The sequence below is a fragment of the Quercus robur genome, chromosome 7 (assembly GCF_932294415.1).
Source record: "Quercus robur chromosome 7, dhQueRobu3.1, whole genome shotgun sequence".
NCBI classification, from domain to species: Eukaryota; Viridiplantae; Streptophyta; class Magnoliopsida; order Fagales; family Fagaceae; genus Quercus; species Quercus robur.
This window is the reverse complement of record NC_065540.1, coordinates 17,077,522-17,142,699: the sequence shown is the minus strand read 5'-3', so window position 1 is coordinate 17,142,699 and position 65,178 is coordinate 17,077,522. Positions and strand designations below refer to the sequence as shown.

The window sequence follows — 65,178 nt, the reverse complement described above, 5'->3', positions numbered from 1 at the left end:
CAGACTTGGGGGAAATTGTTACTTAAGCCAACTATTTATAAGTTTTAAATAAAACCAAAGTCCTGCATGGCTCCTCGGACCACAGACTTTTGGGGAAGTTATTACTCATGACAGCTCATAGTTTTAAACAGAACCTAAGTCCTGCATGGCTCCTCGGACCACAGACTCTAGGGGAAATTATTACTCATGACAAGTCATAGTTTTAAGCAGAACCTAAGTCCTGCCTGGCTCCTCGGACCACAGACTTTTGGGGAGATTATTACTTGTGATAGATTGGGAGATTATTGCTTAAAGGAAATCACTTTTAATACATGCGCACAGTCTAAAACCATTGCGACCCTCAAATGAGCAACCCGAAAACCCTTTTTCATTTTGACCGTTTGCCTGTATCTACCTCGTTGCAAATGTTTAAAAAAGAACGCTATTGACATACATTCTTAGTAAGCAAAACGAACATTTTATATTAATATTCCGAGTACATTAAAAAGAGAGGTCCTTACAAAAGAATGAAAAAACAAGACAACTCTCATTAAAAAAAAAAAAAAAAAAAAGTGGGGCTAAGCCTTAGCGGGAGAATCTTCTTTCTGCTCGGGCTGAGGAGGGGGAACCTCAATGGTAGAGTCTGTGGCAGGATCCTTAGCCACATCAGGCACAAGGACGGCATCAGGCACCGCCAGGTCTTGCTCCGAAGCGACTTGGGCTTCATCAGGGTTAGCTCGGATCTCCGGAGGATAGAAGATGCTCTCGGGCAATCTTAGTGCCGAATCCGCAGGAACTCCTGCAGCATCAAGAGCATGAGCCCATGAAATACTGCAGTAATCCCTGCATACCTCGGGAATCTCCTCAGATAGCCTGGCCTCCGTCTCTTCGGCCCCAAGCTGTCGAGCGGCCTCCTTCTCGGCCTCTGTTGCCTCTCGGATCAGCTGAGCATCCTCCTTTACCCGCCTCAGCTCATCCTCTACTTTTTGCAGGGCAGTTTTGAGGTCCTGCACTGCCTGCCTCTCGGTGTTAAGGTTAAGCTGAGCCGTGTACAGTTGTTTGCGCTGGTCCTCCGCCTGATCCTCGGCACTCTTCAAGCCAGCCTCTCCACTTTTACGTTGGTTCTCCGAATCCTTGAACTCAGCCGTGAGTTTAATGTGATCATGCTTGAGGGACCCCAAGGCTTTCTCCACCTCTGTCCGAGCCTGGGTCTCAGCCTCAGCCAGATTGCGGCTATTACGGCAAAACTCCTCAGCCACGAAGACCTGCTGAGTAATCTGCAGACAAAACAAGAGTGTCCTTAAAAGAAAAATATATAATCTAACAGGAGCAAGTAAATGGACAAAGCAGTAAAAGGATTACTTACCAGCGCGAGATCCCTTTTAAGGGATAGGAAGAGCTCGGACTGAGTGCACCGCCTGTAGGCCTCCATGTCCGAAGGAAGAAGTAGGGGCTGCTCTAAGGCCTCCGCCACGTACCCTGCCCGGCCATGATTATACTCTCGGACCGAAGCAGTGTAAGGAATGGCGAGCCCATCCAGCTCCAACTTTGGGTCCCATAGACGAGGGGAAATGCGCACTTCAACAAGGTTCCCCTCATCCCTGCTGTCCGAGGAGGTGCCCCTTCTGCTCCTTGGCGCCCGTGTGGTTTTCTGCTGCTTGGTCGGCTGGACAGCCACCTCGCCTTCCTCAGGCGTGTCCACCGGCCTCTTCTTCTTCAGGTCCGGGATAACCTTAAGGCCAGGGTCCGAGACGCCCTGGGGGACCACAGGGGGAAGGGTTTTGACCTTTGATGGAATTGGTCCCTTCGATGGCTGAACCTTTGATGACTGACCTTTCCCCCGAGAGGTCATCAGCTCCTTTAGAGACTTTCCCTTTCCTGCCATGGGCTCTACCTCTTCGTCTGAAGTATCGTCCGAGCAGATAACGATTGAGGGAACACCAACTGCGGAATGTTGGTCCTGCTCTACTTCGGGATTAGAAGACTCCACCAAGGGGTTTTGCTGAATTTCCTCCTCGAAGTAAAACTTATCTATCTCCTCTTCAAGGGAAAGACGAGATGATTCATCCTCTTCTTCAACCAAAACAGCAGCACCAGGCTCGTTTACCGGAGGTAACTGCTCCGCTAAGTAGGGATTTCTGACACCTGGCAACACAACTGGTGGCAAATCGTGGTCAGCTAGGAATCCGTCCCGGGACACGTCAATTCTGGCTAGCCTCGGGCTGCCAGCCCTTATAGCGTGACCGATTGCCTGGAAAGCGCTGCTCAGAGGTTGATAGCCCAAAACCAGATGGGCCGCACGCAACTGTCCGTCCCCGGTAACGTAAATCTCCGACCTGAGAAGATAGTTCAGTGCTGGCACGTTCACAAGTCTTATCCGAGGAGCAACGTGACTTTTGTCTGCAAACAAACCAAGAAAAGTGAGGTCAGATCATGAAATTTTCCAATTACAAAGAAAGCCAAAAAAAAAAAAAAAAAGATAAATAAATAACCCCTCAACACTAAATCCTTTCCCCAAAAAGGATCAATCCTAAAAGCGCCGCACCTGGGTTTCTTGCCCGAGTTGGACAGTGAATACCGTCGAACCACTCCCCAGAAGCAATGAGGAAGTCATTCTTCACGGTCTTATTGGAAACTGGAAGACAAGAGATCAACCTAACGTCCTCGTTCCGGGATTTAAGATAATACCCATCATCCCCGAGGCGGTGACATTCGTACAAATAAGCCACATCGTGCCAAGTGAGGCCTAAATTCATCCGCTCATTTAAGACATCTACACAACCTAGTATCTTGAACATATTTGGGGCACACTGATACGGCGTCAACCTATGGTTGAACAGGTATTCCCTTGTGATCCTGCGCATGGGAAGTGTCATCCCTCCCTCTATGAAAGCAATCATGGGGATAACGACTTCTCCCTCAACTCTATCGGTCAATATTCCTTCAAGAGGACAGTGCCGCAGCCCAACCCTCGGGGGAATGTGGTATTTAGCCCTAAAGGCTTCCATAGCGGCAGGGGTTTTTACTAATTTTTCGAATCTACCCATCTGAACTGAACTGAGGAAATGAAAGTAAAGACTGAAAAGAAAAGTAGAGTCCGAGGAGGGAATTGAAACGGAGAGAAAGGCGAAATGTACTGGTACCTTCACAAAACGCTCAAGGGGACGCCTGGGAATCTCTCTTGGACGAAGCGCTTCACAAGAACGGCTACGGCGGCGTAACGGACGCAAGTGTTCGTATATCTCTGGGATTCGATGGAGTTCTCTGGAGTCTTTTGAGGTTTGCGAAATGCAGATGAAAGAAGGAACTGAACCCCTCTGGCGTCTTATATAGCCAGGAGGAGAGAGAAAAGATCATCCCCGCCTAGAAATACGGGAAGAAACGATGGCCGTTCGATCCACGCCAAGCCGTTGGATGAAGGGAACATAACGCCTCCAGAAGTTAATGGCCACGTCTCGTAAATTGTAGCGCGTCAAAAGTAACGGTCCGCACGCGCGCCCCACGATCTCCTTATTTCCCTCCACTCACAAACATCAAAACCCCGCCTTTCCCCTCGGAGGGAGGTAAAAACCGGAGTTTTGAGGGGCTATTGTGGGGCCCGGCCCAAAAATGATGGGCTATTCCAAGCTCAGGCCCGTCCGAGGAGCGTCCTGTCCAACGAAAAGCCTCATATGAAGCGCTATTCAACCCCAATAGCGTCAAGGAAACCTGTCCGAGGAGTAACTCCTCCTCGAACATCGTGAAGCCCAGACGAGAAACTTGCCCCAGCCATTTCAGCTCGTCTTCCCAACATATAAAACGAATTAAATTCAAAATATCTCACGGAAGGCTACCACCACATTAATTGCGCCCCAACCACCCTCTTGGCCGCATTAATGAGGAAAAGACTCCTGAACAGTACCGCCTTGGCCTCTGCAACTCACAAAGGGTCTGATGAGGGCGTCTGATGGGACAGGTGCTCGAGTGGATGCTTGGATGATTAACAGGTGTAAGGCTGGGATGAAAAGAAGAAAAATATATAATGTAGTGGAGTCCCTCAAAGAAGGGGACGGGAGAACTGTATCAGAAACAAAAAAAAGAAATAAAATCAGACTTGAGGAATCCTTCTTTACGTTCTTATTTCTTTCTGCAAACAGTACACTACATGCATTAGACCTGCTAGTTTCACTGAGGCCAAGTTCTTTAACCCATTCTCTACAAGTATTTATTGTGGGTTGTGCTTTGGGCCAAGGCCTGATCAGCAGAAGTTGGGCCAGAAAAATCGTGCAACCACAAGATCAATGCCCACCTTTTTTGTAACCACCTCTTGATGTTAGACAATAGTGACCTTAGTTTAATTAGAAGTTGTGATCATAATGTACCTAAAACTGTTGTAACTCCTTAACTAAATTCATCTTCTTTTCATTAAAAAAAACGTTTGGTGTCTTCCTCTCCCATGACCCATGACCTTTTGCACAGTTTATAAAGGTGCACATGGTGGGGATAGATGTTCGAACCCTTTAATCAGAGCCAGAACTTTAATTAAGTGAGCTCTGATTGGAGCTGGCTACTTCAATGGTGTTTACAACCAAACTCAAAAGGGCCGAGGCTTTAAACCCTTGTCAGCAGGCAGGAGAGAACGTTTAATTAGTAGGACTAGTTTGTTGGTATAAGTGGGTGTAACAGACAGACCGATATGAATTGCTCTTCCATTTGTTTCTCTAACTAGTTACGTGACTGCCTTTAAGTATTACAAGTAAAAGTCCTCGTGAGCCTTGCGAGCTTTGTAAGAATCTTTATTGTCCTTATGAACTGCATGTATTTAGGGCACAAACCTAAACTTGGGACACAGCAGTAAAAGAAGGCTTAACTAATGAATTAAAGAACTTTTTATAGGCTACTTATTTACTTTCTTTTTCTTTTTTTTGCTACTTCAGGTGTTGGAATTTTCTTAGCCATGGGTTAATTGGTTAGGAGAGTAATGAAAGTATTATGATTTAGATATCTTCTCTCTGTAGACTGTAATAAAACTATAGTGGTTTCAATGAAATTTAAGTATGGGAGTCTTAAATCCGACCCCAGCAGGGAGCCAATGAAGTATCAGAGATTCAGTGTGGACAAACCATGCATATGATTGTCATATATTTAAGGAAAGGGGAAACTTTATAATTGTTCTTTAAGCTTATATATATTAGGGATATTATTATTATTATTATTATTATCAGAAATAAGTACCTTAGTTAATATGTTTTGTCGTGACACTAAACATACTAATTGCCATATCATCAATATATAAACATTTTTAACTAAAATTAATAGCATTTTTCTTCAAGTGAAAAAGCTTACCTTTGGACCGTCATATACGTTCTTCAGTTTTAAGACGATTGTACTCTTTCTTGATTCCTCTCTTTTTTTCTTTTCTTTTTTTTCCTACACTTTTTCCATTTAATTCTATTTATTTCCTCTTTTGAAGACCAGTCCCAGTGTGAAGTTTCTATAGTCATTGTATCTTTTTTAAAACAATAATAATTTTATCTTAAATATGTAAATTTAATTTATGGTGTTTGAATAAGAACCCCTAACTAGATTAAATGGATGCATGAATACCGAGCAACCACACTAAAGTGACATATGTGCAGGCACATGGTAGGGTCCAATCCAAATTTTATTTTTATTTTTTGATAATTTGATAGTTACAAATTACAATAGAGGGGAGAGAGAGTTAGACATATTTGTTGAAAATATTAAGAAATATTAATTGAACTACAAAACTTTTAGCAGGTTCAATGTTCCAAATCTATAATTGGAAATCACTTCATGAAAAAATAAAATTACCTTATTAATTAGATTATAGTCTATATAAAAACAAAAACAAAAAAAAACTAAATTAAGGAAATGACTCATGACCTTTTCCTTACATAGAGCCATAAATGCATCATGATGTTTATAAACAATTTAAGATCAATTCAAGAAAACACTTGTTTATATTCTTTTATTTAACAAATGAATCACAAATTAAACAAAAAAAAAAAAAAAAGTCTCATGAATATGAAGCTTTATTTTAAACTCGACTATTAAACGAGTCAAGTAAGAATAATGAATAAAGTTCATGAATAAAAGATTCTATTTAAGCATATATAATATTAAATATTTATATGTATACATGTATCAAAATATACTTGTATAGAATTGAGAGATGACTATGTAAGCTTGTAAATAAGTTAATAAAATATCAAATTATTATTTGTAATTTATTGATAATATAAATTATCTAGGTAATTTATAATAATATAATTTTTTTTGATAGGATAATAATATAAATTATTATTTGTAATTCATTTATAATTTATTGATAATATAGATCTATTACGTAGTAAATATTATATAATTAGACAAAATAATACTCCATTAGACAATGGTGAAACTTGATCACATATCTAATTTGCTCTCAGCCTCTATCTTGAGCCATGAAGTGCATGTGAGATTTTAATAGATTCCAAATTAATCTTTTAAGAATAATTCTAGAACCACATTATTTTTTACAATTATCTTATGTGGTAGACTGTAACTGACTGTTTATCATTTTCAATTACTTTCACATACATATATCCACAATTTTTTCTCCACTATTCAAAATCCGCCTCACCAGAGGAATTATGGAAAAGTTGTAAGATATGGTCCTAATTCCTTTTCTTTTCTTTTTTCATCTCCCAAATGCCATTCTAGTTCTAGCAGAATAGCAAGAAGGGAGTTCAAACCAAGTGGTGATGTGGTGAGAGCTTAGACACGTCATCAGCTTCCTAACTAGACAACCATATCTGGTCGGCCAGCATGTCAACGGCCACGCAATCAATGTCTCCTAAATCTGACCAACCCTCCAACGAACAGTGGACACGTCATTATACTCCCCGTGCTTGCAGGTGCAACATATTTTTTTGCCTTCTCGTGACTTGTGACTTTCATATATCTACTACGCACTACTCTATTTTTTTCTTTGACCCACACGGTTGGATATTCATTTTTTAGGCAATGCATTACTATTTACTACTATTTAGTAGATTATGGAGTTTTGTAAAGCCTAGTGAGAGCTTAAGACATAATTTGATTCATGGGGATGAAAAGAGAAACCAATAATCTAATGGTTCATTTAATCAATTGCTACCTTTTCTTTTACTTAATCAATAGGGATAATAGGATGAAAAGGAAAAATATTCCCACCTCTTCCCATATAAGTTTTCTTAAGTATTTAATTATTATTTTTTTAAGTCTATTTTTTTATAGTTAAGTAATTTAGTGTATGTTTGGAACAGGCTCCTTTCACTCCATTCAAACATACCCTTATACTCTTTTTTTGAAAAGAAAGAGACATCACTTCTAATAATTCGTTATAATATATTCTTTCCTACTCCTACCATCACCAAGTTAAAAATATATATATCTTCTGAAATTTCATTGGGTCAACATTTAAAATTTATTGCTTGGGTGCGACAAATGCACCTTTTAAAAAAAAATTGTAGGGAATTAATAAACATATAAAAGCAAATATTGTAGGGAATCAACAAATATATAAAAATTTGTAAGATTGTGCCATGTGACACATTTTTTTATGTTCTCTTTATTTAGGCTTCTATATCATCAAAGTTTACATTTATATCAAAGTATTAGTTCATTGAATTAGCCAATAAAGTAAATGCATATATTAATTATCTATAGTTGTGCATTAATTATTTATATTAAATGAATTTTTATAATTATTTTTATAAACTCTATATAAGAGATAATTTTTAGTTGGAATAATAATAATAAATTTAAAATATGACGTTCTTACTCATGTTTAGTTGTTTTGACAACAATTGACACAAAAGTCATAAAAATTAAATATTTATGAGTTCACTAAAATTAATCTTAATCCTTTAAATTTTCTAACTCCTCTCAGTCACATGTAATATATATATATGTGTGTGTGTGTGTGTGTGTGTGTGTGTGTGTGTGTGTGTAGGGGGGGACTAACATTGTAGTATTTATTCTATGTAATTAGAAAGATTACTAATAGAATAAATATGTTTATTTTGTTATAGCATAATGAAATTTTAATATCATTTTTCTAAGATTTATATGAGAAAAAAAATTATGTGAGAAAAAATTTATTTGAAATATGATATTCTTTTGGTTTTTTTTTTTTTAGTAGGCATGAAACATACTTATCTATATTAACCACTATATCATCCAATTTTCAATTTGTGAACACATATATGTAGTGTGATCAAATTACTACACTACTCCTAATGTCTTTCTATTTTGTATATAAAATAACTAAAGATTACAATTTCTTAAAAGGAAATTTATTTATAAAAAAAAAATTATACATTGATAGTTGGGGGTGGAGGATCTGAATCATGAATGTCTCTATTAGATATTGAGGTGCCAACCAATTAATCTACAAGATTCTTGGTAAAACTTATTAAAATATTGGAGAAAACTAGTAATAAGCATCTAGAGAATTCAACTGGTTGTTTTAAAAGGAAGTTTACAATTTACATACATTTTCTTTTAAATAAGTACTACATCTACAACATTTTTACAACACTTACACAATAAATCCTAAGTGGCAGGTTGTTACAAGTTTTTGATTTGAATCTTCTACTGAAATTACTTTTTTTCCCACTAGTAACAACTGACAAAAATCAAGCTTCAATGAACTAAGCAAGAAATCGTATCTACATGTTTAGCAAGATAACAATGGAGAATGTAGATATAGGGAGAGAATAAAGAGGAAGAGAAATGAATAACTTTTGTAATTTTTGCTTAGACTGAAATAATACACATACACCAGTATTTATACATAATTAATCTACTAACAGAATCCAAGAAACACGGTAAGAAACTCTAAAATATCTAGAGAATTGTAATAGAATTTTCCTAGTTGAAATTCCCACGTTTTGCAACTAATTTCAGCTTAAGACCAAAGAACCTAAAATGACCACGTTTTGGAGTAATTATAAGATCCACGTGGTGGACAAGTGATATGGTCCACCATTTCATTAAAAAACTTCTACTTGTTTAAAATTGTTAGTTAGAAAAAAAATTTAAACAGAAATTAATTACTGACTTAGCAATTTTAAACAAGTTGAAGTTTTTTAGTAGAATGGTGGAAAAGTGACATGGTCTACCAGAGGACTCTATAATTTCTCCACATTTTGGGTAAGTGATTTCATAACTGAACTAGTAGAATGGAACCGTATCTCATTATGTGCTAATTATAACAGTTTTATACTAAACGACATCATGTGAACCATTATGTACTAACAATCTGTCACTTAAATTTGTTATAAAAATATTATAAACGTAACATTTTTTTTATTATATACATAGGACCTGTTCACTTAATTAATTGTAATTGGAGAGTAAAAAAAAGCATGTGTTAGTGTGGCTGCCATAAAATAAAAATCAAAAAGAGGCATTCGAATTTTAAGCTTTCATTAATAAGAAAATCGAATAATGTCATTAAATTACAACATTCTTAATCTTGTAAAAATGATATTAGATAATCCCAACTTTTTTTTAGTGGGATAATCTCATATAACCTTAATGGTAAGTTGTAAAAAAGAATACAGAAAAAAAAAATATGTTAGTATGAGTAATGAAGTGCCATAAAAAATGCGTGTGTGAGTTGGTCCTTCAAGCGAGTAGGGCCTTAACTTATAAAACTAGCACGTGCATATGATTTGTAACGTGTATTAACCTATTTCATTACGTCCCATCAAAAAAAAAAAACCTATTTCATTACGAGTTCAGTCAGCTCAAACTTGATAACAGCAAGCTTGGTTTGTTGTTTTCAACTTAATTCATGGAAAAGGCCAGCTTACCTAGCTACATTATCACATCACACCCACTCTCTCCTCTACTATAAATAGCCTCACTTCCTAGATTTCTCCCAAGCCTCACTCAAAGCTCAAGGAATCTCAACTCCCTCTCTCTCTCTCTCTCTATCTCTCTCTCACACACAAAACACACACACTTAACAAACCACAAAACCCTCAATGGCTGCAATAGCAATGAAGCTTTGGCCATTCCTATACTTGTTTCTATTCAACTTATTTCTTTATGGCACCCATGGAACTCATGGTTTCGAGGACTCCTTTGGTGGATGGCAAACTGCCCACGCCACATTTTATGGGGGCAGTGATGCTACTGGCACAATGGGTAAATCTAAAGCTTTCCATTTACTGATATATTTTAGTCCATACAATATTTTTCACAACTATTAACGTGATGTGTTATAATTTGTACATGATAAAAATGATGTTATTCTAATGAAAATGATGTTACTCCAATCACAGATCATGTCTTCAATTGCGAAAAAATATTGTCCCCGACGTCTACTCAATACGCATTGTTAATTTGTTACGTGTATTTCTTATGAGGTGCGGTGGTTTTGCAGGGGGAGCATGTGGATATGGTAACTTGTACAGCCAAGGATATGGGACTCGCACTGCAGCTCTTAGCACTCCTCTATTCAACAATGGCTTGAGCTGTGGAGCGTGTTACCAATTAAGATGCAGAGATGACCCCCAATGGTGCCTCCCTGGCATTATCACTGTGACAGCCACCAACTTTTGCCCTCCTAATAATGCTCTCTCTAATGACAATGGTGGCTGGTGCAACCCCCCTCTTGAACATTTTGATTTGGCAGAGCCTGCCTTCTTGCACATTGCTCAATATCGAGCTGGAATTGTACCCGTACTCTTTAGAAGGTATATGTAACTTCATATATGGGTTATATCAAGTTATGCTTGGTATAACTTTATACCTATTCATAACTTTTTATTTGATCAAAATTTTAGATTTTATTGTCAGATTACGGATTTCATTGTTCTTAATATACACATCAAAATGAAAATGACTACTTCAGAATCCTTCACCCAATTCTTTAGAGAGCTAGTGGCAAACATCTCCACTAAAGTTTCACGAAGTAATAAAAGCTAAAATAATGGTTAAATGTTTAAATTCACATCTCCTATGAACTAATGCTTTTGAGTGGGAGTTTCATGATATCAAAGTATGTAGGTGGTCTTGAATTCTACCATACCTCCTCCCCATCTTTCATATAAAAAGTAAAAAATTTCATGTGTTGCATCTAGTTATTAAAGATGAGCTCAGGCCCATACATGAGGGAGAGTATTAGACTAATGACTAAATGATTAAACTCACTATTTCCTAACAATTGTGTGTAGAGGACCTGAATCACCTGATGTTCATGTGTCAATCTGTTTTTTAATTTTCGACTATATATTCTAATGGATGTATGTGTTGATATTGTTAGGGTTCCATGTGAGAAGAAAGGAGGAATAAGGTTCACCATCAATGGCCATTCTTACTTCAACTTGGTTTTGGTAACAAATGTTGGGGGTGCAGGAGATGTACGGGAAGTGGCAATAAAAGGATCAAGGACAGGATGGCAAACCATGTCAAGAAATTGGGGCCAAAATTGGCAGAGCAACTCATACCTCAATGGCCAGAGCCTGTCTTTTAAGGTCACCACCAGTGATGGCAGGACTATCACCAGCTACGATGCTGTGCCTGCTGGTTGGCAATTTGGGCAGACCTTTGAAGGAGGTCAATTCTAGATTAAATTGTATGTTTATAAGAATATTCCTTTCAAGGAGTGAACATAGGGAGAGAAAACTTGGCCTGTTAATGTTGATTGTTGAGGTGAAAAGTAACACCTGCAAGGCTTTTATTTTTATCAAATACTATATATTTATATATATAATATTTTTTTGGATGAATAAAGATATATATAAATATATATTAACACATGTATGTATGTAATGCTCTATAGTTATTTTCATTAATACGAAGAATTATTAGATTGCTACAAGTCTTATGTTTGATTCTATTTCAGTTTGGGAGGGAGAGATGAGTGGATCTGCCCATTACTTTCCCATTACTTCAATTCTAGCATTTCCTGAACCAATGATCTGGCAATTAACAGTAAAAAAAAAAAAAAAAAAAAAAAAAAAAAAAAAAAAAAAAAAAGGGAAGAAGGTGTAATCGAAAAGATACTTAAGAAAAAACCATACGCATAACTAGAAAATGTAATATACAATATTGTATAATTAATTTTTCGTATCAAGGGTTTAAAAAGGGGAAGTACCCATTCTTTTGGAAAAAATAAAAAGGATCCCTAACTAATAAATCACAATCACCTTCATTTTTTTTAATCTTAAAAAATTGGTGACAAAATCTTTCACAATGTTTACATGACCTATTGTAATTGGTAATAGTAAAAGAAGCAACGTCAATGATAAGTCTCTATTGTGATTACTTGATAGCAAAAAAAACATCAATAATGAGTCCATGCGAGAATAATATTGTTCTAATCATATTTTATCATCTTAACATACAGCGAAAAGTTTCTAAAAAAAAAAAAAAAACATACAGCGAAATAAATTATGTACATAGCATTGCTTTTTTAATCTCAAAATCTCTGTTTCAAACAGGACAGGACGGGACAGATATAACTCAGCTAAATGGGAAGTAAATATCTTACTAAAGAAATCCCACATTAGCTTTTAACATATTAACAATCTTGTAAAGAGGAGCTATCTAAATTTCTTGGCCATTTGACGAAATGGGATTGATAAATTCTATAGATTTACTAGCATTATGGGAAACCAGCCACCACCAAAACTGAGAGTTTCCAAACCACCCAAAACCACATCCTGCCATATATATATATATATATATTTTTTTTTTTTATCAACTTGCCAGATCTCCATTTAACTCAGCCCATCACACTGCGAAGGTACATACATGATGAACACAACTATATACTCATCAAAAAGCGCCATATATACCTAACAAAAGCCAGCACTGCACATCATCATACAAAAACCATACAGTAATGAGTAAAGCTCAGTAATTTAGCAAGGAGTATTTCACTCTCAAAACAATTTTCCCTTTCTCTACACCAAGCTTTCCTCCAGTAACCAACCAATGACCTGGAGGATTTTGTGGCCCCTTGCTCATCTCGATCATATCAACAAACTTCACCAACTTGCTCCCCACTAAGTTTTCACTTGAATGTGAACTCGAGTCACTTGTATTGGCATTACCATTGATAGACACCACTTTCCTTGTCTTATCACTCGGCGCATGGTCCCACAAGGATCTCCGTATTGTACAGCCAGGCAGCCTAGAATACAGAAGCTTCATGTACAAGACATTTCTTGACCCAAAATCCCACACACCAAGCTGTGCTCCAGTGACTACGTAAACACCAGAGAGGTCACCTATGAGGGTTTCAGGGTTCTCAATTGGTGCAGTGCTCACATGAGAAAAGTTTTTCCATTTTACTGGCTCAAACCATCGGCTATCTTGCTCCTCAGGTCCCTGCCACTTGGGAGCACCAATAGGTATATGGGTGTCCCAGTATGGCTGAAGGATCTTTGGAAGAGACAATAAGTGTTGAAGATGGATACACAGGCGATTTTTCTTGCTTCCTTCTAGACATAATCGCAAGCCCGTTACTGGTTTACGTCCAACTGATATCTGCATTTACATTAAGGCAAAGCAACAACTGAATCAGGCGTTAGAGACAGAATACTGAATAACATGCAAAACCACAAGTTTCCACACAAAATAATAATAATAATAATAATAAATAATGTATCTCCGAAGCATTCAAAATATTATGAAAGACTAATAGCAAGTCTTTCATAATATGTTAAGGATCTATAGCCAACCCCAATATTTTGGGACTAAGACTTTGTTGTTATTGTTGTTGCGATGGTTAGTGTCACCCAAATAAGTTCCTTTGGCCGATTGATTTGGCAGGTGACATTTAGAAATCCCAAAAAAAATTATCAATTATGTGATGAAGATATTGATGAAGAATTAATAATAAAAGTAAAAATAATACTGATAACAAGAAAATCATGAATCTTATTGTTAAGAAAAATTTCATTGTAAACTATTTATATGAGGGGTGGTTTTAAATTAAACTCTATGGTTTTAAAATTTCAAATTAATCTCTGAAGTTTAAAACTATCAAATTAGAATCAAACATAGACTTGTATAAGCATATCAATTTAGACCCTGGACTTTTTGGGTATGATTAGGGGGTTTAAAACTTTAAATTGGCACGGTTTTAATAGTCCAGTGATTCATTTGAAACTATAAGATTAATTTGTAACAGTATTAAACTCTAGGGTTTACTAACGGTGTGCTGCATCAGAATGGAAGTGTATGACCTTGATCAGTTTGTTCAGTATACAAAACCAATCCCAAAATTTTGGAGATTAAGACTTGGTTGTTATTGTTCCATCCCTACAGTATATATAAAACCGAAACTTCTGAAGCTCCCATAATTTTCCACGTCAGCACAATATTTAAAAAATAAATCATTATTATTTTTTTAAAATAAAATTATTTTTGTTTAACAAGGAGTAAAACTCTATCTCTCTAACCAGTCCGACTTAAACTCAAACTCATCATTATCATATATATATATATATATATATAAACTAGACAGAGAACCCTAAGTACCCTTCAACAACCCGACCATATAAACCAGATGGAGAAAACAAACCCTCAGTCCAAACTCCAAACTTAACATGTCCAGGGGACCTCCATGGCCGGAGATAAATCAGAAACTGCTCTGTACCAAGCTCTGGTGGATCGGTTCCAAAGTTTGGAGGCGAGTCACGAGAGGCTGAGAGAGCAGTTTGATAAGCTGGTTCAAGAAAATAATAAGATAATAAAGAACAAGGAGGTGGATGATGATATGGTGGGCTCAGACTCAGATTCGAGGTGGGTTTGCTTCCCTGGGTTCTTTGGGGCTAGGGGTCCATACAGAAGTGTGTTGGAGAACATGGGTCATGCTGTTCACGTGTGTAGAGCTTCTTCTTATGTATGTATGTATGTATGTATATATATATATATATGAGTTTTTTTATGCAAAGAGATTTCATGAAAGTTTGTCCGTTCGTGAACTTTATTTATTGGTTGACCATGTTTGGTTGTGAATTATACGGTGAGTGTACTGTTGTGGTTTCAATGGAACAGTTATGGAGAAAACAAACCCTCAGGCCACTACAGCCCCTCAGCCTGTTGCCAAGCCTAGTCTACCACCGTGGGTATGTGTTTTGAATTTGTTTATATTGTTATTATTAATGAATTTCAATTCAACATATGTGGATATTTGTTTATATTGTTATTAATAAATTTTATCTTTTATGTCGAATTTTTTATTTGCTTTCGTATGTGCCTGAGTTTTTCTTTCTATCTTATTCTTTTGTTATGTTTAGAATTGATTTTCTTTTGAGTATTTGGGTTAATCTCCATATTTATATTGACATTGTTTTCGTGGGTTTGGTTTTTGATTTGAAATTTCTACGAATTATTTTATATTGTATATGGCATATGAAGCATCTCTATTTTTTTGGAGAAAAATCAAAACTACAACCTATGTCTTTCAGCCCAGGGATAAATTTTTATTTGGTATGTTATATATAAATTTGTTGAATTTGAAGGGTTTTATTTGGTTTTGAAGTAGAATTTGGGGATTCTATAAATTTGGAAGTTTTAAGTCTTGGGGTTTTTGGTATTTACATCTCAGGAAGTTGATCTTAATTATTTACCTTAAATACTTTTTATTTGGGTTCATGTGATTTTTTGTTTTCTTAATTAAAGCTACAATTTTTGGTTGATTGATTATTTGTTTGGATTCAACATAAAAGATAATGGAATTAGGTGTTATAATTTTAATATTTGAATTGTCTATATTGTTATCACTACGACTAAGTAGGATTGAGAAAAGCATAGAAGTTAAGTATATCTTCATTTTTTTTTTTTAAATACTAACTAGCAAAATGTCTATAATATGCATATTATTAACCCAATTTTCTATTTCTGAATTTCTTAGATTTTATTATAAATAATTTTTAGTGCATAAGCAACATTCTACCACTGCCACGTCAAAGTTGTGGCAAAAAGTTGTAAATTTAAATTCTTTACTCATTATTGGATTTTTTTTTCCGTAGTCAATAGCTTTCCCGTGCATCGCATGGGTTAGCGAATAGTTGTTATAAGTATGGAACTAATGTCAGCTTTTCATGATCTAAAGGGCTTTTACTTTTTCTTTAACACAAAGAAGATAATGATACTTATTTAGAAGATAGAAAACCTCAAAATGACAAACTCAAACTGATCCATGAAGGCCCTAATGCTGAGAAAGCGAAAGTTCAATGGATTAAGAGGGTGTTCATTTGAGCGCATCTCTCAAAAACGAAAACCTTTTTAATCCTGTTAACTAGTGTGTCAAGATTTAATTTTAGGCCTTCATTCAGGTTGTAATTTGGTTTCATAGTCTTAGCCTCTTAGGTTCAAAACCCAGTATAAAAATGAAAATGGAAAAAGGAGGAAACAAAGGTTTTTTCAATCCAGTGCTCCAACATACGGCATATTACTATATTAAATCCACATTTCACAAGCATAGGTCTCATGACATAGTAGAAGATCTTGGGGACTGAAATCAAAAATTGCCAAGGCTTATTATACCTGCTCTTGGCTGACATAAAGTTTTTGCCCCATTATGCTGAATTGCAAAGATGGGCAAACAGGTTCTTTCCTTTGGTGGCCAGCAATCCTGTCATATACAGGGGCCCATATCCGAGGAATCTGAAACTCCAGGAAATATCTCAATTCTTCAACAGGAGGCTTATCTGCACACATTAATTTTAAAGGGAATTTTTTTATACAAAAACTACAGTTATAAGGAATACTTATAATTAACTTCTATAGCAAATGCGGGAAGACCACTTCCAACTCATCAATAGTGAAGCTCATGTGCCTTACATTCAAGATAGAGACCAATTGCACGAGTCAGGTACTCCTTTCCTGCCACCCCATCAAGGAGAGCTGTTATGGGAAAAAACGTCATCTCAATGACATCTGGAGAACAGGGGACAGTTCTGGTCCATTGGGTGTGGTTTTGTTCCAGATCGTCTCCTCCCCTCCTCCGGAAGATGACTGTGACATCCTGCATCAGTCAGAGTTCCAGAAAATTATGAGTTCTAGAAAATTATGAGTTCTAGGGCACATAGTGATTCAATGACAAATTTCTGGAAACTAGCAATCACTAATGAGAATCTGTATGCATTTCCTGATTGTGAACCAAAAAATTAGGCTCAGCCATCCGTACAAAATTTCATAATCCAACCTCCAGCAGCAATATATCTCATGCTTACTAATCTTTATAATTATAATAAAGAAAAGAACACCATACTTAAATTGGGACAACAATCATTGTAGAGAATCCTTTTGCCACAAAATATGATACAACTGTACTTTAAATATGAACAGGAAAATAGAGGCTCAGAGGGAAAAGCACATCAAAAAGGAACATACAATCATTAAAAAAGAAAACAAGTGCAATATATTACATGCGATAGTGAGTCTATGAATAAAAATAATTAAAATTTGACATACTTCTCTCCCAGTAACATATGGTGCAGCAATGGGTTGAGGATATATCCCTTGGCTGTTGAACAAGCCAGGATCAACACCCTGCAAAATGAAAATATAATATAAATCAGTTACAAAAAAACAGAGCCACTGGTGATCAAAAAGGCAATGCAAATGAAGTGGGGTGGGGGGGAGGGGGAAGAAGATATTTTGTGGAACTAGCCTTATCCTTCAATTTCATTTGACCTGAGCTTGTATGGCTGTGTGTGTCAGAAAACCTGTGATTTCCAATATCCTGAACATATTTTTTAATCTCCATGGTTGACAAAGGAGAAGACTGATGTTGTTTAACATAGATCACATCTTTACCACCAATGGTTACGGATGTAATGACATGTGTCCCAAAATTTTCAATAAAGCTGTAAAAAGCAAAAATACACATTAGGAGAAATTTAAAGCTATGTCATCATTATTTTCCTTTAAATAATTCCAAGAATCATACCTAGCCAGAGATGAAGGGTCCCAACAAGTTGGAACTGCCCGTTTGACATTTTCATGCAAAACTAATGGGGTTTTTGTAAGCTGAACCTTGGCAAGTGGAAAATAATAGCCATCCATAGTAAGAGTCTTTGTCGCTGCAACATCAATATGCTTTGAACCGGTGAAGCTAAATGCAGAATTAAAACTACCAAGAGGAAAACCTCCAGGTAGATTAGCCTTTTGATTAAAATTCTCCACCATCTGCAGTCATTCATGATAAAAGTATGTTATAACAATGTCATTAAAAGCATTGCATAGGCTACAAGATGCACTTTAACTTCTGAAAATAAAATTTCCGTTCATTCCACATTTCATCCTCAGTGCTAAGTTGTTGAGCACTACTGTTTCTTTCTCTCATATTACCAAAAAATAAAATGCCTGTCACCATAGGCAATGTGCTACCAACGCCTTTATCATTATGACCAACACCTCAGAACAACTCAAAAATCACAGCTAGTGTTTAATTTTAATTTAAAACCCTTGGAATCATTAGGATTATGTACACACATAAAAAGTCCTTTTAATACTTGCAACAAAATCAGAACTTAGTCGGCAAGAGCCTCGTAGCTTAGTGGCATTACCCGAATATAGCAGAAGATAAGCTAGGTTCGAATCCCCCCACCACTTGATGTATGCAAAAAAGGGGGGAAAATCATAACTTAATCAATAAATGTTTTTTATTTTTTTATTTTTTGTAATTTAGTGTGATTTTTCAATAAATTTCTTGATGGGGTTAGGTTGAGGTTCTGGCCAGTGAAATAACTAAGATGAGTAATTAATGAGCTGAGAAAATTTTTGAAATTAAGAACTTATACAGTAGGGTAACAACTTACAAGGTTCATTAATTTTGATGTTCAGACAAAAATTTCTTCAGGTAGGAAAAGCTATCTATCAAAGTGCTATATCGCCACTTTGCAATAAAGTACTGGAAAAAAATCTTGATTTTATTTTTTATCAGACGTAAGTCTCCAGAGGACACTAAATTGGGGGTACCATTAGTACTAAAGAATTAGTACACTAATTTGTTGCACATCCTCATGATAGTGCACTATGCATTACAACAACTTCTTCTACAACTAACTGGCAATCCATTAGTCCAACCCAAACCCAATTCACACTGAAAACCCCTAAAACAAAGCCAATGAATAATAAAAACATTCACATTTGCACACAAAAAAATAAAAATGAATAAAATATCCAAGATTTGACAAACCTACAAAATACATGACTAAACAAAGAGAGAGAGAAACAAAAGAGAGTAAATTTCATACCACATCAAAAGTGCAAACATCGGACCTCTGACGGCCAATGTTCTCCTGAGAGTTCGTGATGTCCTTGGGAACATTGGGCACAACTACTTTTTCATACAACAAAAGATCCCTACTGTGTTCTTCATCAACTTCAACCACTCTAAACCCAGCCACTCCTTTACAATAAAGCAACCTTGTATCAAAGTTCACATCAAAACCTCTCCCTAATGCCTGTACAGAGTTTATAGCTGTGTGCAAAGCTGCCACATTGTGCTCCATAGAAAATTATTCAACCCCTTGAGTCTGTCTGCTATTAAAAGCAGAGACCCAATTCACTAAATCCACCAAAATCAACGACCAAGTTCCCCGATTAGAGTAATTGAACTGAATCATCAACACCCAGATGAAAAGGTTGAATCCTTTGGTTGTTTCATTCATGAACACAAGTGGTTTGAGTCATTAAAATGCTTAACTCTCTCTCTCTCACACAAAGTTGACTCATACAAATCTTCTTAAGAGAGATTCAAAGCGATAATCGATAACCAGGCAATCAGCTATAGATCTTGAATCCAGTAAAAATCACCCACCCTCTCCCTCTATAAATTTACTTTCTTTCTTTCTCTCTCTCTCTCTCGGTTCATGTGTGACTCTCTTTTTACTTTGTGGAGGGGAAAATTGACTTTGGCCTTTGTTTTTTTTTTTTTTTTTTTTAAACACTATTTTCGTGTATATTTTCTCTGAAATCTTGACCGTTGAATAATCAAATGTATGTACACGTGCATTAACAAGTTTAATCCAACGGTGTTGAGGTACGAGAATCTGTGACTTGGAATGGATCCACATTAGTTGTCTTGACATTTTGTGGTTCTACGGTGAAATTTATGGGATTGGTTTTGGTTCTCATAAGGGTCAGCCTGCTTTTGTCGTCAAAGTCCGTCGTCAATATGGGAAAATTATTGGGAGGTGGTGGTGATCAAGAATCAAGATATTTTTGTTTACCTTTTCAAAAAAAAAAAAAAAGATATTTTTGTTTACAATCTTTTTTTCTTTTTCTTTTTTGGCTTAAGATATATAAAAGTAAATAAAATAAAATAAAAGTGAAATAAGATTTCATTCCATTGAATCCTTCAATTTCTTCCAATTATTATTTAGATTTAAAAATGGGATAAATATCACTCACATATCTAGCAATAAATGGAAAAATTAACCTTCCAGTTGTTATTTAGATTTTAAAAATGTAATAAATATCACTCACATATCTAGCAATAAATGGGAAAATTGAAAGCTGTCATATTCTCATCATCAAGATATTTTGTGATCCCTTCTCAAAAAAAAAAAAAAAGATATTTTGTGATCATTCTCAAAAAAAAAAAAAAAAAAAAAAAAAAAAAAAAAAAAAAAGAAGAAGAAGATATTTTGTGAACAATTTTTTATTTAATTTTAGCTTGAGAGTTGAGATAAAATAAATAAATAAATAAAAAATAGTGGGATAAGATTCTCGCGCAATTATTCAACTCTCTTTATCTGTTTAAACATAAGATATTATCAATAAGCCACATGGTTGAATTTTCTTTTTTTGAATATAACTTGTTTTAAAAAGAAATATATATCACTAATAAGAAACTATACTTTAAGTTTTCCCTTATTGAAAAAAAATTGATAATAAAAAAATCTCAGTACATGTGTTTGGAGCTTAAATTCAATTTATTTTTGGACTCTTTTATATGTAGATCTTAAAATCTCGCTTTTTATACAAATACAACTATAAATAATATAATTCTATTCTTACCTACTTGTCCCAAACCCAACCAACTCTAAAAATGTTTTTTTAAGAAAAAAAAAATTTTAATTCCGGACAACAAGTCTTTAACCATTAAAGATTTTGTTAAAAACATTATATTTGAATGAGGATGGCCCCTTAGCAATTTGAATATGGTGAAGTTGACTCCAACTAATACGTCAGTCTTTTTATTTTATTTGTTTTTACTCTTTTGGTTCCCTTGAGAAGATGCTACTAAGAACAGGTCCAACTGAGAAGCCAAACCAAAGAGGCAATACAATTCATTCAGCTTCCCTTTAAAATTTAAAAAAAGGAGTGCGTGCACTAGGGGTCTTGACTCTTGTGCAAATAGCTTGACTTGGAATAAACAAATTCGACAATTGACAGGGATTAATCAATCGTATAGAGTATAAATGTTGTGTTTATCATTAGAGGTTAACAAGAATCCTAGCTTTAAAAAAAAAAAATATTAAAAAAAAAAAAAGCTTTTAAATAGAAAAAGGAATCAAGGACTAATCTAAAAGCTTGGAGCACAGAAGCCACAAAATCAATGGTTAAATTGCAAGACAAATTTTTAGCACGGCTAACACCAACATGGGCCATGGTGATTGAAGCAACATCAATTTCATTTGGGTTTTTAACTGACACCACTTTTATTATGCACAAATCACAACAGCCATGTCAACAATTGTTAAAAATATTGTGTCATTAAACTTACTGTTCTATAATTATCTCATCTCTATATTGCTGGAGCCAAGTTTCTTGGGAACTCCAGTAAGAAGCATTTCATTCCTTACTCGCTCCACGTCATCCCATCTCTCAGCTTCAGCATAAATGTTTGACAACAAAACATAATCTCCATCACTAAGAACTTCCAACTTGGCAAGCTGTTGGAATGATTCCTCAGCCAATTCTGCATTCCCATGAACCCTACAAGCACCCAACAAAGTTCTCCACAACACAGCAGTTGGAGGCAAAGGCATAGTTTTGATCATCTGGATTGCATCATATAACAATCCCCATCTGCTAAGAAGATCAACCATGCATCCATAATGCTTTATATCAGGCATGACCTTATATTCCTTGATCATGCGATTAAAATACTCTCGTCCTTTTTCCACCAAACCCTTATGGCTACAAGCAATCAGAACACCAATGAATGTTATCCGGTTAGGCATGACCTCAGCAAGCTTTAATTCCATGGCTGCAAACAATTCCAAAGCTTCCTCACAGTAACCATGGACGGCCAACCCCATAATCATTGCATTCCAACAGCTGACTGGTTTCATTTTAAGCTCATTAAATACCTCCCAAGCCAAACTCAAATTCCCACATTTAGCATACATATCTACAAGGGCATTACCCAAATACCCTTCAACCTTGTATTTCTTCTCTTTCAAGGACTCATGAATCTTCTTACCTATCTCCAATGCACCCGTTTCAGCACAAGCACCCAAAACGGATATAAACGTTACTTCCGTTGCATCCACCTTAGCAATTTGCATTTCACCAAAAAGTGCTAACACTCCAGCATAATCCTTAACCTGTACATAGCCAGCAATCATTGTATTCCAAGAGACTGCATCCCTTTCTAACATCTCTTGAAACACCCTTCTAGCTGCTTCAATATCACGCAACCTAGCATGCCGTGCTATTAAGGTATTCCACGAAACCACATTCTTCTGAGGAATCAACTCAAGAAGGTAATCAGCCGATTCAAAGTCATTAGCTTGATCATAGGCCATTATCATGATATTCCACGACGAAACACTTCTCTCAGTCATTTCATCAAACACTTGGCGAGCAAGACGGGGAAACCCACATTGGGCATACATAAACACCAACGAATTCTGAATATAAACATCACAATCAAACCCCAACTTCACAACTCGGCCATGAACTTCAGCTCCCTTACGAACAACAACAAATGCATCACATTCCACGCACTTCAAAACTCTACCACACGCCTTGAGCACAAAATTGTAACTAAAATGATCAGACCAAACATTCATGTGTATCATATGATTGTAAATATAAATACCTTTAATGGGAAAAATGCTATTAACGTAAGCTCTAATCATAGTGTTACAAATGAAAGAATTGTCCTTGGTACTTTCCTCGAACAGGTCTTGTGCATGGGCGAGGCTTCCTAATGGGGACAAAGCCGAGAATGCTATGAGCTTCGAGAGTATATAAGGGTGGGTGTAGAGGCCAGCCTTGGTGACAATAGCTTGGGCTTGTTCCAGTTCTTTCATGGAAGAGAGTTTTTGAAGCTTTGGGATTATGCGTGAGAATGAGGTTCTCAGCATCTTCCATTTCTTTCTAATGTTTCAGCTGCTGATTAGGAAATTTTGGTTCTAACAAGGTTCAGAAGCAAAATTTTCTGAAGTAGTTTCTAACGGCGGCACTTCAGATTCTTAAAGCGAAAATTGGCGCCTCAAGAAAATTAATCTGGTAGCGTTTAACGAGTACGTTAGAAAGAGTAACCAAACGTAGGATTTGTTTTTTGTTTTTTTTTTTGTTTTTAAGAGAGTTTAAAGCTATAGTATCCGCTCCTGATAATAATTCTTTATTACCAGATCAAGACACCAGTCAATTTTTGGTGTAGACGAGGATTGAACCCCAGATCTCTTATACAACCATCAGAAACTTCACCAATTTAACTAACTGGAACCAACTTTTACTTATTTTTAGTGATACCAAACATAACTTGTATGAGTCAGTGATACAAATTTTAAAAGTTGTAGTAGCTATAAAAATATTAAAAATACAAACTTCAAACATCTTTTTTTTTTTTCTTTTTTTTTGACCAAGGAATTATCAAAATCTTAAATTTTGTTATCAATAGTTAATTTAATGTCCAGGTTACATATTCAAAGAATCAATGTAACCATTCCATTCAAACTGCATTATAAATTTTTCAAACTGAATTTATGCGAAGTAAATGATGTAGTCGAGATTGCCACCCCTTTCTTCGACTATAATTTGTATCCATCTAATTACTCCATAGTCATAATTTATCACATTCTTAGTTGTTTATAATCTTCATGATGATAATGTAAAGGCAGTGGCGACTCCAAGAATTTTTTCTAGGATGTTCCTAAATTTTTTTTTTTAGTTGAAAGATCCAAAGCCATTATCAAGTAGATGAAGATGAATCTTGCACAGGAGATGAATCTTGGGTACGTGGTTTTTTTATCAAATATTTGTCCATAATTCTAGCAAAAGAATAAAGAATAAACTATAAGTTCATTTGAAATATTAATAAAATTATTAATTATTATTGTTTAGTTGTTTCATTAATTTGTTTATCTTTTATGTATGTTTTTAGACCCCTTAAAACACAACCAGAATAACCTAGTTAATTAGTCAAGTGATTACTTAGTCAAATTAATCAGATTTAGGTTATCACAATCAAACTATCATATCATGCATAACAGCGGAAAGATGAATAACACAATGATATGATGACCCAGGAAACCAAATCGTAAAAATCTGGGGAGGATTTAACCTAGCTACCCTCAAGGTAAACTTGAATCCACTATAAAAAAATCGAAATTTTACAATAGGACTTAGACTGCTAACATCCTATTGCTACCCACCAGTAGAAACTTACTGACACAACCACGTGCAAGCTCCGAGACCATGGACTCCTTCTTTCTTGGATTCTCTAGTAAGTACAAGCACACCCGCTTGTGTTTCTTTAAGCTTTTATGACAGCAACTGAATGATCATCAAACTCTTGAAGAAATCTCCTTCTTGATAATCTTAAACTTGTGTAAAGGAAAACTCCTCACAGATATCACAAGAGATTTACATAAACCACAATATGAGTAACATCTAAAACGTGGCTAAAGTTTGCCTTATATACCTAGGGAAAAAATATAAAACCCTAAACGTTTTAATGAACTAGGGCTGAGTTGGAATTCTGCAGAAAAACGCATTCTGCCCGAATTTCGATTGATCGAGCCTAAGTTTCAATCGATCAAACCAGGTCGAAATGCACTATCAATTCTGCATCAGCTTGAATCCAAGTTTACATAAAAGACACAACTTTGAGCAAGTCTAAACAAGACTAAACAACCTATTTTGATCATGATTTGCCAACAATACACATTAGAGTTCTAAATACATTAGTTTCTAAGTCTTTAGAACCTAACAAACTACCCATTTGGCAATCCGTGACAAAACACAACTAAAAACTCAAAGTTTACAAAGAAAAGCCCTTTACAAAAAAAGACTCGTTATAACAAATCCAATCCTAACTACTATCCATTAGTTGCAAGTGTAGACAGCAGCTCAATTGAATCAACTTGTATATTTCCTGAAACACTAAACAAAACGCATAAACATATATGTGAAAAATACAAGTAAACAAAGTAAGTTCTTGATTTCACTCAACACAAAATAAAGACATATATCAATGAATAACTCATAAATATAAATCAATAAGCAGTGAAACAAGAAATAAATAAAACAATAAAAAAATGTATCTCCCCCTAACATGAATAGCCCAACAAAAATACATCAAGAGCTAAAAGGGTAAATACAAAGTGAAGCACCTAGATACAATCTAATCTCCACAAACTCCAACAAACAAAAAACAAACTCTCCCCTTGAAGACAAAAACTTCTACAAGTGTCTCAAAACCCTAAATGTACTCCCCATTTTTGTGACGGAATGCCAAAAGGCAATCAAAATCCATCATCAAAAGGAGGTGGCGGTGAGAATCGTCAAAACTATGCCAACTCTGCTCGCAAAGAACAAATCTCATCGAACACGTCCACCAAATTCTGTCCATGAGCCGCCTAAATGGTCAAGACATGATCCAACGTACGTCAAATGTCTAAATCATTCGAAGTAGTCGATGGAGGTACACCAGCATCAGCAATAACAGCACCAGACGCCTCAGCCGTATCAGCACCTGTAGAAGAAGGAGGAAGGGGTACAGCACCAGAAGACTCACCTCTAGGACTCAAAGAGCCAACTCTCAAGTGAGCAACCCTCTGCTTAAGGAAGGTGGCACCTATGGGAGCTATAACATGAACAGGCTCACCAGCAGGGAAATCAACTAAACCGAGAAACAACAAAATCCTATGAATGAAAATATGATGAATAAGAGCATGAGCAACAACAGAACTCCTATGAACTTCGTTCAAAGAACGAAGAAACAAATGAGGAAAACTAATGGACGCACCAGAAACAAAGGTGTACAAAAACACACATCACTCAAGAGGGATGGTGTGGAGATGAGAAATAGGCCACAAAAAATGACATGCTATCCTAAAGAAAAAATAGGTAGTCTCAGTAAGCTCAGCAGACGTGATCCGAGGATCAGAACCCCACTGGATAGAAGACCTAGTGATGTATGACATAACGTCATCAAAGGGTGGAGACTCCTCATAAGGATAGACAAGCTCCCTAACAATCGGAACCCCAAGAGCTTCAGCCACTATCCTAGGGGTAATGGTGAACTCAACACCTCGTATCCAACTCCTAACAAGGGTGTTGGAATCATAGACAAGCTCAGCAGACGTGATCCGAGGATCAGAACCCCACTGGATAGAAAACCTAGTGATGTATGACATAACGTCATCAAAGGGTGGAGACTCCTCACAAGGATAGACAAGCTCCCTAACAATCGGAACCCCAAGAGCTTCAGCCACTATCCTAGGGGTAATGGTGAACTCAACACCTCGTATCCAACTCCTAACAAGGGTGTTGGAATCATAGACGTGGCAAGAGAGATTCGAGAAAAACTCTCTAATTAGGGCGGTTGGGGGTGAATGATCTACCTCCAACAAAGACAACTAGCCTCTACTTTCAAAGTTTGCCCTAATGGCAGGATCAACCTTATCTAACACAACAGAATACTCAGCCCAAATCTTTCTCTTACAATTCAGTTTCTCATAAACCTCTCTGCTTTTGCCATTCCTAAAAAACTCACTCCTAAAGGGAGATTCAGAGGAAGTGGGGGATGTCCCATGGGCTCTAGTCTTCCTAGGCATGGTGCTAGGATAAGGACAAAGACACAAAGCAAAATAAAAGAAAAAGCCAAGGGTAGACTGCAAGTTAGCACAAAATATATATATATATATATATATAATAAAAAATCTATATGATGCATGAACAGTTAAATGTCATGATGCAAGCTCTAATGCAGTGAAATTAAGTTCAAATTCACAAAATTGGCTTGAACATAAAGTTTCTAACAAAACCCCAAAAATTATAGAGAACCACTTGTTCAATTTGAAAAAATTGATCAATTGATCATCACACAAAATAGAATACAGTTTATAATGGTCAAATACACCAATCCAACAAGCCAATTTTATCAATTTGGACCTAATTGAACAAAATCCCCAATTCGGATAAATACAAGCCCTAGAATTTTCAATTTCTCACAAAATACCAAATTGATCAAAATAAACATCATAGATCATGTTTATAACATTATAGGAACAAAACCCAATGATCAATTTCAGAAAAAAGTGGCTTGAATCATCAAAAACCCCAAATTTGAATAGTTCCGAAAATCCCAACAAAATGCATGAGTTTATGCATGAAAACATGAAAATAAATGCAAAAGGAAGGGTATAATGGACTTATCGGCTTGGAGAGAGGAAAACCTTGCAAAAAGAATGGACGAAAACAACAAAAAATTGAGATTGAGCCTTGACCAAGTCGTATGGAGAGAGAAAAGTTTAAAAAAAACTATTTGAAAAAGTGTTTGACTGAACTAAAAATCAGTTTTTAAAAAGTTCTCATACGATTTTCAATTGATCGAAATCTTAGATTCGATCGATCGAAACAAATAGAGGCTCACCTAAATTTTTGAACCAATTTCGACTGATCAAAAAACAAACTCGATCAATCGAAACAGACAAAGACGCACAAAATTTTTGAGAAAAACACAATTAAAAAAAAAAAACAAAACACATTTTAGGAACATCTCAAAGCATTGACATTGATGAACATAATGCATGAGTATGTGATGAAATATTTTCCAAAAACAAAAGTTTTAAATCCAGTTTTCCCAAAATTAAGATTTTCAAACATTCTCCATAAGTTCTCAAGCATCAAATCTGTTTTGCATAAAAAAACTCAAGGTATTTTTAGACTCAGTTGGTTAGACCAAAAACACACACAATAACATGTACAATGTTTAGCAAAGAGTAACTTGTGTAGTATGTGCAACTAGCAAAAACTTGAGATACATGTGAGGTGATATGTGAATAGCAATCAACCACAAGGTCTACAAAATTCATCACATAGGATTTGAAAGAGACTATCACTTAAAGAGTTACATCATATAACTCTCACATCTCCTAGATCATAAGCTTACAATCATGTAAGTTTCTTGTTTTTACCTCATATTATACACACAAATTTTAATTGTTCAAAAACTTATTAAAATAGTCGGGATAATGTACACACCAATTTTAGCATTTATTTGATTTAGCTTTAAGTCCAATAATATACACACCGATTTTAGAATTTAAACCGAGACTACACCTTATGATTTTTTTGTGCATGTGCTACACTTTCTCGAACACAAAATCTTACAATATGCACTAAGATGTTCATGATTGGCTAGTGAGCTGTGGTGAGATGGTTATTTATGCCTTTGTCAAAAGGTTCAAGTCCGACAGTAAAAAACATGTGACTTCCAAATCAAAACCATGAACATCTTTCTCACATAACATGCACTACAAAACTTCAACTAGTAAAGTACAATAAGTAACTCATCAAAGCTAAACAAAATACAAAAGACATGTTATGTGAAAATAAATTGACCAGCCTTATTTTCAAAACCAAGAAAATAATACAAAACACAATTTGCTTCATTTTAAAAAAAAAATTAAACATAAACAACCTAGAATGAAATACATGAATGTTATGCAATGCAAATCCTAGAAACAAAGAAAAAAAACAAAGAACAATGATCACAAAAAATATAGCAATGAAGCACATAGATCATGTCAGAAGGACTCAATTAGATTGAGCTTTTTGCATCCAAAATTTTTTAGATGCACTACGAGCATTGGAATTCTTATTCACATGGGAATGATTTTCAACTCCAAAATTGGAATAAAGGTTTAGAGTCTTTACCAATTCACCAATGAGTACCATAGGATCTTGTGCTTGAGGCACAAGTACTTTTGGTTTGTTTGCTCTCTTAGCAACTTGCAACTTATAACAGTTTGGACGAATGTGTCCAAACTTTCCACAAAAATGACAAACTCATGCAGGCTTATCATGTGACTTGTCCTTAGAAAGGGTAAACTGCTTAGGTTTGGACTCTTTAAGATCAACCGTAATCTTCCTAGGAGGTGTTACTTCTAAGGCTTTGACAACCTCACTCACAACCTTACTCACAGGGGATTCAGAAGAAGATGAAGGAACAAAGATAGTGGAATTGGGTGCAGACACATTGATGCTTTCTACAAAACCTAACCCAAATTTGTCAGAAGGAGACTTTTGAACATTAAGCATATGATCAAGTTTGGAACTAGCAAACCTATTAGTTTGTTCTCTAGCAAAAAAAAGCTCATGTTCCAAATTCTTAACTTTATCAAGTAAAAGCATGTTCTCAATTTTCACATTATTCAAAAGTTCAGTAGCATCAAAAAATTTAACAAGCAAATTTTTCTTATCAAGCTCAAGAGATGCAATTTTCTTCAAGCCTAATTCAACATTCATAACATCATTTGCAGCAACTTTGCAAAGTTTATTGTAGGCTTCTTGAAGATCTGCATCCTCAGAGAGTTCCCCATCATAAGGGTTCTCTTTAGCAGATACACTTTCATTGACTACAGTTGTAGTAGTGAAAACAATGAAATTTCCATCCTCGTCACAACCGGGCTCATCATCAAAAACTTCACCATTACTAAGGGTTACAACCATAGTCTTACCCTTAGACTTCAAGTAAGTAGGGCATTCAGATTTCATGTGACCATACCCTTGATATCCAAAACACTGAGGACCCATAGAATTATTAGAAGATTGACCTACTTTTTCTCTAGGTTTATCAATGTTGTTAACCTTAGTGGGATCATTATTCCTAAAGTTTCTAAGTTCAGCAGTGTTCTTATCTCTTGCCTTTATGTTGTTGTTTCTAATTCCTAAAGTTCTTGGCAAGATAAGCAAACTTTGTAGCAGAGAGTTCATCATCAAATCCACCAACATCAATATCATCAACTGACTTAAGAGCCATTGATTTGGATTTGCTAGTCTTAAGTAGGTCCAACTCAAAAGATTGAAGAGATCCTACAAGTTCATCAACAGGTATAGAGTTCACATCCTTGCTCTCAGTGATGACAGTCACTTTGGATCTAAAATCTTCAGTCAAAGATCAAAGAATCTTCCTAACAATTCTAGGTTGAGCATAGATTTCACCCAAATTATATGCAGAATTAACCATATCAGTAAGTTTAACATAGAATTCATCAAAAGATTCATCATCAGACATCCTAATGCTTTCAAATTTAGAAGTTAATTGTTGCAATTTTTTTATTTTAACAGCCTTTGTGACTTCATGCACAGTCTAGAAGATATTCCAAGCAGTATGAGCAACCTCAATATTAGAGATTCTCTTAAATTCCTCCATAGAAGCAGCATTAAAGATAGCATTCATAACTTTGCTATTGAACGCAGCTGCTTCTTTTTGAGAAGTTTGCCACTCACTAACAAGAGTAATGGGCTTCTCCCATCCGTATTTGACGGAGTTCTAGATTCTCTCATCAATTGATTTTAGGAATGCTTTCATCCTTACTTTCCAAGAAGCTTAATTATTCCCATCAAAGTGAGGAGGAATAACAAGAGAATGTCCGTGTTCCATGACAACAGGGGTCAAGGATTAGCTCAATGATCAAAAGATGAACAATAAAAGAGCAACCCACTCTGATACCACTTTTATATTTTTAAACCCCTTAAAATACAACCAGATTAACCTAGTTAATTAGTCAAGTGATTACTTAATCAAATTAATCAGATCTAGGTTATCACAATCAAACAATCATATCATGCATAGCAGCGGAAAGATAAATAACACAATGATATGATGACCCAGGAAACCAAACCGGTAAAAACCTAGGGAGGATTTAACCTAACTACCCTCAAGGTAAACCTGAATCTACTATGAAAGAATTGAAGTTTTACAATAGGACTTAGGCTGCTAACATCCTATTGCTACCCACCAGTAGAAACTTACTGATACGACCACGTGTAAGCTCCGAGATCACGAACTCCTTCTTTCTTGGATTCTCCAACAAGTACAAGCACACCCACTTGTGTTTCTTTAAACTTCTATGGCAGCAACTGAATGATCATCAAGCTCTTGAAGAAATCTCCTTCTTGATAATCCTAAGCTTGTGTAAAGGAAAGCTCCTCATAGATCTCACAAGAGATTTACACAAATCGTAATATGAGCAACATCTAAAACGTGGCTAAGGTTTGCCTTATATACTTAGGGCAAAAACATAAAACCCTAAACGTTTTAATAAACTAGGGCTGAGTTGGAATTCTGCAAAAAAACACATTCTGCCTGCATTTCGATTGATCGAGCCTAAGCTTTGATCGATCGAACTAAGCCAAAATGCATTATCAATTCTGCATCAACTTGAATCCAACTTTACATAAAATACACAACTTTGAGCAAGTCTAAACAAGACTAAACAACCTATTTTGATCATGGTTTGCCAACAATACATATTAGAGTTTTAAATACATTAGTTCCTAAGACTTTAGAACCTAACATTTTATAAAATATAATTTGTTATATTGTTGTTTCATCAATTATAAAATTATTAATTATTATTTAGCCTAACATAATTTAATTTGTTTACCTTTTATAATATATTGGTTAATTGAATTATTAATTATTGTTTATTAGTTGCTTCCCTTAATTAAATTATTGTTTATTAGTTGCACCACGTGCATTTACTTCCCCCAATTCAAATTCCTTACCGAGCCCCATCTGCCCATCCACCCCCACGTACCCCACTCAACAAACAATAAGACAAACCCCCCATCACAAGAGCCAGCTGCCAATCAGAAAATTTCACAATCACAAATTACAATAAAACAATTAATTGTATCTCACCAAGTCTCACCAACACCAACGGATAAAGCCAAAAAGAAAAAGTCAAGAACAGGGCCAAAATATTAATAAAGTTAAAGCTAAGCTGAGCCAATCACAATTGTTCAAAAGAATTAGATAAATTATTAAAGTTAAACTGTTAAAGTCTTAAAAGAATAAAGAGAGAGAGAGAGAGAGAGAGTCATTCATTTCATTTTAGATTTCACTTTCATTTTCATTTTTCAGATAAAGAGAGAGAGATTGAGAGAGTCAGAGAGAAAAAAAGAGAGAAGTTATGAAATACCTTGAGGTTGAGGGAGCACCGGAGCAAGCGACGAGCAATGAGTGATGGAGCAAGCGACGTGACTGAGCCAAGTGACGAGCGACAGAGTGAGCGACGTGACCGATCGGCGATCTCCAATCTGATCCAGTAAGTGATCTCCGATGCTTGAATCCTGATGCGATGTGCTCTGGACTGGAGCTCGAGTTGTGTTGGCTGACCAATCTCCGATGTGGCGATGCCCGATCCGTCTATTGGCTTGTATTGCAGTGTTGGCTACATTGCTCTGTTGATGTTTTTGTCTTTAGGTTTGCTTTAGTGATATTTGATTTAGTGATTTGTAGTGTATATTGGGTTTTGGTTTTTTTTTTTTTTTTTTTTTTTTGAGAATCTGTGGGTTTGCTTTACCTGTTTACCATCAGTTGGATTGTTTTTTTTTGTTTAGATTGGGTTTGCTTTATGTTTAGGATTGATGTTGGGCTTTTTTATGGGCTTGCTCTGTTACAATTTTTTTCTTTTTCAGATTTTAGTTCAATGAGCCCAATACAATGAATTTGTAGAGAATGGGTCAAAGAATTAGGTCCTAATGAGTTGGACAACGGCTAGTATAGAATTGCATGACGATCAAACACAAATAAAGGATACTGATATCAATAAACTTTCAGTTTGAGGAGGTTAAACCTGTATATAATGATCACTCTTGGATATCAGAATGAATTAGATTGCTATACTATTTTTTCTCTCTATTTTTCGATCCCCTTCCCCTTCTCATGAAGGGTCTCTCACATTATATAACTCCTTTTGGATCATCTTGATCCTATATTTGTTGATCATCTGAGTCTCTACTTGAGTGCCTGTCCCATCAGACACCCCTTTCAACCTTCTGTGAGTTGTGGTAGCTAAGGCAGCACTGTTCAGAAGTCTTCTCCACATAAATGTGGTTAGAAAAGTAGCTGCAATGTATTTAATGTGGTGGTAGCAGCTTTTCATTAGATATTTTGAGTTTCCTTCCTTCTCGTATGTTCATGGGGCACATTTCTATCACTAGAACCTTTTGGAGGGTCATTTTAATTGCTAGAGTACACACTTGGACTACATTTGTCGTATCCGAGGAGGTATTACTCCTTAGATCACCTTCCATTCATCCCCCGCTTATGAGACTTTAACTGGGAACTCCTTAATAACTATTCGCTCCTCTTCGGACTTGTCAATGTCCTCGGACAAGGCCCAAGGCCCAATACACTATTTTGGGCCCTAGTCCCTACAAGAGGGTTCCTTATTTTTTTAAAAGGGTAAACAAATAAAAAAAAATTTAATTATTATATATAATTTTTTTTTTCAAGTTAGGGTGTTCTTGGGAACACCCTGACTCCAACGTGGCATCACCACTATGTAAAGGTGGTACACCATTGTGATTGAATCTTAATCTTGACTGAAGGTAGATATCAGGTAATTTTGTTACTAGCCTGTTCACAAACTCACAATGAGGGATATTCAGAATAAGCTTGTGACAATTAACTCAAAGCCAAAACACACAAATACTAAAATAACACACAGAACTTACCACTACAAAATATAGATAGTTTTCCCACTAAGCTTGCTAAGGTTGAAAGTGGTACTAAATTTCTGTTTTTACATTTTTCAATGTTTTTGCTTTTTGTGTGTATGTTGGTTGTTTCTTAGATATAGTTGGTTTTTTTTATCAAATTTTACAAGTTTCGGGTATGCTAGGTTGCAGGCTTGGACCCTGGTTAGCTTCAAACCAACGGATTTGGTTTGTTGTAGAACACTGTAGGGTCATACAGGCAAGTTATACACATATATGTTAATACCGTATTTTGTCCACCTTCAATTTGCGTGCCAGACCTAGAAAAATCTAAAAAAATATCATTTTCTCCCGATGGGGCCACGAGAGCTTCCAAAACAAAGTGGTGCAATTCGTTCGGGCATCCGAGCACCCAAAGTGTCTTTTTCAACTAAAATGGCCAAAATGCCTCTTGTCAACCCTGGGTTGACCAAAGGTCAAACAAGATCAAGACCCTCACAAAACAGCATTTTTCATGGTTTTATATCAAACTCGAGCTCCTCGGAGATTTTTAGCAACTTTGACCAAGTTTGACTCGAAGTCGATCCCGGGTGGGCCCAAAAACCCTAATTTTGATCCAACTGCCAACACGGGTTGAAACCAATGCTATTGCGAAGATTACTAAATTCTCATTCCAATGACTATTCATGGGTCAAAGTCTGAGTTAAAACGGTTGAGATATCGAGAAAACTGTGAAAACTACGTCTGCTAACTTCCTAGAGCCATAACTTTTTATCCGACTGTTGAATTTTTGAGTTCCATACCTTTTTAGAAACTAAAAATGAAGCTCTATCCAAGGGTGTCGAGATCAGCCCGATCAGAAGAACTTTGATGCCGGCATCTCCTGAAAGGCCGCCGGCGGCCTTACAATGGCCGTCGCCTCGGTTTTCGCGTCCGAGGCTATAAATAGCCTTAGGCATGCCCCAAACCTAGGGGACACACATTTTTCTAAAATTTCCCTTCTGCCCAACTTCTCTCTACGTTTTTTTTCTCTCTCTTCCAAACACCAAAAAATTCCCAAAAACACATCAAAGTCTCTTGATTCTCCTCTCTTCACCAAGAACACAAGGTATTGCTTTTGAACCCAATCTTCCTTTCCTTAGTTCTATGCTTGGGATTTGGGGTTTAGGGGTGTGGATGTAGCCTTTTTGGTTATCATCCACACCCCTATCCTTCTAAATCTTTTTCTAGCATTTATCTTGTTTGTTTTGCTTAAATAACATTATTTATTGCTTTCTTTGACATTTTTTTCTTGCTTTATCTTGTTTCTAGCATGTTCTTAGCTTAGATCCATGTTCTTTTATGCTTGCTCACATGTTTATTTGTCCTGATCTATGTGTTTTATTCTTTATGCCAGCTTTCTATGCCTAGATCTACCTTTTCCATGTGTTGTTTGGCTAGATCCACATGTTCCTATGCTTGCTCACATGCTAGTCGTTTAGATCTACATGTTTATGCCTTGTGCCATGTTTTTATGCTTAGATCTATTGTTTTTATAGGCTTATATGTTTAGATCTACATGCTTAGGGTTTTATGCCATGTTTCCTATGTTTTGTTCCTCTTTTTGCTCTATGTTGATGTTAGGGTTATGTGCTCACATGCTTGATACCATGTCTATGGTTATGCTTTGCTCGGATCTAAGTGTTTGTATGCTTTTCACCATGTTTTATGCTTAGAACTGCTTTCATACATGCTTATATGTTTGGATTCACGTTCTTCCATGTTTATGTGTTAAGCTTTTGCATGCTCACACACATTTTGCACATGCCTATGCCTAGATCTATGTTTATGTGCTTAGATCTACGTTTTCACATGTTCGTGTGCTTAGATCTAGGTTTTTCACATGCTTGTGTGCTTAGATCTGTGCTCTACTTGCTTTATGCCATCTTCCATGTGTTTGTGTGCTCCATGCCATATTTGCATGCCTAGACCTAGGCTATGTTTGTCTTGCCATGTGCTATTGTAGCCCTTTTGTCGCTTTATCTTTCTTTCTTGTGTTTTGGCCTATTGGTTCGGACCCGATTTAGACCCTATGGTCTTTGTCACTGTCTGAACACCTTGGCCCATATCAAAGGATTTGGATCACCCCATTTGCATGTCTATACTTGCTTGCTTCTATGCTTTATGCTTGTGTTAGCCTCTCTAGTTCAAGGCTTTGCCACGCTTGACGCCCTTAGCGAGTATGTGGTTGTGTTGTTACGTTCAATGCCTATGAGGCCTTGTCTAGACGTAACCACTTAGAATGCATCACCATGATGCCGGTTGCTTCGTGCATACCTCTCCATTTTCGCTCCATGCGATGATATGCTTGCCATGCTTGTTTGTGTCACCCGTTGGCTTTCTGTTGCTTACATGTCCATGCAGGAGTCTTGCTTACTAGTGTGTCATCCATGCTTCAACACAATGATATTATGGACATCCGATCCAAACCTACATTTTTCCCTCGTGATTGCCACCTTTTGTTGGTTTTCCTATTTGTTTGCTATCTCTCTTGCTTGTTTCCCTTCTTGCTTGTTTGCTTGCTTTCATGTTATGCTCGCCATGTCTGTCATGCTTATCTGCTTTATGCCTGTTTCACACACACTCTACGCATTGTCCTTCCATTGCTTGTCTGCTGGTTTTCTTGTCTTTGTCTTTGCATGTACGCATATGGAGCGAAGACACTTGGAGCTAGGGCATGATCTCCCAAGCACAAGCAAAAAGGGCAAGGAGGGGAGCATGTCGATTTGAGCCAAATGATTGTAGTTAATAGGTTTAGGGTTTAGCTTTTTCCCTTCAGTTATGTACTCTTTTAAACTCTCTCCTTCCTCCTCCCTTTCTCCCTTAGATAGTTTGTATTATGTATATCATGTTTTGTACCATTTGTCCTCGTCTCTAGAGTATGGAGACCCTTGTTTATTTTCCTGCACCTATATTTTGGGCCATGCTCTAGGGATATAGGCATTTATTTTCCTGCTTTGTGTGCTAGCATTATGCATGATGCATGTATATATATACCTGCTTGCCCCCTCTCGGTGTGATTGTCACAGTCTGTGTCCCTTAAGGCAAGCGATGCCTAATTTCCACTGTGAAAGTAAGGTGACATGTCGCCAGATTATCGCCATGGAAATCTGGTACTCAGCTCAAATGCTATAGGAAAGCATAGATTGGAACCACGTCCTTTCAAAAGCCAAATTTGAAAGCCCCCATGCATGCAAAGCCCTGAAAGCCAACGCCAAAATCATGTTTTTACTGCCAATTTCTGAAAATTAAGGTTATTATCAAAATAAAGGACTGTCCTTGGACAAGCGTTGTGGGGTGCCTAACATCTCCTCCACATGTAACCAAACTTCCAGACCTAAGAATCAAGATTTTTTGCCATCCACATTAGATTAGGAAAAATGTCTTTTTTCTTAGCCTAGGATTGGTAATAAAATCAACTAGAAACAGGTGACTAATCACACCTTAGAAAAACCCAATGATTGGTGGCGACATCATTTACCTTTGGTAATCACCTAAAATTTGACCCAAATTCCTCCCATAAAACCAAAGGTAGACCTACCTTCCTCCACCAAGAGAGAGAGCACCTGAAACTCCGCGCAAAACACACACCACCGATACTATCGAGAAGGGCCCTCCAACGAGGCCACGCACGTGCGGGAGCTGTCACCATGGCGGGTGGTCGAACGAAAGCCAACGACGACGGCAGTTTTTTTGCTACCAAGGTCGAGGCCGGGCGTCGACAATATCCATGTACATGTATTCTTTGTGTTTGTGTTGGTGTTTGTGTTTGTGTTTGACTGTTTTAGTTAGGTTGTATAAGTTGTATAATTGTATTGCTGGAAATGGTGATTAAATTACTAGAATGAGTTAGAAAAGGTTTAGTGTACTTTGCACCTTTAGTTTGGAAGTATCAATTTTATTTCTTGGTCAATCAAACTGGTAGTTGGCCCTATTATTAGTGGATTGGACTGTTGTCACTATTCTAAAGGTACTGAATATTCCGAGGAAAATAAAATGCAATCTTTATCGTAGAGTGGCTTGAGTGGAAATTGCTTCTTGGATTTTTCTAGTAGTGGAAATTCTGTGTAATTCAAAGTTGTAGAAAAAATAAAATATTTTTTTCATGAAACATTGAGATGGTACAGGGACTCATCTGTTGACAAGACATTGTAGATTTACAAAGCACGTTGCCATGCATTTACAAATATTATCTTGTTTTAGTTGATTTAAGCCAAATATTTTTATGTACAGATTAATATTAATTTGCTAATTAGGATTCTTAGTTGTCCTTGTTAGTCTTGGGAGGCCATCACTGCTCCATTTTACTAAAGCTTGGCAAACGTATTCTTAGACTGAAGTCCGAATATGGAACACCCATTAATCCCAAGCAACCACAATGCAAAACTTTGAGATCCAAGTTTATTGGATTTCTTAAAAAGTTTCGGTTTCGAAGGAGCAAGAACCGAGCCATTGGCTTTAAGCACAAATCAGATCTCCCACACCCAGAAGCTAGATTTCGAAAATATCATCTGGGATGGCTTGCTTATAAGGTATAAATATGATTTTACTCTTTGATTGGTCATGTTACTCGTGTATAGTATATTTTTCGCTTCCAGTTACTACTGTCTCTTTTTAAACTCTATGAACTGAAAAGGCATCTTGCATATTGGATATATGCACATTTTTCTTACAGTGTGTGAATCTCCCATGCCTTTGAGCTCACACATTGTGAGAGGGGTAATACATATATTTGTTATTTTGCTGGATAAGATAATTATTGCTTTGAACTTACAAGAGTGATTTTGTGTATATATTTGTAGGAACTAATTAATCTGTATGGGCTCTTTGGTGGTTGGGATTTTTGCATTTCTGTCTCAAACAATATGCAACAAAGATTGGTGGGGAATTACTATTCATGGTTGTGTTATCATGTTATACTTTGTTTTGTTATTCAAGAAATATATGACAGGAAAAATCAGTAATTTCTACATACTTCTAATGGGTACATCAGTGGTTTGTTCACTAGCGTTTGATTTAGACAAATATTTGAAAATTGGTTATATTCAGATGCCATGGAACTATGTCGTTTCCTCCAGCTTGCCAGGTAAAAACATTGTTGTGGTTGTTTTTGTTTGTTTGTTTGTTATTTCAAATGTCAACATGAATGATAATAGGGTTCTTAAGAAAATAAATTGCCATTTTCAGGTATGTTTCAAGGTTTTATCAAACTGTGGGGGTCCAGGTGAGGCTTTTTATTTGATTGCTAAACATCTTAACTATTTAACCAAACCAAGATTTGGGATATGAAACACATTGTAAAAATTATTTGTACCTTCTTATTCCATCTATTTGACTGTTCAAATTGTTGAAAACAATAGGATTGATTGCAATTGTGTTATAAAATCTTTTGTGCTGGTCGTCAATCTTTTCCTCCAAGAGAGATTTTGACAAATATGCTATGAGATGGTACAGATTTTCATATATGTTTGGGCGCCTCTTTCCCGGTTGGTATATCAGTTTGTACACTTGAAACTTGAAAGAGGTGGGAGGGATTTTACTTTGACGGAACGAGGAACATTTTGTTGGATTGGCTTAGCTTGGAAGGATATGCTTGTGTTAACTTCTTGTTTTTGTTTTGTTTTCTTTTTCTTTTGGGCTATGGATGTATAATAAAATACAATATGCATGTTGCTTTTTCTAAAGAAGAAGATGAAGAAAAAGCTGAAGGGTTCATTTAACTTTTGAGTAACAAAGATGAAATTAGTGGTGAAGCAACTCTTTTGTATAATACTTAGCCTCCGTTTGGATTGCATTGAAAATGAATTTCAATGCACGTTTGGCCTTTTTATGTGAGTTTCATGCACTGTTCACCGAACCCGCAAGTACAGAAAAGCACATTTTTATTTTAAAACTAGGTCTCACGGCACTATTGACACATTTAAAAATTATTTTGTTACAATATTTTCAGTTTTTAGTTTTCAATAATAAGCGGTATCTAAACAGATCCTTACTGTTAAAGTAAAAAGAAAAAAATAAAATGAGAGAGAGAGAGAGAGAGAATTTATGTAATTTGGCTTATTGATTTATGTACATAGTAAAAAGCCCTACTATGGAGCTTTAACTATAGTGCCTATTTAGAGCTAGAACTCTAGTGCACATTTGGCATTTTTGTAGGAAATAGTAGAGGTGGTAATTTGTGTTCGCATGTTGGTCAGATTCGTATCATGTTAACTCATGAGTATTCAATGATATAGGTTAACACTAATCTGACATGTTTATTAAACGGGTCAAAATTCATCAACCCTAACATGACCATTTTATTAAACGAGTTAATCATGTCAACCTGTTTATCAAATTTTATCAAAATGAAAAAAAAAATTATGAAAAAATAAATAAATAAATTTTTTTAATATAAAATTTAAAATTAACGAGTAATTGCATCACAAATAATCATTCAAAATTAAAGAATATCACAATATCACAAATAAGCAATCACAATATGTTAAAGAAAATAAACCACAACAACTAATAAGTTTATATACCTAGAGTATGAAGGATATATTAGTAAAATATCATTTAATTAAAAGGGTCAGATGGGTCAAACAGGTTTTATATGTTCAACACTAACTCAACCTGTTTATTAAACAAATCAGCCATGTTAACCCGAATATGACATAAACCCGTTAAGTCTCAACCCATAACCTACTAATTTCATATCGTGTAGTGTCGAGTTCGAAGGTCGTGCCCAATTTTGTCACCCCTATGAAAATAAAGCTTTAATTATAAAGTTTAGCTGAATTTTTAGTCTTTTGAGTGTTTGGCAAAATTATAGTAAATGGTACATTAAAATTATAGATTTACAAAGTATGAAAAATGAATTGTAGAACTTTTTCCTAAAGATTCGTAATTTTTAGTTTAGTCTTCAAACTTTTCAGTAAAGTTACCAAAACGTTTAACAATTTCAACCAAAAGAGTTTTTAATCCCCTTACAGCAATTGTAGGCCTATCCAAACAGACAGGCCTTTAGTATTATTGGGAGGTAGGTAGGTCTGTAATCAAGACTCAAGATGTTCATGTTGATGCTAGGAACCTAGGACAAGTAGGTCAATGACTCAATATGTAGTAATGTACTTGCATTGATGAATATTTGTGTACTTTGGTTTGCTCCACTTCTTGGAATGGGCTTTTCTCTTTTTGGTACATGAAAAGATTTAACAGAGCACCAGTCTGGCCCTCCATGTGACCTGTTGGATTTTGTGTGTAGATCACAAATCAAAAGGTCCAATTTAGGCCTCAAATATTTATCTTGAAAAGAAAAGTGAGATATGCACTCATTTGAGCAAATTGTCAGTGCTTGAAACGTCTTGCAGATTTCTTTTTTTTTTTTTTTTTTTTTTGAGAGGAAAAGAAATTTTACCTAACAAGTTAGTATTAATGTGACTTACTATGTATTTTACTAGGCAAATACCCTGAAATTGGTGACATAGGGCAGCTCATATGCAATGTTGCATAAACCCATTCAATGTGTTGGAATTTTGGGCCCACTCCATAGTATTCAAGTTTTATACCTCAAAGTCAGGATAACTCAACTATATTGGCAAGGTAAGATTGTGCTCTTAGGTTAAATCCATGAAGTGTAGCAATCTTTGCTGCAAATGACACATGGAAGATTTTTTTTTTTTTTTTTTTTTTTTTTTTTTTGAGAATCTTTGCTGCAAATGACACATGGAAGAAGAAATTTTGGATTGTCTGAGATAGGGAGAGTCACAGCCCAGATGAGTCTTTTGTTTTTAGGCCCAATTTCGGGTACTACCTTAAATTGAGTTTAAATATCCAATTGGGAGAACTAAGCTCAAATTTGGGCTGACCAGTCTAGACCTTGATCTGGGTCATCTGGCCTAGTTTATAAATTAAAAATTACACCTTAACCGCCATCAAAAAAAAAAAAAATTACACCTTAACCTCATACTTTACAATTAAATTTTGAGGGAGATCCACCGAAATCTTGATTGCTGCCGCCGTCACTTCTCTTGATTCGACTTAAACCAACTCCACTTGTGGAATTCTTACTCGATCCGATTTATTGTTGTTCTCCAATTGACAATTTGTCTTGTCTTTTGTCAACCAACAAAATTGGGTCGAGATTTTTTTTTTTTTTTTTTTTTTAATACAAGATAGAAATTCTAGTCTACCCTAATCTAAGTATATATGTGTGTGAAACTCCCTCCTAGAGACTTGAATCTCGACCCTTAATCCCTACACGCCACAAACACTTATATTTGTGGACCCAAACCTGACACATGCACACCATGTTTACCATGAAAAAAAAAAACACTCAACAACATTGTATATTTGTTTACAACCAAAGGCAAAAACGCACATATTATATAGTTTTTCTTCTCTTTGTTTTCTTATCCCCAACCAAAAAAAAAAAAACACTCAGAATTGAACAGTATAAAGTGAGAGATGAATAGGACCCACGGTTGCTGCTAATGATGGGAAATTCTGTCCACTCTCACATGGCGCGTGAAGCACCGACTACTTATTGTTAATAGTATTTCAACTACTTAGAGCATCCATAGTAGCGGAGCTAAAAATTTAGTTTTTTAGCTCCACCAAAAGTTACTTTATCTATTTTACCTACATACATGCTGCAGCAGTAGATTTATTTTAGCTTTCAACACAATAAAATAATATAAATATCACAATAAAATAATATATTCCACTACCCAAAAACATCAACAACACCAACCACAACTACTCTACCATTAGCCACAGCCTCCACACCCACAACCACCACCACCACCACCACTACCACCACCAATCCACATGCAGGAAAAAAAAAAAAAAACACAGCACCGCAAAACACGACACAACCACTGCCAACACAGCACCACAAAACAAACCCACAGCGCCGATACAACCCACCACCAGCAAAACGACCTACCACTACCACCATCTCCACTATGACCCCTGAAATACAACAACCCAAATGCCAAAACCCACCAAACCCAAATCTAGCTACCCAAACGTCGAAACCACACACCGATCTCAACCCTGATACCAACGCACACCAAAGCACAACCACGACCTAGCAGCGAAGCGGAGGTAAGGGAAGCCACTTTGATTCACGAGGCCGGAGGCGATCGGTAGCGTGGGTCTGAGGCAATCGGCGCTGGGCAGGGGCTTGGGTCGGCGACGAGTGGAGGAAGGAGGAGAAAAAAAAATGGCGAAGGAGAAGAGGAGCAACGAGTAGAAATGTGAAAGGAGGAGAAAGAAAAAAATATATATATTCTAATCATAGTGTGAACACAAAATATTTTTTTTTTTTTTTTAACCTTTGAGCTACAGTGCACATCTATCTTTAGATGTGCACTATAGCTGAGAAGCAAAAAATTTTGCTTATAGCTCCACTGCTGTGCTCTTCTTTTGTGATTAGTGGTGCTAAAAATAGCAATATAGCTATTTAGCACCACTGTTGTGAGTGCTCTTATGAAGACAAAATTGTTGATGTTTGTTGGGTCCCATGAAGGTTTTGAATGGCAAAATCAGGGCTGTCCATCATTTGGCCACGCACAAATACAGATCAATTTTTTGAGTCTTTTAAAAAAAATTAGATTTGAAAAGTACTGATCAGTTTTTGTGTTTAAAGAAAATCAGATCTGAAAATATAGATCAGTTTTTTAAATCTAGAGAGAATCAGATCTGAAAATACATATCAATTTTTTAGTTTTCAAAAAAGAATTTTGTTAGCCATTGCAGATTTTGAAACTTAAGAAAAAGAGTTACAAAAAACAATCACCTAAGCACATGTTAAAGAAAATTCTAGCAACATATTTAAGCATGGTAACCATATCAAGAACAAAACATAATAAAAATATGCTAAACATATTCATGCATCAAACAATAACCAAAATTAATGAAAGAAGAAAAGAAAAAAAAAAAAAAAAAAAAAAAACATAATACCTCTTGCATGAGTGTGCTCTTCTAAAGAAAGAATATTTTAGGATCCAAAGAAATTTGTTCACCTCTTTGAAGCCTAAAATACTTTACTTACAAAAAAGAAGTTCCTAAAACAAATACTTTACTTACAAAAAAAAAGGGTTCCTAAAGTAAAAGCTTCTAGAACGTAACGTAAGGGGAATTGAAAAGTTAGAAGAGAAGAGCCAGAAAGAGGGGGTCAGAAAGTGTGCTGAATGTTGGGAGGCCTCCCCTATTTATAGAGGTAGGAATGCTTAAAAAAAAAAGCAAAAAAGTATTGGGGAAAATCCTAAAAAAAGGATATTTGGATAACAGTAAGTCAGTAAGCTGATTTTTCAGATCATAACAAGTTTCAGTATTTTGATCATATCGTTTTACTCAAAATTCGGATTAAGATTAAATTTTGACAGCTGAAGGGAAATTCAATTCTCTACAAATTTTCCAGAAATAGCCCAGTCCTAATTTTGAGTTCTACTTTGCCAAAAGTTCCTTGGAACGTGAATCTGAAATCTGCTACTTGATTAGCACGTTTTTGAAGTGTTTTCCAACTCTAAAACTGTATTTGGACGAATTTAAGAGTTATTTTCATGATAAACCTCATTCCAAAGTAATAATTAGGATTTTTAAAATAATTATTTTGAATATAATTATCCTAAAAGCCTAATTATCTATAGTAGACACACACACATATATATGTGTATGTGTAATGCAATGAATGAATTAATGCATGTAATTTTGGGTATATGAATGATCACTCTAGCCATCTTCTAATATTAAATTGTGGGTGCAAAATCGAGTGTCGACAGTAGTCTCACACACACACACACACACACATATGTGTGTGTGTAATGCAATGAATGAATTAATGCATGTAATGCAACTCTAACTCTTGAGTATATGAATGGTCACTCTAGCCATCTTCCAAGATTAAATTGTGGGTGCAAAATTGAGTGTCGATAGTAGTCACACACACACATATATATGTGTGTATTTTATCTATAATTTGTAGGCTGTGAATCTTTTGATTCCTTTCAATAATTATAGCTATGGATAATTATTTTGAATGTAACTCATTTTTTCTATATTTCTTTATTGTTTAATCATATATATTTTGTTTTGTTTCAATAATTTATAAGTAGTGAATCATCTAATTTTTTAATATTTTTTGGTCTTTTAGATGTTTTAATATCTGAATTTTTGAGTTATTTTTTTGTAGTATCATACAATGATGATGGTGTAGTTTCTTAATCAATTTAAGATTTTATAAAATTATTTTAGTTTACCTCACAAATAGGTAAATTCTCGTGTATAGCACGGGCTAACGACTAATAATATCTAACAGTTAAAGTGTATTATTTAATGTTGCTACTATTGAGCCACATCATTAGTCACATCCCCATTTTTTTTTATTGATTTGTTTATCTAATTTTTTGAAAATATTTATAAAAAAATTAAGAGTAATAAACTGAAGTAAGAGTAATGAAGAAAAAATGTGAAGGGGTTATTTTTAAATAAAAGTAGATAAATGTCTAAAGGCAAAGTATATGTGTTAAAACCGTCCAAAATATTATTAGGAAAAAAAAATCATTCAAGATACTATTAGAAAGAAAACATCATTCAAGATGAATGTGTAAAGTCAATCAATTAATATATTTAACATTACCAAAAAAATTAAAGGAACAAATCAATAAAAAAAATTATTAAAAAAAAAAAGATGTGATTTGCCAATGATAAGGTCCACTTCTCTCTATTTCAGTATAATTCGGTCTATTTTGGTCCAATTTGTTCCATTTGGTCTATTTAGTTCATTTCAGTCTATTCGGTCCATTTCTATCCAATTTGGTCCAATCTACTTTGTTCCAATTCGGTCAATGGTCCAATTTGGTCCAGATGGATATATTCTATCCATTTCAATCTATTTGATCCACTTTAGTGCATTCAATCCAATTCAGTCCATTTGCTCTAATTCGGTCTATTTTTGTCTACTTCAGTCTATTTGGTCTACTTTGGTTCATTTGGTCTACTTCGATCCATTTGGTCTACTTCAGTCCATTTGATCCACTTACTCCATTCGGTCCATTTTAGTGCACTTACTTAAAAATGGAAAAAGACATATGTAGGGTCACGTCCCGCAACGAACCGCAACAGTGTTGGGTTCGCGCATGAATGGGCCCATACAATATCATTTGTAGAGAGTGGGTTCGAAAGGCTAGGCCTTGACTACCCAGCGGTGGGTTTTTGTGGTGTTCATATGTGATTAAAGTGTCTTCACCCTTGGAGTCTTTCTCCTGGAGGTGGACTGGGAGGCCCTTCCTTCTTGGCCAGTCTTCCCAACCCCCTTTCTAGATTACTTATTTTTTCTTTTATACTAGCCTGCATTCACTTTCCTTCGTCCACGTGTAGGGTCAACCTTTCCAACACTGATACTTGTCCCATCAGTCCAAGACAAAAATCGTAAGGAGTGGTTGATAAAGCTAAAGCATACGGCTTTGTTAGGTGCAGAGCTAGGTATGGGGCAGGTAGTAAGGGCAGCCTTTCCTAGATATTTTAGATTTTCTTTCAAGTTTGTCCCTATACCGTTTTTGCCCTTCTTCTTGGTGGAGCTTTGGGTCAGCCGAGGACTGCACTGTCCTTGACTGCTTCTCCGGGCCAATTTGTGCTTCACGTTATTGAGTTTGGATTGTAACCCTCTTCGGCTTGGGCCTTAGGGCTCCCCATGAATAAATGGGCTCGGCCCATAAATTGCTGGGCCCCACAACATATTTGGGTTAAGAATACCTATTTTAAATCCAAATTTATTAAAAAATATAGATGAGAAAAAGTAATATTATTATTTTTAATTGTTTAATATAATAATTTTTTATATTAATTAGTTTTTAAGTGAATTACACAATTTCAATATTTTGATATGATATAAAAATAGGTACCTCCAAAACAAAAATTATTGGTTACGGCCTGCAACAATACTAATTGGATCAATTTTTTTGGTATCTAATAGCAAAAAGATGTAAAAATAATGATCACAAGGAAATGATGTGAAATATATTATGCATAGAAAAATAATAGCATACGTATTGTCAATAGGCAATATTGTTTGGACAACTCGATAAAATGATGTAATGTATGACAGATCTCAAAATTACAGGCCAATTGACAATTACAACTGAATGGCTGACATAAAGTCTATGTGAGTTTTTGTAATCTAAAATTATACATAAAAAATAAGTTTATGGATCGAATAATAAATAACATTCAATTGGCATGAAATTTGACATATGTTTTAAAAATATAAAGAAAATGCAATTCAACTATTATAATTTCAAAATATGTAGCTACGTTAATTTGTTTGGTGAGAGTTGTAGCGTTAAGCTACAACTAAATTTATAGCCAAATTTTAGTTTTCTTAATAATATATTAGCCATTTACGAACAAAAAGGAAAAGCCCAAGAAAAAATTTATTGAACTAAAATTTTGAAATAAATGTATCTTATAACATTAATAATGAAACTCTCATGCAACAATTTCAAAATAAATATACTCGTAGAAGAGAATCATAAGATTTTATTTGCAAGTTTTTCTTTTTGTCAATGAAATATTAAGTTTTATTGAGAATCGTAAGTTTTATTGATAATGAAATTCTATTTTTTTTAGATTTGGTATAATTTAAGTTTATAATGACCCCTCAGGGAAAAATCCCTAGATCTGCCACTAAAAACAACTTGGACTTACTAATTCAACTCCTGAAGAACAAGACTCTATTAGCATGTATCACCAACTACAAAATTATAGATCCAAATAATGAGGAGATGATGATAGTGAAGTTATAGGAAGGAATATACCTTTGCACTTCATTTTACTTGTTTAAAGAGTTTGAAGAGTACAAACATGGACAAGATTCTGTATACGAAGGTACTTCGGGTCGTGGCTGGGGAGATGATGGCTTCGGTAGAATATTTTGGGGTTCAAATGCTTTTAACCCAATTACTGGTAAAAACGACTTTAACTTATTGTATTGAGTGATGGCATGTGGTGGAATTAAGGTGGTAAGAACTTAGGGAAAGTAGCTAGTGGAATATATTAGCCAGAGTGGTAGACACAATTAGGGAAAATGTTGAGGGTGCCCAACGGAGCCAAGAACCCCCTGATTTTTTTTTTTTTTTTTTTTTAACTAGCTTTGTATTTTTCTCTTACAAGCTGCCTGGCTCTCTTTCTCTCTAGTGCTCTGGTTAATGCTGATGATGTGGTTTGAGTTCAGAAGTAAAGTGAGTAACTGATTGTGTATATTAGAAAAGCAATTTTTTTTTTTAAATAAAAAGGTTTGATAACTATGTATACAATGTGTTTAATAGCTAGCTTACATTTGAATATGTAAAGTTTTGGTTTTCAATTTTGTTTTGTTAGCATTAATTCTGTATCAAATTTGATTGTATTTTATTCAATCATTTATTTATATTTATGTGGGATTAAATGTAAAGAACTGTGCAAGACAGGATATTTCGCAACTTGATCACAACTAGCTCGTGATTGCTTCAACCCACAAAAGGCCACATGAGGAACACATGATGGAAATTCAAATATTTGTTATGTCAAAACTATTTCTCGAATAGCTTGCAACTTGGCCAACTCGTGACTGACTTCAAAATACTCTAACAGCTGAAAATCATGTGTGACACCTTTCTTTCTTGACCCACACTATAAAAACTCATATTATCCACAAAATTATAAGGATAGTTTCAGAGATAAAACCCTATAATCCATTGGAGAGTTAGAGATTGTCATCCATCAATCATCTACATATTTCTCTTAGTTTTTCTTCACTCTCTTCCCTCTCAATTTCTGTATCCTATGAGAAGAACTTAGCCCAAACACAATCCACACCCATTCTAAGTGTAAAGAGCTGATTTGGTGCATTTAGAAAGTATTGGGTCATGCCAATCTTTGGTAGAAGCAATTGGTGATAATTACAAGTTCCAAGAAGCTAGCAAAGACAAGAATCGAAGAAGTCCATTAGTAGTTGGAGCTTGGAGGGCTCAAGTACAGTGGGTAGATTAGGCTCGGAGGATCTCTTTGTATTCATGTACTCTAACTGATTTGCTAGTGCATCATTTCGGCTTGTCAAGCAGTGGAGAGGTTTTTAAGCCAAGTTCTCCAATTTTCCTTTTTGATAACACATCGTTTGTTATCTTGTGTCTGCTCTCTTCTTCCCTTACTACTTGTGCTTTTACTTTATTGTTAATTATGTTTATCCATGCACTTGTTAGTAGTCCAGGTTGATTAGCTTGGTAATCTCTCTCATTCCACATTGTTTAGAGTAGATTAAAACTAATTAAGCCGTACTTTAAATTTGGGGGTCTTAATTAGTACTAATAATTATACTAGTGAGCTTTCAGAATAATATTAAGCTTTATATTATTTTTTATGTGTGACTTTTTTGTTGATTAAGTAGTGTATATATATTGTCTTAACCTGCCAAAACATGTACATAGCCATCGATCATTGTATTCCAAGAGATCGCATCCCTTTCTGGCATCTTTTGAAACACCTTACTAACTGCTTCAATATCATGCAACCTAACATGTCACCCTCTTAGGATTCATTTGAGAGTTCATAAGGAAATGGAATGGAAATGAATGGAATAGAATGGAATGTATATAAGTAAGGAAAAGGAATCGAAAAGAAATGAATGGAATGGAATTAAGTAATCTTGTTTGGATGTTTTGAAATAAAGGAATGGAGAGGAAAGGAAATGAATGGAATATAAGTAACTTGGTTTGAGAGTAACATAGTGAAAAAGGAATGGAATCATTTTATAATAATATTACTATTAGACCCCTATTTTAAAATAAATGGCTAAATATATAGGGGTATTTTGGAAGTTTTAGTTAAAATTTCATTAAATCTAATTTCATTCCCTCCAATTCCTCCCAATTTTTGGGGGAATGAAAATGTGAGGTTTTAAGATAATATAGAGGAATGAGTGTTCCCTCCTACCCATTTTATTCCCTCCCACTTAAACTTCCAAATAAGGGAATAGACTTTCCATTCCCTCCATTAAAACTCCCAAACAAGGGAAGGGAAGAATATTTAAAAATTATTCTTTTTATTCCTTTCTATTCCATTCCATTCTCTCCTCTCAAATAAGGGCTTAAGGTATTCCATGAAACTGCATTCTTCTGGTGCATCAACTTAGGAAGGTAATCAACTAATTGAAGTTCATTAGTTTGATCATAGGCCATTATAATGATATTCCACGACGAAACACTCCTCTTAGCCATTTTATCAAACACTTAAGTGATACCAAACAAAATTAGTTTTACTTCAAGAAACTATGACCTATGTGGTTTCAGGTAGTTCAATTGGTATCCCAACTTACAAAAAAAATCAATTAGTGTCTTAATCTGATGATAAAGAACAATGATAGGTTGAAACCAATTTACAATAGTAAAGATACAACTCAATAAAATAGGAGGCATGATTTTGTTTAATATATACCATAGAATTTGAATTTATGGCTTCATTATTATCAAATCAAAGCAATGATAAAATTTATCTTGCGTTTAGGTCAAATTTAATTCCAATTTTTTTTGGTTCAATAACAAAAGACTACCAATTATACTAACTATGTTAACTAGAACCTACGTGACACTCTATGTTATTAAAAAAAATTAAAATAAATAAAAACCTCAAACAACATGGACTCATTATGGGCCCCAAATTCTTTTAAAATCCTTTTTATAATCTATATCTATATAATAATATATAAAAGTAGAAATGTATTATTTAATGTTGTTATACTACTATTGAGCCACATTATTAACCACATTAATTTTTTTATTGATTTGTTTCTCTAATTTTTTGATAATATTAAAAAAATATGAAAGGATTTCTTTTATTGTTGAACAAAAAAAAAAAGTAAATAAATATGTAAAGGCAAAGCATATGTAAAGTTAAAATCATCCAAGATATTATTAAAGAAAAAAAAATCATTCAAGATGAATGTGTAAAGTCAATCAATTAATATATTTAATATTATCAAAAAATTAGAGGAAGAAATCAATAATTAAAAAAAAAAAAAAAAGGTGACATGGTCGATGATTATGTCCGCTTCTGTCCATTTCAATATATTTTGGTCCAATTCAGTCCAATTTGATTTATTTGGTTTATTTAATTCACTTTGGTCTATTCAGTCCATTTCAGTCCATATCTGTCCAATTCAGTTCATTTCCATATAATTTGGTCCAATTCAGCCCATTTGAGCCTATTTAGTCTACTTTGGTCCACTTAAGTCCGTTCGATCCCTGTTCGGTCCAGCTTGGTCCATTGTTATCTACTTCGGTCCATTTGATCCACTCAGTTCATTTGGTACACTTACTTAAAAATAGAAAAAAAAAAAAAAATTGTTTTGATTAAGAATACCTATTCTAAATTCAAATTTATTAAAAAATATAGATGACAAAAGGTAATATTATTATTTTTAATTTTTTAATTTAATAATTTGTGGTATTAATATTATCTTTCCCTATATTCTTATTTTTTCCCCCTTAGCTGATATTAATATTTTAGCTTTTGAGTGAATTACACAATTTTAGTATTTTGATATGATATAAAAATAAGAACCCAAAACAAAAGTTCTTGGTTATGCCCTTCATTAATATATTTGGATGTATCTAATAGCAGAAAGATATAAAAATAATGATCACAAGGAAATGATCTGAAATATATTATGCATAGAAAAATTATAGGATACGTATAGTCAATAGGCAATATTGTTTGGAGACACTCGATAAAACGATGTAATGTATGACAGATCTCAAAATTACAGGCCAATTAACATTTACAACCGAATGGCCAATGTGGAGATTGCGTGAGAATTGCTGGATGAGCGTCATTAATAGGTGAAGTTGGCAATATATATGGGGTAAACATCTAGAATATAACCTAAAGTAATGTGGTCTCCTCTCTAATGATGTCCATAACCCCTATTAAGGCCATAACTCTCATAATGTTGGTAATGTCTACGATCAAGAGGGAATTTGCATACCTAGCTAGCTAGGAAGCTTATTAAAGAAACCATTAATCATTTGGCCTAAGTAAGGTATGAGAAAATTCAACACCATAATCTCTCTCTCTCTCTCTCTCTCTCTCTCTCTCCTAATTCACAGAATTGGTGGAAGTGCTATCGCGGCCTTATCCTTCGTTGGGGTTGGGCCATCCCACGTGGCCCAATCCCGAACTCTACGCCCTCTTCATTTCCTCATCTCTGTTGCTGTTAAAGATCTATGGCACCCGCTAATAACAGCAAATGTGAACTTAATCGGATGAAAATGACAAAAATAAAATTTACAAAATGACAATCAACCAAACTTAAATGGTTCACCCTATATTTTAGGCTTTAAAAAAACAAACCTTAACAACAGTGTCAACTATCTCAGAGTTGCACGATTGTTTTGTAAGAAAATCAATGCATGTGCCTAACCATGTCAAAAGGAGACTTGTAGTATCAGTAATGTTAGACGTACAAAAATTTTGAACACATTCTTCCCAATGACCTTTTCCCCTATCATGTGAGGAAGCTCTTCGAGCACAGACTAGTGGACTATCAATGATCTTTTTTTAAGATATATAATTGTGCAAGATCACATAAACCATATATATTTGTGTGTTAAAGTGTAGGAATGACGTACGTCAGACCCACTTATCAAAAGTTTAATCAATATTTTAAACAGCATATTCAATATCAAATTCTTCACTACATTATTGAGATTGATCACTGCATCAAATATAAAATAGCTTAAAAAGTATATATATAAAAAAAATAAAAATAAAAACTATATTGATAAGAGGAACATGACGTGAGTATGAGCTAAATATTGAAATTGTTCTGTGCGTTTTAAATTTTTCCACAAATGCTCTTTTTGATGCGGAATCACAGCAATTAGGATCATGGGGAATGGCAGTAAACCTTTTTTTTTTTTTTTTTTTTTTTTTGGATACATATCTAGGAATGCACATTTGCTTAAGAATTGAAACTGTTCCCAAATAATTTTACACGTTTAAGCTTTGCATGGAACCTTTTATTATGTTTCAATGAAAATCCCACTATTATTAAGAACGTATCATAATTCATAGCCAGCTAGTTAGAAAAACAAGCCCAGAATTGTTGCCACACTGTAATTGCTAATAGCGTTTGAGCTTGCATATAACCTTTTATTGTGTCTCGATTAAAACCCAACTGTTATTAATAAGGTATCTTGGCCCAGGTTGTTTGGACTGCTTTATTCTTCCAAACAACAACAAAGCATTGATCTTAAAATCTGGAGTTCAGTTGTGAAATACCCAACAGACTAGTCAAAATTGGCCATCAATGCCTTTTCAATCTGTCCATATTCGATATTTACATACAGACAAGACATGATCATTCAACTCAACTCAACTCAACTCAACTCAATCCAGCCCAGTAGTGACCATGAAGCAATTTCTTCACCTACAAGTACAAGTTCTTAAGAGAGATATTTAAAAAAAAAAAAAAATTAAGACTGCCTCATAGTAAGCATTTTCGATGAAACTAGCATTGATATCAACAGAATTTATGTCTAAACCATGTATCTCCTTTACATCAAGATCAGCATCAACTAGACAATGTAAAGTCCGCTATCTCTTTTTTATTTTCCCAATGAGTTTCCCCATCAACATCAATCTGTTTCAATATATTAATTGTTTACTAATCATCATATTAGGTAATCAACCACAATTCACTAAGAATATATATCTACTGTTGCATGCCAATTTTTCTCCGATTGGAAGTCGGAACAAAAAGAAAATTTCAAAATTTTACCCGCTCATTGTGAGTTCTTTGTCCTCTTAGCAGTGAAGAGCTGGCGTATGAAAGAAAACTTCCCCCTCGCGCGTGCAGAGAATTCAGTCATGGTACCATTACTACTTGCTGCTGCCTCAGCCTCATTGGTATCAGATTCCGGTAATGATGGTGAGGGTGGTGAGAGTGTGAAGAGAAATGTATTAAGCATGCGGATGATCTGGCTAAAGCTTGGCCTCAGGTTTGGGTCCTCTACCCAACATGACTGTATGATGAAGGCAAGCTCAGGGGAAATATCTTCAGGAAGAGTAGGCCTCTCTTGCTGCATTATCAGATTGAAAACCATAGTTAGTTTGTTTCCAATTAAAAATATGTTAAGAATTTAGTATTCACTATGAACAAGAACTGCTTTAAGCAAATTCCTCAAAGCACAGAAGTTACAATAGGGAACCGAGGCATAGTTTATTATCAGTCTGCATTTGATAAAGTAACATCGGCATCTGAAGTAAAGCATCCAATATCAAATAGACAGCAAATTTAACATAATGACCAAATGCATCAAATTAAAAATTAAATGAATATTCATTGCACCTTGAAAGCAGCAGCATAAGCAGCCTGCAAGTTGGACATGCCTTCAAATGGCATACGGTTGGTCAATAGTTCCCATAGGACAATTCCAAAACTGTAGACGTCAACCTTGTTGTTGTAATGTTTCTTCTCTCCTTGCCGCAATGTCACGGTGCTATACAACTGCAAAGACACAAACAGAGTCAGAACGTAGGGAAAAGCTAATTGGTAAGGAGGTTCAATGCATTGTACCCAAGTCCTAAAACTCTTGAAATATTGAAGATGAACAGTACTAGAAACCAAGAAGCCCACCCCAGTCATTCAACAGAAAATTATCAAAGCCTTACAGAAGATTATCAGGAAGTTTGTGCTTGGTAACATTGTGAGACAACAAAGCTTATGGCTCAATCAGGCTTATGCAAATAATAAACCAGAGATAAATAGTAATAAAATTTTAAAGAAAGAAAAAATACACATACTTGAAGCGTTAATTCGAAGTTTCATCTTCAGGTGCAGTTAAACTGACTGTTACTAAACTACAGGAAAAAGGAAATCGAGAAAAAAGCATAAAATAATTTTAAGTTTTTAACTGATGATGGAAATGATTTAAGCCATGAAATGATCCCTCTTCCTATGCATGTCAGACCTTACATTAAGAATAATGTTGACCACTTCCATTGAGCATAACAAATTTGGAGATTTGAAATATGAATAGAGAGAGAGAGAAGCTTATTTAGTTCTTTCTTAAGAAGCTGCTCATGAACTGACAACAGCTTCCCATAAAGGGATAGAAGCGAGTTACATCAAATTCACTTACAGATTGATATGCATTCTTATAATTATTTGTATGTTTCTGTAACTAAATATACAATAATTAGCTTAAATTCTCGTTAAACAGAAGATTTAGAAAATGTTAACCCGCACCTAAGGAACCAAGTGGGCCATGGACTGAGACTAATGTCCAAGAACTTAAGTCTTTTACCAAAGAATGGGCAGTCAAACAAAGTCTGATGACAATCCATTCACAGCCAAATGACCTCCACCAAACTAATGCCATAAATCCTCTGATGAAATTAAGCAGAACTTCTTAAATAAAAATCATAAATCCTAGCTTAGTTGCAAAACTTCTGTAGATCGTGTGTGCGGCAGGCATGTGTGAATGTTTTTCTACATTCATACATGTTTTTGTTTTACTGATTTAGCCTTGACGATCCTAAATCTCTTTCCATCTTGATGATCATTTAATCACATAACCACCATCAACAGCAAATTTGTTTTCCCCATTTAGCTCTTTTAATAGTGGGACACAAATCAATTATAACAACAAATTATGTTTGGTAGATGACACAAACCTCGGGAGCCATCCAACGATAAGTCCCAGTTTCTGCGGTCATCATCTCCGTCACAGATTCTTCTCTTGCAAGACCAAAATCTGCAAGCTTCACAGACTTCTGATTCGCCGTAAGCAGCAAATTGTCTGCATTAATCAATATCGACACATCCATAAAATATATAAAAAAGAATAACGCCAATGTATTGAACTACATAGAATGAAATCTGTAATCCGGGAAGTATAATCCAACACATCTATTTCTAGTTCAACTGAACATCAACATGACAAGCATCAAGCAAACTCTTACCACAAAAGCAATTAATTAAAAGTACATGTACTATTTATTTCCAAAATGATTTTTCAATATAAATTTTGAAATAGGATTGCTCAAATCAAGGAAACATAGTCAAATAACTAAAGGAGGAGAACAACCCAATATAATTAAAAACCAAACTCAATGAAATATGAACCACGTCCATGGCCTAATTGGAAAATGCACAGCACAGAGATTTGACAAAATAGCAGAGAAGGCAAGCTGTAATGGCTTTTTACAATAAAAATGATTTCCATATAGAGATTTTTGAAAATGTCACAACATTTTAATTATTGATGAATAAGGAAAGTTTTATTCAAAAAACCAGAACCAGCAAGCAACAAGCTGCACGCTAGTTACAACACCAGGACACCAGCCCAAAAATGAGCTTTTTTATAGAAGGGAAAGGGAAAAAATAGGAAGAGGAACACGATTAAACCACATTTCGTATCTACTTTTAACAATTACTAATAAACACACAAATCACAAAATATACCCCTACAAGCAATGGAATTAGGATTTTAATGCAATGAAGCCCATATGAATATAACAAATGTTAAGAAACAATTAGTCCATTATGTGTAATGCACTATGTTCTTGGGAAGTACCAGGTTTTAGATCTCTATGTATAATCCCATTGGCATGAAGACATTCCATGGCATGAGAAATATCAAGAGCAAAATTTATAGCCACGTGAAGGTCTAATAGATTTGGACGAATAGTGAGTAAATACTTCCGGAGTGACATTCCAGGTAACAGCTCTGTTACTATCACCATTAAAGGGTCCTTACAAGCTCCAATAAACTGCAAACGCCAGAAATGCATTGTGCTAAGTGAATTGAATGCAACAGAAATGATTATGTGAAAAACTATTAGTCAGGCATGTATAAAAGGAAAATGCTTTCAAGAAATGAACTAATATAAAGACGCATAAAAAATAGAACACTTACCTTGACTAGATTATCATGTTTAACACGTGACATCATATTAACTTCCCGTGCGAATCGACTCTCAAGTGCAGTTTTTTCTTCCACAGTGCTCCCACGATGGAGGACTTTAATAGCCACAATTTGATCACCATACCTGAAAATATCAATCTAGACCTATGAAACTAGGACACCAACCGCCAGACAATCCATTCCTAAAACAACTTCATTTGATGACATTGGAACAACATAACATGTCATAAGCCTATAACAATTGAAAGTTATAAAAATACATGTCATAAGCCTTACACTCCTTTTCATAGGAATCATAGTTCAATAGATTCAAATACAACAACCAAACCTTAGTCCAAAAATTTTGTGGTCAGCTAAGGAACCTCAAAAGACTAGTTAGGGTAGGTCACCAAAACCAGACCCCCACACTCAAGATTGAAGTAATCAACTTAACAACACAAAGCCTTAATCCCGGGATAGCGTAGTGGCGTAGTTACATATTATACGAGCTATGGTTGGTGTCATGACAGCCTACAATAGAAAGAGTTTACTTCCAAAACTAGCCATCAACATGAACAGTCCAGCAATGTAAAGCACATTCCAAGTACCCAAAATCAGATTAAACTACAATTAAGTTGAGAACATAAATACACATACATGGCAATCAAGTAAAATTACAATACCTATCTTCACAACAATCTAGTCTCACAAATTAACAACCCGAAAAAGCAAAAAACAATAATTTAAACATCAAATTAGGCAATAATTTCACACTGACCTTCCTTCATACACTTTGCCATGTGCTCCCTCGCCGATTTTCGACCCAATAAAAAGCAATTTCGGGTCAACCAGCAAATTCTCATCAATAGTTAACTGCTGTTCCACTGTTATTGATCCATTCTGCGTTGTCTCAGACCGCAAAACCGATTGCTCATATTCCCCCTCTTCACGAACTCCCCTGTTATTCTCGCTGCAACTCATAGTTGCAACCTCAAATTATACCCGAATTCCTCATTTTCCAATCAAACCCCTTTTCACAAACACCTTATTCACAACAAATTAACATTATTCAAATCCAAAAGACTTCAACTTCAACTCTCCAATCCTATCAATTTGCACAGCAGCACCATATTCAAACCCGCCAAACGAAAACCCAATTCCTCTTAATTTTGACACTTCCTCCTCCAAATGAAACATTCAGAGCCACCACTATTATCACTATAGCAAGTTAACTACCACAACTGCTATAACTTCCACTTCTCACAAACACAAAAGTAACAATAAAAATACAACCTTTACTATTAATTCTATTCAAAAATAGCTTCTTCTTTTTTTTTTGAATTTGAGAGAACTTTGCTTGAGTTGTAAGCCTCGTCTTCAACGAAGTCTAAGAAAATAAAAGAAACCCAACAAAGAAAAAAAATAAGGATAAGCCAAAAAAAAAAAAAGCAACTTACAGTAGAAGCTATGAAATTTTCTTTTGAGCCCCCCACCCCAAAAAAAAAAAACCAAACAACAAGTTGTTTCTACATATGTTTAAGAAAACCCAATCTCTCTCTTAACAGAACAGAACATGAAATACGAGGTTTTAGGAGGGAGAGAGAGGAAGAGAGAGAGAGAGTCTGTTCAGACAAGGAGGGTTGAAAAGAAAGGAAAGGAAAGGTGGGGGGGGGGAGAAAAAGGGGTGGCGAATGAGAGGAGGACACGTGGAGAGAAACGCACGAGAATGAATGGAAAATTTGAGAGTTATCGGAGGGAGGAGGATTTGGACGTTGTTTGGTGGTGGAGGATGAAAGAATGGGAGTGGTGACTCAATGGAGCACTTCTTCTCTTTCTTTTTCTTTTTTTGATTTCTCTCCTCTATAGTCTATAGGCTATTCCCATTTCCCACTGTAGAGAGACAACAACAACAACATACAGTACAAAAGCTCTCACTCTCACCCATCCTTGTCGGCTCACCATTGCTTGGCTAGCTTAGCAGCTAGCTCCGTGACCCTCTTTTTTATTGGTTACTACTATTAGTTAGTTCTACTTTTCTTTTGTTTTCCTCGTGCCATAATTAATGGACAAAAATATCTCTTTTCTTTTCTTTTTTTTCTTTTTTTCTAATTTTTAATAAAGAATTTATATACGTATTAGTCTCATTACACTTCGATCGAGCTTTTTTTTTCTTTTTTCCTTTTTCCGGGTCTAGTGTCATCATTTGTATTTTTTATTTTTAAATTTTGGATAAGTTTATCTTTAAAATATAGATAAGTAAAAAAGTGTCCTATTTTATACGTATTTTAAGTAGAATTAAAGATATATTTTTATCGGATTATCTTCAATTTTTTTTTTATTAAATCTAAAGTTTAGAAATATTTCTAAATCACATAAAAGTTTAGTTCAAAAAAGAAAATATCCTTATAAATAGTATAGATATAATATTATTTAAAATCTATAGAGTTTGTTTCATGATAATTTCTATTTATTATGACAATAGACTTTAATTTAATGAGTTGAATTTTACTCTTTGAATTTTAGCAAGTTATAAGTTCATAATTTTATTATTTAAATAATTAAATTATTTCATTTATGTAAAAAATAAATTATTTTTTTTTTGTTTTTTGTTCGTTGACTAGATTGCCCATACCATACGTACAATCACCAACCACATATCTTCTATGATGATAAAACCACTATTTCTTTTCTTTTTTCTCTTTTTTTAATCAAGGGCGTCATTATTCATGTCTCAACATTAATCCGATTTTTTTTTTTTTTTTTTTTGTTTACTTTTTTTATATATACCTAAAAAGAAAATCTTTATTGAAGAATAAAAAGTAGGGTGGTAATTTGTGTTCACGTGTTGGGTTCGTGTCGTGTCAATTCATGAGTATTCGACTATATAGGCCAACACTAACTTGATATGTTTATTAAACGGGTCAATAGTCTCCAACCCTAACACGGCACATTTATTAAACGGGTCAGTTGTGCTATTTATAAGATTTTATCAAAATGAAAAAAAAAAATTATAAAAAAAAATAAATATTTTTAATATAAAATTCAAAACTAACGAGTAACCGCATCACAAATAATCATTCAAAACTAAAAATATTTTTAAATTTGTATTTTTTATTTTTAAATTTTATATAAGTTTGTTTTGAAAATATAGATGGTAGGAAAGCATCCTATTTTGTACGTATTTTAAGTAGAGTTAGAGATATATTTTTATCGGATTATCTTCAAGTTTTTTTTTTCTGTTAAAACTAAAATTTAGGGGTATTTCTGAACCACATAAAAGTCTAGTCTAAAGAGAAAAATCCTCTTATAAATAGTATAGATATGGTATTATTTAAAATATATAGTGTTTGTTTCATGATGATTTCTATTTGTTACGACAATAGACTTTAATTTAATGAGTTGAATTTTACTCTTTGAATTTTAACAAGTTGTAAATTCATAATTTTATTATTTAAATGATTAAATTATTTCATTTATGTTAAATTTTTTTTTTTTTTTGTTCGTTGACTAGATTGCCCATACCATACGTACAGTCACCCACCACATATCTTCTATGATGAAAAAACCACTATTTCTTTTTTTTTTTTCTCTCTCTTTTTTTAATCAAGGGCGTCATTATTCATGTCTCAACATTAATCCGATTATTTTTTTTGTTTACTTTTTTTTATATATACATAAAAAGAAAATCTTTATTGAAGAAGAAGAAGTAAGGGTGGCAATTTGTGTTTGCATATCGGGTTCATATCATGTTAATTCATGAGTATTCAACTATATAAGTCATCACTGACCTGACATGTTTATTAAACGGATCAAGATTCTCCAATCCTAACACGGCCCATTTATTAAACAGGTCAGTTGTGTCGACTTGTTTATAAGACTTTATCAAAATGAAAAAAAAATTATGAAAAAAAAACAAATAAATATTTTTAATATAAAATTTAAAACTAACGAGTAACCGCATCACAAATAATCATTAAAAACTAAAGCATATCCCAATATCATAAATCAATCACAATATGTTAAAGAAAATAAACCCCAACAACTAATAAGTTTATATACCTAGAGTTTGAATGGTATATTGGTAAATTGTCATTTAATTAAACAGGTCAGACGGGTCAAACGGGTTCTGTATGTTCAACAATAACCCAACTTGTTTATTAAACAAGTCAGCCATGTCAACTCATATATGACACAAACCCATTAAGTTTCAACTCATAACCTGCTAATTTCATGTCGTGTCATGTTGGGTTTGCAGGTCGTGTCTAATTTTGTCACTCCTAAGAAGAAGCAGCTTTGGTATGAATGAAAAAGTAAGAGATTTAGAGAGGTGGAAAAGTTGAAAGATGAACAACTTTTTTATTCTGTTGAAAAGAAAAATAAGAGAACAGAAAATGTAAGTTTGTATAATTTACTTCCATGCTCCTATTGCATTAAAAGAATTATTTATTTTTAAAAAATGATTTCAATATAAATAAATAAATAACCCAAACATTAAAGTTGAAAAAAAAAAAAAACAAAAACAAAAAAAAAAAAAAAACCAGCATGCAAAACACAGTAGTAGAATGAGACGAGGATAGCTTGGTAATTTCCCATTAAGGCCCCCTCTTTCCCCGCATTTTTCTCCTTAAATTGGGAGATATTCCAAAATCACTCTTGTAAGGATGAAGGGCTTAGGAATGTATATTGGGCCATGGGCCTTGAGCCTTGTCCAAAAACATTTACCTGTCCAAGAACAGTTAGACATTAATGAAGACGTATAAATCAGTAAGTTATGGAAGGATTCTGGTCATAGAGGTTTGGGAAAGTAGTTCGAGGAGAAATGCCTCCTCGACTAAACAGAGTAGAGGTCAAAGGTTTGACCTACCATTAAGAACAATACGTCGGACAATTTTACTGGTAAGGATAAGCATCAAGAGGGAATAAGACAAAGGGAAGTTGAAAAATATCTAGGAGAAAACTTCTATCACCGCATTAAATGTTTTGCAGCTAACTTCCTAGCCGCATTAATGTGGAGGTGGTACCTAAACAGTAATACTCAGCCTTACAGCTACCCCCAAAAACTTCAGGAATGTGTTGATGGGACAATGATTTAGGAGAAAACTGCTACCATCATATTGAATGCTCTGCAGCTAACTCCCTGGCCGCATTGATGTGGAGGTGATACCTGAACAGTAATATTTAGCCTTACAGCTACCCCCAAAGACTTCAGGAAAGTGCTGATGGGATAAGGATTAAGGCTAGCAGCTTGACCTATACGTGGAAGACTGAGATGAAGTAAAGTAGGGGAATATAAAGAAGAAATACCTCATTATAAGAAGGGGACTTGAAAATCTAGGGAGAGAAAAAACACTATACACTCAAGAACTGTAATTGGGTTTAAATCCAAAAGAAATATATAAGAATTGCTTTCCTCAGACGTTGCCGAGGAAGATTTTCTTTACATAAACTTGTTTATTTTCATTTTCTAGTAGTCTTTAATCTACCGTGATTTTTGTCTGACTCATTAAAGTCCAATTCTTAGCCCATTCTCTACAAATTCATTGTATTGGGCTCTTTGGGCCTAAATCCTTTTATTTTTTGGGCTTGGGAACCAAATCATGTCCTTACAACTCCAAATGGAGAGCTTGAGTGAGAAAAATATTTGGCCTCACCATTTTCTACCCCAACCAAATACCCTCCCCTACCATTTCTTCCCCACTTTTCTCTCTCCAATAATCACCCCCAACCAAAAGAATTGGATACAAAAGAAGCATAACTAAAATCCTACAAAACAACATTTACAAAAACTTGATCACTAAGGAATTTGTTTAGTTGGTTTTTAGAGTTGCCATTGGTTAGGTTGGTTTGAAATTTCTCATTCAATAGAAATTTAAATTGAGTTAAGTTTAACAATACTCCAAATTGAGTTAAATTTATGGATCGAATAGTAAATAATATCTAATTGACATAAAATTTGATATGCATGTTAAAAACCTAAAAAATATACCATCTAAAAATTTCAAAATATGTAATTATATTTATTTTTTGGCAAAAATAAAAAACCGACCCTCTAACTTTCACATTTTTTCATTTCAGTCCTCTAACTTTCAGTTTTGTCAATTCAGTCCTCTAACTTTCAATTTTTGTTAATGTAGGGCTCCGTTACATTTTTGTTAATGGCTACCGTTAAACCCACTTAAACGACAATATTTTGCATTTTATTTTTATTTTTAATTTGGAATTAAAAGAAAATAAGAAAAATCTGAAGAAAAAAAAAATCAATCGTAGTTGTTGAGGATGACGGAGTTCTCGGAGAGGATTCTGGCAATGGTGGACTGAATGCTGAGGGTGTTGCGGCAGAGAGAGTCAAGGTCGAGGTCGAGATGCTCGAGGGACTTGCCGGAGGGATCACCGACGCAAGCGGTGGTGCTGCCGATGAGTTTCACGAGCTAGTGGCCGAGGCGATGGACCCAGGAGAGGACGATGAGGCCGAGGAGGTTGTCGAGGTGGAAAGATTGAGCGGTGGTGTCGAAATCGCAATAAACTTTGAGGCCGGAGGAGGAGGAAACAACGGCGGTAGTGTCATGGAGGTCAGGGCTGGTTAGGGATTCGATGAGGCCGCGTTGCTGGAGGATTTCGATGTTGTTGTTGTTGTTGTTAAGGCGAGGAGGAGAGGATTGGGATTGTGTGGAGGAGTGGTAGCAGCAATAAGTGTAGGATTCTGAATCGATGATGGGTTAGGAATTTGGGTCTTCTAAACGAAATGTTTTTTTTTTTTAATTTTAATTTTAAATTAAAAAAATTAAATAAAAAATTAATTGTAAAACGGCATCGTTTCAATGGGTCTAACGGTAGTTACTAACAGAAATGTAACGAAACCCTACATTGACAAAAATTAAAAGTTAGAGAATTGAATTGACAAAATTGAAAGTTCGAGAACTGAAATAAAAAACGGTGAAAGTTAGAAGGTTAGTTTTACATTTTTACGTAATTTTTTTTTTTTTATGAAAATATAACTTTTTTTTTTTTGATGAAAATATAACCAAGTCCGTTGCAAATTTTGCCCCCAAAAAAAAGAAAAAAAAGCGGTGATGCTTTTTGTTTTTTCAAAACCAATAAATATCACAACTTTTTGGGAAGAAGTACGCCTGTTGCCACGTGACCACAATGTATGGGTGGAAAAGATGAGAGTTGGGTTGGCTGTGGCTAGAATAGATATACACTTGGGGACCATCTTGGCTTGATTGTCGTTTTCCAATTTTTATAACATGTCCTTTGATTTTTCTCCTCTCCTCTTAACGTATCTGTGGAATCGTAGATAGATACGGTGTTAATCGTGGAACCTACAACAACTTCCATCGTTATCATGCCATTGAATTGATCTGATGAGACTCGGACTTGGGCGTGAATCTTTTTTATCAGTTAATATTCAGACGGTCCGTGTGAATGAGGGAGCTGCTTAGAACAAAGACAAAATACAGGCGTTTTCAGCTTTCAGTATTAACATCTATTGCTCTAGACTTATGGACTTATTATAGCCCCCAAAATTATTCATAATATATGTAATAATCAATAACTAAACATAGGAAGGTTGGGTCAGCACTCAGCAGCCATAGTACATACAATTATATTGATTACTACAAAAGTACAAATAATAATAATAATAAGCCGCTGGTTAATATATGAATCATGCATTTTGGTAATTTTTTTATGAGAAACTGAAAAAAAAAGTCAAAACAGTTTCACTTTTTCATAAAAAATTTCATAAAATGGTTTATTAATGTATGTTCTAAGTGACTAAAGGCACACGTTAATAAAACCCTAATAATAATTATACTCTTTATTATTGGTTGATACAAAATATTTTTCAATCAATTTCACAAGTGTTAAAATGATATGATTCTATTAATATAAATAAAAGTAATATTAATGATAAGAGTAAAATACACTAACTTACCATGAGGTTTGGAGTAATACTAAGTACATCCAAAACTTCTTAAAAATAACCAATTTGGTCCTTAAGAGAAATGGGTGTTACAAACTGTTTGTGCACTCTTCAGATCCAAAGACTTAATTCAATGATTTTTTTTTTTTTTTTATTAATCTTTTCTCCATTCTTTCTTCTTATCATCAACAATCAACACCACACCTCCATCCTTGGCCCTCTCTCCTTATCTCTTGTTTATTTTATTTTTTCTCTATTTCTCTCTCTCTCTCTCTCTCTCTCTCTCTCTCTCTCTCTATTTTCTTTTCCATTGCTTGGCCCAATCTTACCCTCATGGATCCCATCTTTTCTTCTCTCATCTCTATATTTCGTCAATGGGAATCC

At 34.9% G+C, this 65,178-nt stretch overlaps 4 protein-coding genes across 5 annotated transcripts; 1 reads left to right on the top strand and 3 right to left on the bottom strand.

Annotated features, from left to right (window-relative positions):
• Window positions 1-9,883: 9,883 nt before the first annotated feature.
• LOC126692542 (expansin-A10-like) lies at window positions 9,884-11,839 on the top strand. The gene is made up of 3 exons (XM_050388168.1): window positions 9,884-10,161; window positions 10,400-10,712; window positions 11,282-11,839. Exons 1-3 carry the CDS (start codon window positions 9,999-10,001, stop codon window positions 11,583-11,585), a joined length of 780 nt encoding a protein of 259 aa, XP_050244125.1. The 5' UTR covers window positions 9,884-9,998; the 3' UTR covers window positions 11,586-11,839.
• Window positions 11,840-12,792: 953 nt separating this feature from the next.
• On the bottom strand, window positions 12,793-19,891 carry LOC126692539 (MACPF domain-containing protein CAD1-like). The gene is made up of 7 exons (XM_050388167.1): window positions 19,239-19,891; window positions 17,930-18,168; window positions 17,651-17,846; window positions 17,452-17,529; window positions 16,819-17,002; window positions 16,522-16,685; window positions 12,793-13,512 (listed from the first exon to the last, which is right to left on the bottom strand). Exons 1-7 carry the CDS (start codon window positions 19,494-19,496, stop codon window positions 12,877-12,879), a joined length of 1,755 nt encoding a protein of 584 aa, XP_050244124.1. The 5' UTR covers window positions 19,497-19,891; the 3' UTR covers window positions 12,793-12,876.
• A 1,641-nt stretch (window positions 19,892-21,532) lies between these two features.
• LOC126692538 (pentatricopeptide repeat-containing protein At3g29230-like) lies at window positions 21,533-23,438 on the bottom strand. The gene has a single exon (XM_050388166.1). The coding sequence runs from the start codon at window positions 23,304-23,306 to the stop codon at window positions 21,726-21,728; it is 1,581 nt and encodes a 526-aa protein (XP_050244123.1). The 5' UTR covers window positions 23,307-23,438; the 3' UTR covers window positions 21,533-21,725.
• A 29,604-nt stretch (window positions 23,439-53,042) lies between these two features.
• On the bottom strand, window positions 53,043-58,752 carry LOC126692537 (serine/threonine-protein kinase STY13). Of its 2 annotated transcripts, XM_050388165.1 has the most exons (7): window positions 57,649-58,752; window positions 56,883-57,015; window positions 56,541-56,736; window positions 55,639-55,763; window positions 54,311-54,469; window positions 53,741-54,041; window positions 53,043-53,389 (listed from the first exon to the last, which is right to left on the bottom strand). In XM_050388165.1, the coding sequence occupies exons 1-6, from the start codon at window positions 57,849-57,851 to the stop codon at window positions 53,745-53,747; spliced, it is 1,113 nt and encodes a 370-aa protein (XP_050244122.1). In that variant the 5' UTR covers window positions 57,852-58,752; the 3' UTR covers window positions 53,043-53,389; window positions 53,741-53,744. The 2 variants fall into 2 exon arrangements, with proteins under 2 accessions (XP_050244122.1, XP_050244121.1); XM_050388164.1 differs by lacking the exon at window positions 53,043-53,389 and having other exon boundaries at window positions 53,450-54,041; window positions 57,649-58,751.
• Window positions 58,753-65,178: the final 6,426 nt, after the last annotated feature.

Excerpts from the sequence above, each read along its gene's own strand:
- LOC126692542 (XM_050388168.1), top strand. The coding sequence starts at position 9,999 with ATGGCTGCAATAGCAATGAAGCTTTGGCCATTCCTATACTTGTTTCTA. Across the intron at positions 10,162-10,399 it reads TGATGCTACTGGCACAATGG|GGGGAGCATGTGGATATGGT; the intron begins GTAAATCTAAAG and ends GTGGTTTTGCAG. Across the intron at positions 10,713-11,281 it reads GTACCCGTACTCTTTAGAAG|GGTTCCATGTGAGAAGAAAG; the intron begins GTATATGTAACT and ends TGATATTGTTAG.
- LOC126692539 (XM_050388167.1), bottom strand. The coding sequence starts at position 19,496 with ATGGAGCACAATGTGGCAGCTTTGCACACAGCTATAAACTCTGTACAG. Across the intron at positions 17,847-17,929 it reads GACCCTTCATCTCTGGCTAG|CTTTATTGAAAATTTTGGGA; the intron begins GTATGATTCTTG and ends TGCTTTTTACAG. Across the intron at positions 17,530-17,650 it reads AAATGAAATTGAAGGATAAG|GGTGTTGATCCTGGCTTGTT; the intron begins GCTAGTTCCACA and ends TTCATTTTGCAG.
- LOC126692538 (XM_050388166.1), bottom strand. The coding sequence starts at position 23,306 with ATGCTGAGAACCTCATTCTCACGCATAATCCCAAAGCTTCAAAAACTC.
- LOC126692537 (XM_050388165.1), bottom strand. The coding sequence starts at position 57,851 with ATGAGTTGCAGCGAGAATAACAGGGGAGTTCGTGAAGAGGGGGAATAT. Across the intron at positions 56,737-56,882 it reads AACATGATAATCTAGTCAAG|TTTATTGGAGCTTGTAAGGA; the intron begins GTAAGTGTTCTA and ends TGGCGTTTGCAG. Across the intron at positions 54,042-54,310 it reads CTTATGCTGCTGCTTTCAAG|CAAGAGAGGCCTACTCTTCC; the intron begins GTGCAATGAATA and ends CTGATAATGCAG.